The sequence below is a fragment of the Pseudonaja textilis genome, chromosome 2 (assembly GCF_049901715.1).
Source record: "Pseudonaja textilis isolate UNSWEBS1 chromosome 2, rPseTex1.2, whole genome shotgun sequence".
In the NCBI taxonomy this organism is placed as follows: domain Eukaryota; kingdom Metazoa; phylum Chordata; class Lepidosauria; order Squamata; family Elapidae; genus Pseudonaja; species Pseudonaja textilis.
The window spans coordinates 110,167,174-110,226,512 of NC_141991.1; the positions used below are offsets into that span (position 1 = coordinate 110,167,174).

Sequence of the window (59,339 nt, forward strand, 5' to 3'; positions counted from 1 at the left end):
TAAATGGTCATGTCACTTTTTCAATGCTGTTGTAACTTTGAATAGTCACTAAATGAGCTATTATAAGTCAAAGACTACCTGTAGTGAAAGTTAAAAAAGGCAAAAATGAATACAAACTAATGTAGAGTAAGGAAGAAAAGAGCTAAAAATCAAAGAGCTAAAAGTGCAAGAAAGTAAAATATAAAAATAAGAAAATGATTTTATCTGGCTTCCGATAATTCTTAAAGGTAGTTGTAAGTATAAATTTACTTCTTTTTGTAAAGTTACATCATAATTCTCTGTAATTTATCCTGTTTAATCATCAAAACCCTAAGTTATGCATTCTATGTTGTATAAACATATTGTCTTTTTTCTAAATCAGAAAAGTCAATTTGGCTATCTCAACCAGTTCTACTGGTATCATCTTCACTAATCATTGTACTTATTGCCAGATCTTTCTATCTTTGGGCATACAGTAATCTTGCTGTAATCATCATATACGGAATGTTGTTTTTTTTCTAAATATCCCAAAGAAGAAAAATTCTGGTCTCAATTGTATCTTAATCTTTAAAATCCTCTGTATCAGTGCATGTTTGAACCAAAAATTTTGCAGCTTTGTATACATTCTCCCAAACATGATAAAATGGTCTTTCTTGTGGTTCACATAGCCAACATAAATTTGAAGTGCCTTTATACATTTTAGATAATTTTTCAAATGTCATATACCAACAGTACATGATTTTATAAAAATATTTAAAAATAAAAGTGTACATTTCAGTCCTTTCAATCACATATTGATCTATATAATTATAACCAAAATATGTAACTCACTTTATTATAAATTCACTTGTTCTTCTTGTTTAAAATGTCAATACAGTAACAGTTCATACATTTTAGCAATTGTGTTTATCCAAATCAGTCATACAATGTTCAATACCATAAACTCTTTTGTCTATTTTAAATCTTTTGATAAAAGTAAATAAGAAAACCATTGGTAACTATGTTTGCTTGTCATCAATCCTCTATTAACTTTGATTTTATCATGCCAAAGTAACCATGCCACCCAAATCTCAAATCATGTCTTTCCAATTCCAAAAGCCTTCTACTTCTCCATAACACCCACTTTTTCCCCCCCACCGCATACCATCAATTGGCTAAACACCTATTCTCACAGTGCTGATTATGTATACAGTAATTACCTAGGTAGTATGGCTGCAGTATTATCGTTTATCCTTACTATCTTCTTTACTCACACCTCTTATTTGGATGATGGTGATTCTGTAGCTTTTCATATACACTGAGAGCTTCTGCACTGGAAACAGATTCCTTGTTTGTTTAATCACACTTGGCCAATAAAAAATTCTAATTTTAATTCTATTCTACATTAGGGTAACCCCTATCATTCTCCTACCTTTGATCTTGTAAAACTTTATATTAAATTGTTTCTTTTATGTTGCCATCCATATATATGTTATAGCTTCTCCCATCTTAACATATCATTTTTTTAATTGAACAGCAATTCTCAAACCTGACAAAATGATGTTTCAACTACACAATTCTACTTCAATAATCTTAAGTAATATATTTTTCTAATTACTATAAAATATTTGTATATATTTTATAAATATTTTTACTTTTAAAAAGCATAGATATGTAATCCACAGTACAAAATGCAACTATTTGGAATTATTACATATTTTATGGTGTTAGGGCTGCTGTTTTAGCAACAAAAATAAAAATATGTTAATCACTAGGAATTAATTACCCAGCTAACATTATTTACAAAATATCTACAAAATCAATGATGTGCCTGTCCTTGATAGTTTTTCAAACCCTTGAAAACTTAATATAACTTAGTATTTTGGGGAAAAAGCATCCTCATCATAATTTTAACCCAATAATATTGAGAGGTACATACTGTACATATCACAGAAGTAAAACCAAAATGCCAACCCCAATAAATCCTCATTTTTGGTGACAACAATTACAGTGTCTTTATTTATTTCTGTTCAAATTATTAAACCCAATAATAATTGAGAAGCACCAAACTAAATGGTTACTTAACTTCCCATAGGTACAACCAGACTAGTTGGGCATTTATGCAGTGATGTCCTACAGCACATATTTCTTTTATGGTTAAGCAAAATTTTTTAAAAATATCTCTCGAAACTTTTAGCACACTAAAATAGATTCTTCAATAGAGCAGAACTCACTTCCTGAGTTCATAAGGCCATTACAATTTCCACTTTCACTCTCTATAGTTTTGTATGCTTCACTTACTAGTTCAGTGTTAAAGACTCAAGCAATTTTGATTTAGAATGGTTTTAATTACTTCTTTAATAAAAGACTAGCAATATTGTTCCAATGGGAAAAGGCAATTTCTTACACTTTAATTTTTTTTGTTAATGTAATTTAATTGATTGCTGGGCTGGTGGTGAAATAAATTATACAGAGCAGTGGTGGGATTTAAATTTTTTTACTACCGGTTCGTGGCTTGGTGGGCATGGCAGGGAAAGGATACTGTAAAAACCACCTCCAGTCAGAGGTGGTATTTGCTGGTTCTCTGAACTACTCAAAATTTCCGCTACCGGTTCTGAGAACTGGTCAGAACCTGCTGAATACCACCTCTGATACAGAGCTACCATAGCTTGTGGAATATTGTTTGCTTACAGCAGCTTGGCTGTGAGGTGAGTTTACACCTGAATGTTAGACATTAAAAAGCAATACTTAAAGACATTCACAATTGAACTCCTACTTAAAAATACAGCTCTACAGTTTCTCAATTGTTAAAACTAATTTTTTTTTTATAATAGAATGTGACCTTTTCACATTGCTAGAAAAGATAGTTGTATGCAAATAATGGCTAATAATAGCTTTTTCCTGTTACAAAGTTGGTTGTTGACATATCATGAATAGGTTCATTTATACCTGTATTTTAATAAAACATAGTAAGACTCTTTTTTCATTATATGATCTAATTGACTAAAATCTCAAAATTAACTGGACTATTTTCTTATATTGAAAAGTTATAGGTCCATTCACTTATGATTAAACTGTACAGTACTGAAGTCAGTCACTCTGAATGTAGATTAACATGGTTAATATCAGCTTTATCTCATCATTGTTATTCTACACATTAGATTGTTTTGATTGCTCAAAAGCAGTTTTGCCTGCAAAGGATTTTTTTAATTGTCAAATTATTCCAGCCACAAATTATAGATTTAAACAAGCCAGAGGAAATCATGATTCGAGTAACTGACTATAGCCAAGCTTCCTACTGTAGTTATTACTGTACACATTTCTGTACATATCAGATTACTGTAGCATAATTTATAATTTAATAGAAGTTTTTAATGCTAAAAAAGGCTGTTTTTCATCTGTAATACTTTACAAATGATAAAAATTAACTTAGATGGCCAAGTTTAAGAGCATGTGTTCTAAAATATTGCACAAATGTTTCACATCTGTGGTTATTGCAATCTTCAGAGTTGTCAGTTAACCGTTGTAGTTAAGCTGTTTGCTTTAAGAAAAAAACATGTTTTATTAACAGTTATTGCAATACCACATGCACCGCTGTTAATTTCAACATCTCATGAGCCACGTAAGTATTGAACTATCTTATATAGTTGTGTCTGATACATATAATTTTACAGAATTATAGAATTAAACAGAATTTGAAAAGCCAAAATGTTCATAAATCATTTATAGTTATCCTGAACAGAATATTCTCTTGAGACAAAAAGCTAAAATACATCTGGATTTGGTAACTTAGTGCCTGAATTCACACTGGAATAAACTATAAAACTATTTTGGTTTTTTGAATTAGTGCAATCAATGCATGAACTAACTCAGATGAGTTAACATACAAAGATACAAGTAGATATAAAACAATTATGGTCTATTCACAAAACTTTTTTTTAAATTTAAGTACCAACGAATAATTCTGTTTAGAATACAATATGTAATCCTAGCCAACATGTGCACAATGTGACAAAATGAGCCATCAAGTTTTAAGAACGCATACCACATCATTGGGGCACCTTTGTATATGTAATAAAAAAGATCTCAGGGCTTTAGATTTGGGAGAACATTCTTGAAGAAGGCAATGCCAAATCACTTGTATCTGCAATTTAAAGGGTCACCTCATTTTACTAAGGCAGGAATGAAACAGCATTCAAGGTAATTTTTGCATTAATATGTAGGCCTATTTGTTATATTTGGGATGGCTGGGGGACTCAAGGGTTGATGCCAGACTTGTTAGCTGGAAAAGCTGGCAGCTCACGTTTGAGAGCAGAGCACCATGCAACAAACTGCCAATCTAGTATTTTGAAAGCCTGTAAATGCAAATAAATAGATGCCATTTTGGTGGGAAGGTAATGACCATGGAAATGTCTTCTAACAGCGCTGGCTCAATGACCCTGAAATGGAGATGAGCAAAAAAAAAAAAAAACCAGTTGGCAATGACTAGCGGAATAAAATGATTACCTATTTCTTATTATTTTTTTAACATATGCCATAAATGTAAGACAACACCCCAATCTCACATATTCATCATTATTTTTATGCAAGATAGAAAAGATTGTACTGATATGAAAAAATGCTGATTGTCATAAAAATAGCCAAATAGTTTCTGCTTTTATTGGTTTTGTTAATCGTTTTGGTCTGTACAGCTTTGTTCTGTATATATTTTAAAAAGACATAAATGTATGAGGGGCTGGTTTGGAGAATGCTAATTCTGTTTAGGGCACCCCAGTAGTGGTTAATTCTCTAATATTTTCCTTTTCCTGGAAGGCGAGCCTTTTGAAGACTTTCCCAAGAAGCAGAGAAAAGACGCCTCTAACTTCAGCCTACATTCCTCATCCCAGGCAACTGCGTTACCAAGTATCCTCGACCAGCGGGGGTCTCCAACCTTGGCAACTTTTAAGACTTGTGGACTTCAAGAATTCCTCAATTCTGGAAGTTGAAGTCCACAAGTCTTAAAAGTTGCCAAGGTTGGAGAGCCCTGTACCTCGACCACCCGTCATTTTGCAACCAGCCCAGTTCCCACTCGTACATTTATCTTTATAGGTCTTTTGACATACTACACAAGATTCATCCACGCAGTTCGTATTTCCCACACTCAGCCAATTTCCCTTCCTCTTTTCTCCCCCACCTTTTAAAATTTAAACGATAACTCAAGCAGAAAACGCCTACAGTTATTCTTCTGACCCGGAAGAATAACTTGTTGGTTATTATTCCGGGCGTCTTATAAAACGCGGCCCAGTCAGAATCAAACACGAACCAGACCCCTCCAGTACGCATGCGCAATACAAAACGGGCAGGCTTCCTAAATGCCACGTTCCAAAGGCGAGAGGTGAAATGCAATGGAGGAAGAGGTAGACTCTGTTTAAGCTTCACCAAGCAACCAATCAAAGGCGGATGAACAACGGAACGAGAGCGGCGCTATTATCCAATCGCAGCCAACCAAGAAGTCTGACAAGCCAATCCTAGTAGACGGAACGAAGGAAACTCTCCGAGTTGTTCGGAGGTGGAAGGAAAGATGACGTTGGGTTTCTCAGCGACCAATCAAGAAATGACGGCGGATCCGGGGCTGGACGCCAATTCAATGAGAAGTAACTCGGAGGAGGCCGGAAGTGACCAATAGGCGGTAGCCTTGGCGGGGCCAGGGCGGGTTTATAAGTGGGAGGCGGGGTTCGACCGTTCCCTTTCGCGGTGCTTTCTTGTTGCTTGGTCTCTTTGCCTGAAGATCCCGTCGTCGTCGTCTTCGCTGCTGCCGCCATGAAGCTCCCCCGTTTCTTCGCTCCGGCGCTGTGTTTGCTGTGGCTGGGTCAAGCCTGCCTCGCCGTCGACATCGAGGAAGAGGAAGGCGTGCTGGTGCTGAAGTCCACCAACTTCGACCAAGCGCTGGAGCAATACCCGAATATCCTGGTGGAGTTCTGTGAGTGGAGAAGGGACACGAGTGGGGTCCCCCCGGCAAGCCTTCCGCGGCTTTGAGGCGAAGCCCCCCCCCCCATCCGCCCGCCCTCTCCGGCCTTAGGCCACCCAGCCTCTCCATCCTGAAAGCGGACCCGGCGGCTTTCTGGGGGGCGGGAGGGAGGGAGGGGGAGAGCTTCGCTTCCGACGGTGGAATGTCTCGTCTGCAAACGGGGCTTTGCGCTGATTTGGGGCCTCTTCACTGCCCTAAAGCCGCCGGCGGAGTGCTTTAGCCTGCGAATACCCCGGTGGCTCTGGGTGACTAACGCGCTTTGCAAGCGCAAGAGGAAAAGTTCAGTGGGCAAACCGGAGAGAGGTTGCGAGGCCTGGGCGAAGTACCGTAGATGAGGAAAGTGCAGCGAAAGAGAGAGGGGTGTGCCGCTTAAGGGAAGGCGTGCCCGTGGCAGCTGTGTGTTCCCCGCAGAACCTCTATGTGCTGTTGTTGACTGATAGAATTAAAACAAAAAAACAAAATAAAACCGGAGGTGAAATTCAACCACCTCGGAGAGGTGGTAGGGAAAAATTCTGAATTTCACCCCCGAGTACAACGAAATATACAACAGCAGCAGAATGCCATTTATAAAGATACTTACAAATTCTGGTTTAATCTAGGCAGGTAGCAATTTTTTTTTAAATGCCTGCCTTAGTTGCAAGAAAACTGCTCTTTCTTGCTGCTCGAAGCACACGTCTTAATTTTGTGAGACGTGACTCTTCACATGTGGATGATGTAATTCCTCACTCCTGCTAATTTCCTTCATAAAGTAGTTGCACTTTCTGCTGCTTGCCTTTGAAAGGGGAATAAAGCAGCCTACTTTTTTAACCCCCTCCGTATTAACTAAAGTTCATAGTGTTTAACAAGCTTAGTTTTAGTTTATCAAATATTTGTCAGTCAATGATTTCCGGAATACTTTAATTTTGGCACACAACTTTAGCAGGAATTGCTTAAAATGTGAGAGCTATGGTACCAAGCATTTTATATTAAGGGTCTGTTGTGGCATTCTAAAGTTGCATGATGTACCTCTTTTTGGCACTTGTTTTTAAGGGTAATTTTCCTGTAGGAGCTTTTACTGTGCAAATTCATGGTCCTGGACAAGTTTATGGGCAGTATATAAATTAAAGGTGAAGCTTTTTGAATACAATTCTGATACAATTCTGTCTATTTGAGAATAGTTCTTAAGAAATGTTTTGCAAAGATAGCGCATTCTTAGGAATAGAAGGTATCATTAGAAAGTGTAGAAAATACACCAAAGTCATTTGATGCTGTGTTTTCTAGTATTTCAATTTTCTTTTCCATAGATGCACCATGGTGTGGTCACTGTAAAGCTCTGGCACCTGAATATGTGAAAGCAGCAGCAACGTTGAAAACTGAAAATTCTGAAATCAGATTGGCTAAGGTAGATGCTACAGAAGAATCTGAACTCGCCCAACAATTTGGTGTTCGAGGTTATCCTACTATCAAATTCTTCAAGAATGGAGATAAGTCTGCTCCTAAAGAATACACAGGTGAGAGCACCACGAAGCTGTTAAAGAATTGTAATTTTCCTTAGAGGACTAACAGTGGATAATAGAACCAAAGATTAACTGGGTTATTGTACAGGAGAACAACTAATAAATATTTGTTGCATCAGAAAAACTGTATGGTACTTTAGATTTGAAGGAAAAGGATGCATCTTTTTCCAGGATCATGAGCTTACCCCTGGGGAAAAAGTTGTAGATATTCTGTTTATTCCAAAGTCCATTTTTATTACTGAATCTGAAGGATTACAGTGCTTATAGTTTGAAACTGTTAAAATATTGGCTTTCAGTTTTAATTTTTTCATATCAGACTTTGGTCAGAAAGCCCCATCAAAAGCAAGCTATTGGTAACTTTTATGCCCTTTGTCCTTGCATGTTGAGCTGTCAAGTATTTTGTCCATTAGTCATCTTCTTCACTATAATTAGTACATCTATAATTACTATCTGTTGTAGATTGCTACAGGATACTTATGCAGCTGTTTTGGGCCTCTTGTTATACTTTTGCTATGTAACAACCTAACTTACTATTGTCAAAACTTTTAGTTCTAAAATGTTTTATGTTTGGCTTTGTGTAATTAAAGAAAGCATAGTCCTTTACACTTAGGAAAATTAATAAGTCACTCTGTTGAATGTGATAGTGGCATAGCTTTAAAATGTTATGTATTACACTTAGTATATAGTGCAGTGTGGTCTGCTATTGAATTTGTAATAGGTGTTCTCTAGAAACAGAATTTCAGTCACAGGTTCTCTAAGAAATAGCTATCAAAATATTTGGCCGCTGAAACAAGTACAGATTTTGAATTTTGGTGCTTATAGGCAGCAAATATGGTATTATTTAACAAGACTTACATGTTGCTCCAATATTCAACCAACCCTGACTTGAACAAGATTTAATCATTAGAAACTGCAAACCATATTTAAAATGTCAGCACAGAAATGTTTAAAATACAGGTCACCTGGATGTGACTTATGACCACAATTGAGCCCAAATTTTCTGTTGCTAAGATACATTTGTTAACTGAGTTTTGCCCCATTTTATGACTTTTCTTGTCACTTCAAGTGAACCATTGAAGATGGTTGTTTAGTGAATCTGGCTTCCACATTGACTTTGCTTGTCAGAAGGTCTCAAAAGGTAGTCACATGACCCCAGAACACTCCAACCATTATAACTATGAATCAGTTGCCAAACATTTGAATTTTGATGATGTGACCATGAGGATGCTACAACAGTTGTAAATATGGAAAATGATAAGTCACTTTTTTCAGTGTCATTGTAACTTTGGTCACAAGCAAACTGTTGTAAATTGAGGACTACCTGTAAAGTATTTCTAGGTTGATATTTTCACAGGTATTTCAAGCCTGGTAAATAAATTAATAACTTGTCCCTTTATTAAATCTTGTCTAACATGGTTGTGAATCATTACTGTGGGTGTGATACACAGCACACATTGCAACTGTAGAGGGATGAAAAGGCTGTAGGGAATTTGGTCACCATTTTTCAAAGCTGTTGTAAGAACACTAGGGAGTACAAGACAAAAGTAATGTCATAATTTTAACTATGAACAATAATATGAATTTGTTTTGCCCTTGGGCTTTGTGATTGCTTTTTCAGCTTAGAATTGGAATGGTGTGAATGAATTGAGAGCTTCTGAAATGCAGAAAGACTGGATATAATTGCTGTTCTTTCTGTGAAATGAAGAACAAGGCACTATTTCTTATCTTCTACACCATTGTACACTTTCTTACTATTTGGAGATGCTCCTAGTTATGAAAGCTAACATATTGTTGGCTGTAAGGTCTGACTTGAAAGTATAGTATGAGCAAATTCTCTGAGAAAACTTTATCTTTCCTGTTACTGTAGTAAATAGCATATCACTGTGAGTTGTTTACAAACCACAGTTCCACAAGTTAGTAAGACAAAGCCAATAATATTATTTGGCTTCTAATTTATGAACTTAGCTGTAGATTTATGTGTAAATGCACCTGATTTTGACTGCAGGGTTGCACTAAGAGTGTTGGTCTTACGCATTTTATAGCCATACGTTGGTGGGAAAATCCCTAAAATCTCAGAACCATGACATTTGGAAAGGTCCACTTTAGTTACCATGTCCTCAGTGCAGGAATACAAATCAAAGTATTCCCAGTAGGGGGCTGTCCAGTCTTTGCTTAAACACATCCACTTTTTCCAAGTGGCTTGTTTGCCTGTTAACCCTTAATGATTGTATGTTTTTTTTAGCACTGCAATGGAATCTTCCTCCCTATGGTTAAATCTCAGCTCTGGAATGATGGAGAACATGTTTTAGTTTTCTTTTGTGTTGCATTCTCCATATAGATTCTTGTTTCCTGACGTGTAAGAATAGATTGTTAAGGGAGAATAGACAGAAAATGGTGTAGAAGAATAAGGACATAGTAGTTCCACCCAATTTTGGCTTTACATAAAATGTAAAGTTAAAATTTGACTGTACATAAAATGTGGCCCTTGACCAAGAATGAAGCACTTTGGTGGCCAGAAGCCACATTGGGTGGGGGAGGAGTGAAGGTTGAGCTGACAAGTCTATCACAGACCAGTGTTTGAAGGGAGTATTTCTAGCTCAGGGTTGAACTGTGAGGTCCTGGGTGCTCTCAAGCTCCAAGAGCACTAAGGACCCCAAAGACCAGGGATGGAAGGGTTTTGTTTTGCTTTGTTTTCTGCAAAAATGGGCAGAAATTCCGGCCCAGGCTTGGCACATGGCTTTCACTGTATTCCAGCACTTTAAAAATGATATTTATTTTTTATATCCCATCTTTATTATTTATACAAGTAAGTCAAGGTGGTTAATGTATTTAACACACCTTTTCCCTCCTATTTTGGCCTAAATTTTAAAGGATGTTCCTTGCTAGTTTTCAAATATTTGGTCTTATTAATGAGGAAGAGTATTCCCAATCTCAAGTAGAATGCCCATAACAAACAAGACAACGTAGCGTCAAATGGTAATATCTAGTGGACAGACAACTCTGTGCCTCAACAGCTGGTGTGCAGTTTTCCAGCTTTTTTTAAATGATAAAGATACTACTGTGCTGTTCTTATTGAGTAGGGAAAGTAGATGAAGTATTTTCTTAATAATGCCTCCTAATTCTTAACTTTCTTTTTAAAAAGTAGCATTACACCACTTTAAATGCCTAGACTTTTTCAATAATAAGGATTCTGTCACAACTACAGTAATCGGTTACATTACAGTATCCTAGTATAGAAACTTTAATTGTTTGTGCTTTAGAGCGTTTAGGGTTTGGTTTAAGATAAGTGAAGATTACAGTGAGGATATAGGAGCACACAAGTAGAATTCAGCTTTGTTAGCCTTGGGGGAGTGAAGCTTTATTCTCTATATAGTCTTAAAAGACAGAAGAAAATACGATGCCTGATCAGTAAGTTTTTCTTCTAATCTAGCTGGCAGAGAAGCAAATGACATTCTAAATTGGTTAAAGAAACGCACAGGACCTGCAGCCACTACCCTGGCAGATGTAGCTGCTGTGGAAGAGCTAGTGGAATCCAATGAAGTTGCTGTGATTGGATTCTTTAAGGTATTTTTTTCATTCATAAATTAGGGTGAAGAATTTTTTAAAAGACAGTGGCAGAATTTCTGGGATGGAGGAGGAGAATGACAGTATAACAGAAACACAAACTAATCAGTTGCAGAGCTATTAAGCAGTAAATAGTTTTGAATTTGGCCTTGTTGTCAAATCTGTATATGCAGATATGTGGTTACTTCTGCTTGACTGTTTGCCTGTTTTCTTGTAAACCTGTTTGCCTTAATAGGGAAAAATATGGTGCCTAACTACTACTTTTTTGGCTACTTGTAATTTTGAGATAGCATTTACAGTATACACTAAATCATGATATATACTAATCAAAATAATGATGCAGGTTTTTTTTAATTTTGTTTGTTTTAAATGTAGGATGCAGAATCTGATGTGGCCAAAGAGTTTCTGTTGGCAGCAGAGGCCACTGATGACATTCCTTTCGGGATCACTTCCAAAAGTGATGTATTTGCCAAATACCAGCTCAAAAAAGATGGAGTTGTTCTTTTTAAGAAGGTAAGTGTGGCCTATGAGGAAAATAAATCCTGATTGCTCAGTATATATTAATCTGCCAGCTTTCCATTGCTTTAGAAACAAGCAAAAAATCCTGCCAGTCACAGCACATATTGGGCAAAAATTTGCATAATCTGTTTTGACATTTTTAAAAAAATTCATTCACTATATGCCGCCAAATTCTTCCATTTTGAGCCAAACTGGTTTGAAATTAATAAGGCTCCAGCAAGAGTTTCCTGAAGATGCTTGATTATAATGGCTCTAAAAATCTTTTTGCCATGTCCCGGTGTAATAATTATAGGTTCTTCAGTTACATAGCATTTTATTTCTGTCCTGGATCAGTTGCAAAATAATATTTCCCTCTCAGAATCAGTAGGACCAGTAGAGACCAGGAACCAAAATATTTCCCAATTCATATTTTTATAGTCAACGTAACACATTGTTCAACTCTCTGTAAAATGCTTCACTCTTCAGCCTAGTCCTCTTCCAGTGTGTTGGACTGAAGCTCACAGTGGTGGCCAGTGGTTTTAAACCCTGGGAATTTAAGTGTAACACATCCGGACAACTTCAGGTTGAGGAAAGCCTCCTTACTTGCTTATTCATGCCCATCAAATCTCTTGATTCCTCATTCCTGGTTTTTAAGAGAGTTCATATAATCAAATGGGGGTATGGAAACCTGGACTGTCAGGGGAATAAAAGCAGAAGCCTCCAGCCTTTGAAGGGAAGAACATCCATCCTCCAATAAGGCTGTAATCCTGTTTGCTTCCCTTCCCCTCTCAAGTGCTCGGAAAGGTTATGTGAAAAAAGGTCAACAGTGGATGTTATTCTGCAATAAGAGACTTCCTGGTGTTAAGAGCTGTACATCTGTTCCTTTGTAGCTAACAATAGCCCCGCAGGGGTTCATTGTCTCTGAATAAGCTGCTCTCTGTTTAGAGACTTAATAGTATGCAATTCTGCCTCTTAATGGTTCTGTTCATTGGATACATTTGTCCAATTCAAGCAAGCCCTATAATTTCATCCTCTCTGAAACAGGAGTATGTAACCTCTAAGGTGCTGAGATCTAAAGCATTCAGTTATTACCTTATAAACTTTTTTTAGGAATAATGATGAGGTGGGCGAATCTTTTTCAGAAATATTACATTGAGAATCTGGCTTCTTAATGTGCTCAAGTTTCTCTTTGCTTACTGCTTGAATCCATTTGGGTGGTAAGATAAGAACTCAGAGTTTCTACCCTGGGCATTAAGCATTTTGTGTCATGCTTGCAATGTGAAATGTGCTACCTTGGATTTGTAAATGAGTTAAAGGGACTAGAGCATTTCAATATCTACATGGTCTTTACAATTTTAAAATAATATGCCAGTGAAAAGGGAATTATTGGGCACTTCATGTTTTCTGCATAATTTGGCTGAGCAAAGATCAAGGAAGCACACGCTATTATATATTGCCCTTGTCCTTTCCTCAAGCTTTTGGCAGTTATATTCTACCACCTTCCATTACACATGTGTTTGAAGTGTTATGTAGCTTAGAAATCCCAATGAATACTGAGGCTCTTTGGAAACCGGATATTGCGTGAAGAGTATACTCCTGTATTACTATGACAGATAGGTAGACCTCTCTTGCTTTATTATTTTACTAAGTTCTTGCATGACTATGTATTTTGTCCATTTATTGGATGGAAACTGAATTCTTGCATATTTTTCCAGTTTGATGAAGGTCGTAACAATTTTGATGGGGAAATAACAAAAGAAAACCTGCTGAATTTCATCAAATCAAACCAGTTACCCTTGGTGATTGAATTTACCGAACAGGTAAAGAAATAGATCACAAGTTTTACATGTTCTGAGTGATATGTAATGTTGTTTGTTTGGCCTGTAGCTTGGATCTATGGCAGGACAAATAGTAGTAAATCCCATAGGCTAGAGGGAGGAGGTGGAACAGTCAGGAAAATTAATCTTGGGATTCCGTATAATGTAATTGCCTTCAATAATGCAACTGTTCCTCTTCCAGACTGCACCTAAAATTTTTGGCGGAGAGATTAAGACACACATCCTGTTATTCTTGCCTAAGAGTGTTGAGGAATACCAGAGTAAACTGGATGACTTCAAAACAGCAGCTGAAGATTTCAGAGGAAAGGTAAATAAAAGAAAGTAACTAAATAATTACTTGCTCCTAAGCAAACTTTCGTACAGTTTATTATAGATTCCATGTGGTTATACATCACCAAGAATTTAAATCATAAGACCAAATTGTTGGGGGCAATAGGCTGACTCTGTAAACTGCTTAGAGAGGGTTGTAAAGCACTGTAAAGTGGTATATAAGTCTTAAATCAGGGGTCCCCAAAGTTGGCAACTTTAAGACTTGTGGACTTCAACTCCCAGAATTTTCCATCCAGCATTCTGGGAGTTGAAGTCCATAAGTCTTAAAGTTGCCAACTTTGGAGACCTTAATCTAAGTGCTAACTGCTATTTTAAATAGACTTGCTAGGCCTGACATTGTGTAAGGAAATCATTCCACAGGAATTTTGCCTCTATAGAAAGTCCATTCTGCTTTGTTATACAGTGTTGTAATATCTTAATGATCATCCGGGCATTTTGGCTTGCACGTGTAGCCTGGTATCACTACTTTGCTGCTTTCAGCGTGCAAAGCCATTGGCAAGCTATTCGCAGGGTCTCTTCTCCAAAACAGCTAGAGGCACAGGGTTGCTTATTCCAGGTTTAAGGTTACTAATAATATTTAGAATTGTATATGAAGTGTAAGAGGAGTCAAGAGAGATGGGATAGATCTTGGGGAAATCTTAATTCAGGGTGTTCTTCTGTCCCAAATGCTTTTGTCTAACACATATATTGTCCTGTTTTCTCTCCTTCCCCAAGATCTTGTTCATTTACATCGACAGCGACCATAGTGACAACCAGAGGATCTTGGAGTTCTTTGGTCTCAAAAAGGAGGAATGCCCTGCCATACGCCTTATTACTCTGGAGGAAGAAATGACCAAGTACAAACCAGAATCCAATGATCTGAGTCCAGAGAATATCAGGGACTTCTGCCACAAGTTCTTGGATGGCAAAGTTAAGGTAATTGGTTTTCTTTAATGGGGTTTTTGGAGCAGGTAACCATTTGAGTTGATCCTAGTAGCACATGGAAAGCGAGACCTGTCATATGGCACAAACTCTTAAGTTCACATTGCAGAATAATTTGACATTGCACTATGTGAAGCTTTTGCAAGGAAATCCAAAGGGCAGAGTCAGTGGAGCATGGTCCCCGGGGTGTACATGGGTCCCACAGAGCTAGTAAAGCGAGCTGCACGAATTTGAGAACTGCTTTAGAGTGAGTGGTGCAGATCCAAGAACTACCTTTCTCAGCATGACAGAAGGAATGTGGCCTTGGCCTCACGTTGCCTGAATCTTTAGAAGATGTCTATTTTAATCTGGAAAGGGAAGCCTCTTACCAAGATCTAGCTACTGTTCAATGTTTCTTACACAGCGCATGTTATTCAGGGCTTCCCTTGAATCACCTCCTTTGCTCGGTCTCATTGTCATGCCTTTTTACTTCCATTTTTTCTCCTTTTCTTCATCAATCAAACAGGATTCATGATGATGTTATAGATCTAATTGCTTGAAACAAAATGATAGGAATTGCTAATGGAGCTAAAGGTTTAAGACTTTCTTTTAATCAATAAAGCCCAATTTATGATAGGGAAAGACATCTAAATAAAACATCTTTTGCTTTATGTGCTATTGAGACTTCTGGCAGTCAGCTTCAGCATAGACAAGACAAGATACAGGGATAGTTATTTGGTTAAAATGTATCTTTGGAATATAAGGCAAAAATAAAAATATTTTCTATATATATTAAATTTGTGTAGGTACTGGAGATAAAGATATACCTAGAGTTAGGCAGTTATAATTGAAGTTTAAGATCAAGCAACTCATGGAATAGTCACTTTAAAAACCATTTTTACATCTGTGCTATGCACTTTTTATGTTTTATAACTTCAGCGTATTGATTGGGCAGTAACGGTTTAATGTACATAGACCTACTCTATGCAACCTTCATGCAAGAACTCAGATATGTTTGGGTCATGGGATGGGGGTGTGACCTTGAAGGAGCAAATCTATATTAACCTGCCTTTTTATAGTCTGGATTGTCAGTTGCTTTGCACTTTGGAGCGGTGGGTGTGGGGATTTCCTATTGACACATTCCATGCAGTAGCTCTCATGTTGTTGCTTTTGTGTGTGTATTTCAGCCCCACTTGATGAGCCAAGAGATTTCTGATGAGTGGGACAAGCAGCCTGTCAAAGTTCTGGTTGGAAAGAACTTTGAAGAGGTGGCTTTTGATGAAAATAAGAATGTCTTTGTGGAATTCTGTAAGTATTTTACTGATAGTAATGTGAACACATACATGTTTACATTGTTTGAAATTATATATGATTAATGAGAGGAAAGTTTCTCAGCAGCCAAATTAAAAAAGAGAGGGGAAGAGAGTTGTGGATACTGAACAGCTGTTAAAATAATTTATCTTTTGGTTCGCAGATGCTCCCTGGTGTGGCCACTGCAAACAGTTAGCTCCTATTTGGGATAAACTTGGAGAAACTTACAAGGACCATGAAAACATCATTATTGCTAAGATGGACTCCACAGCGAATGAAGTTGACATTGTGAAGGTCCACAGTTTCCCTACCCTCAAGTATTTTCCTGCTGGCCCTGATAGAACGGTGAGTGCAATTGTACATTGAAACTTGACGGGGGGGAAAATGGTTCCCCAGCCTGCTTTGGGGTATGCTTGGGTGCATGTGTACCTTAATGTTTAGGAAAAAATAGTTTATAATAGAGGACAGTGCTCTATTTTTTCCTTGCAGCATTCCTGGGAATCTAGTGGCTGGCTCTTCTTTGATTCATATGGGTGAAGGTGAATTTTCTAACCTCCCTTCTTATTTTTTTATTTTTGGGCTGTTCAGAAGTGAATCCTTCATCCACCAAGGCCCTAGATTTGTCTCTGGGTAATAATTCTTATAACTTTGTTTTCTAGGTTGTAGATTACAATGGAGAGAGGACATTGGAAGGTTTTAAGAAATTCTTAGAAAGTGGTGGAAAAGATGGTGGTGTAGATGAGAACGTAAGTATTTTAGGATTACGGTATTCTGCTCTGATATATATTCAGCTCCTGGACACAAGTCAGATCTCTGAGGAAATGGCAGTGCTATCCTGTAAATCTAGTTAGGGCTTACTGTGGCAGCAGAGAATGTTTGTGCCATAGCAACCTGGAAACAAAACATAGCTGGTAATATCCAGAATGAGCTGGGACGGCAATAAGGGTGTCCAGAATACCTGCACTTCCATGTAGACGGAGGCAATGTAAAATGCAGGAGCCTATAAAAACATTTCCATGTTCAAAAAAATGCTGAAAAAACATTGTTTGCATTCCCCTCAGCCTTGGCCCAACAGCCCATAGTTGTCATGAGATTGAATCTTCAGAGGGCAGACAAAAGCCCATCAGCAGGTGTGGACATCCTCTTTCAATCACAGAGTTATTGCTTTTAGCATGCATAACCACTCTCTGCTTCATTGACAGAGATGCTGCTAGTTCTGCTACTATACTCTTGAGCTTTATTTAAAGGGTTTTAACATGAAAGGACAAAATTGGAAATTCTGTGGATTTTCCAGTTATTTTGGCTAGTGAGAATCTAGCAACTCGCCCATGGCATATTATATCTGACAGTCCTATAGAATTCCTGTACATAGTAGGTTCTATAGTGGTGACTTCAAGTTGCTTATTAGGGCTGGGGATGTAGGTATCTGTAGGTATTGTTGATGGCAGGCATTAGAGCCTCTTTACCATTCTTATGTGTGTATGGAAACTCCTGATTTGGTGTGTTATCCGCTGTTTTGAATTCTTTACACCAGTAGCCCCCAACCTTTTGGGAACCAGGGACCAGTTCTGTGGAGAGAAGCTTTTCCGTGGATCGGAGTTTCACGTGCTGCCTGCATCCTGTGGATAGAGCTTCGCTTGTTTGCATGGCCCGATTTCTGGCATGCTGCAGCCCAGTGCCAGTCCACAGATGGGTTGGGGAGGGGAAATACTCAGTTCAACTCTTTTTTGATTGCTGTATGATTTGGAGGCACTGTTCCCGTATAGTACGTAGCTAAGTTGAAACAAAATACTGCCTCCATGTTTCATTTCAGTTTAGCTTGCTTTTTTTTCTTGGTTATAAGTGCTTTATTAAAAAAAAATAGTAATAATAATAATGGATAGTGACTGTCCTACATACAAAATCAGTTATAAGTTACACAGAATTATTTATCATTCCTATTTCTTGGCTTTTCTCAAAATAGTTACCCTAATTTCCAGTGAGCAACAGTTAAATGGCTTAGCGATCTAAGGAATGGTAAATAGATAGCACCATTTCATGTATTTGGTGTTTGATTACAGAGGATTTAGAGAAAGGGATGAGGGTGGACCATAGAGTGTAGAAAGTGTCATTCAACTTTTCCATTTTAGCTTATTCTCCAGGAAACAGAGGAAAGTCTTTTCTGAAGATCAGCTGGCATAGTTGAAGGAGAACCACTAAACTAGTTAAAAATCAGACTTTTTATTTTAGATCATCATCCCGCCTGTAGTGTTCCTTTCAACTAACCCAGTTTCCATGCTAGCCTTGGCTGATCTAAGATATGCAAACATTTCCTTCCTTCCCAAGACTGATGCCTAATTCAGGTTCTTTGCATCACCTCAGTCCTACAAGAAACTCAGGTGATCATACCTGGTGGCTTTAGGAGGTGGTAACAGTGGCAAAGAGCTTTGGGTTGCATCACTGAAGCAATATACCTTAAGAGTAAGTTTAACTTACTCTTAACTGATCCAATGAATTTTTTAAAAAATATAAATTATAATTTTATAAAATAAGTTTTATTTAATTTGATAGATGCTATTTCTGAAGGCATAAAATTCCTGACCTTTGTTTTACAAGACCTACTTCAAAACAGGATTAACCAAAAAAGAAAAGTTAGTAATTGGAAGTGTTATTGGGTTATTAGGTCCAAGATGGTGATGACCAGTGGTTTAGAAAAGATCAAATAGTATTGACTACCAGTTTTTTCCTGAATGGTTTGATTAAACAAAGGATTGGATAGGATCAAAATTAGAAACAATTTTGCATGTAAAAAGACCATGATATCTGCTCCATTCTGGTAGAGAATCAATCTTGTGATTCAGGTATATGCAATGGAACTCTTCTTTAAACATGTGAACGTTTGTTCCTTTTTTCTGAGTTAACATTTTGTACCAGATTCTACTTGGTGACAGGTACTCCTCATTTCGTTCTGCCCCATTTATTGACTTAGCAGTTAGAATTGAGATGAAGAAATAACTTTATGACCAATCTTTGCATTTCAGACCTTCAGGGTCTGTAAACCAAATGAAAGCTGAAGTAAGATAAGGAGTCATGGTTCTCTTTGAGAAAACCCATAAGAAATAGAGTGTTATAATCAATATGATCCTTTGAACCCATCCTGTGAACAAGGTTTTGTTCGTGTGTGTATATGTGTGTGTGTGTGTGTGTGCGCGCGCACGCGCGCATCTTCAAGTCAGTGTTGACTTCTGGTGACTGCCTGGACAAGTCCTTGTAGTTTTCTTGGTAAGATTTCAGAAGTGACTTGCCATTGCCTGCTTCCTAGGGCTGAGAGAAAGCGTCTGGCCTAAGGTTGCCCAGCTGGCTTCATGCCTGAGGTGGGAATGTAACTCACACACTTCCTGCTTCTAGCCTAGTGCCTTAAGCATCATACTAGACCGGCTCTTTTTCTATTATCCAGAAATTTTAATTATTGATTATTATATAAAAGATGTTTATTATTTTTGAATAGTGTGGCTTTATTGACTGGGTCAGATGTTTTGATCTAGTTTTTACTTTCCTTACTATAACTGGTGGGTCATATGTCAGCTTTGGAAGCTATATTAGCACCAGAAGCTTCCAGGCTGCCACATTCTTGAGCTTAGGAATTTGGGAGGGGGCATTTTATGGAGCGCATGTAGTTAGATATAATAGCATTCTTCTTTAGAGTCAAGGTCATGTTATTTCTGCACCTGGATGAGAGTGGTAGAAGGGATATCTCAAGTTGGTACGGATGGTGATTAGGGCATGTGATGGAATGATGGGTGCGGGGGATAGATTTGTAATTTTTAATTATTGGAGGAAAACCTGGAACTTTCAGATTCAGGTTTTCCCAGATGTGCCAGTATGACAGCTCAAATAAAATGGAACTTTGAGAAAATGCCTGTATCAGAGTTTTTCTACTGGAGTTTGTTTTTCTGGAATGCTGACATCACATTCTTGAGTTTAGATGCAATAACCAACCTTATTTTTCCTGCCTATAATACCTGTTTGGAGATCCTCTGTTTATTGATAAAACCTTACATAACTTCTGGAGGATGACCATTTAGTTATGTTTGATATCTGAACTGTGATGTCAGGTATTTTGAAATTGGGAAATTATGATAAAAATTATTACCCCTTTGTTATTTTTATTCATTAAAACGATTGTAACTTTACAGAAGATGTGGGGAACCTAACTGTACCCCATTGCCTTGAAATCCTTTCTATCTGTGGTATTGAAATGCTTGTGGACAATGTGCTTTTGGCATTTTGTTACCCATTGTTTGGTTTTATGTGGCTTCTTGGAATGCATGGGATTTTCCTGGTCTTGCATGTTTTAGCAGAAGATCTATTGAGTTAGTTACATTTCGAGCATAATGGCAGATCCTGAATTACCATACTGGTAAGGACTATAGCAACTGCTCTCACAATATTCTAGCTCTGTATTGTCTAGAGAATCAAACTAGAGACACAAGCATCTCCAATTGACCACTCCTTTCTTAATTGAAACAGGATCTGGAAGATCTAGAGGATGCAGAAGAGGAGCCAGATGTTGAAGAGGAAGAAGAACCTGCACCTAAAAAAGATGAACTGTAAACAGAAGTCCAATCTGCATATCCCCAGACACTGTGCTGTGGCTGCCAACTCAAGCAAGTCAGCAAACCAACTCTAAACAGAAGACTGAAACTGGTTGGGAGTCCAGGGAAATTAACCCATTCCTCTAACCTGTCAAACAAATCTAGTTTTATTCTATGATGAAGAAGGATCTGACTAGTTGGCAAACTGCTGGGTCTTTTTTCTTGTCTTTTTTCTCTTCTTTCATTTGCAAACTGTGATGTACATTTCCTTAGAGTATTGCGGCCTGGGTAGAAGCACATTGAAATGATAATATGTCCTATTGCCTAACTAACTTGGGAATTTCATGAGTAAGGCATCCTTAAACATTAATAACACTTTGTCTAAATGACATATGCTGCTGTTGACCCAGCAGGCTCTTGGATATTGTCCCAGCTTTTTTTCCTTATGCTTTTATTGTTGTTGTTTTTTTCTTACCCCGGACCATTCCAGTGTGGAGGAAATCACTAGGCTGACCAAGGGAATAAGTGGGGTATAGTAGGTCCTCTTAACTATTTGCATAGTCTCATGTCCTCTTTATATACTGTACAATTTCTGTCATCCAAAGATCTGGAAGGGTAGGAAACCATTGCTGAGGAATGAGAGTCCAATTGCCTCCTTACCTAAAGCGAAATCAAACTTGAGTTGCTATCTCACCTGCAATGAAACAAAAGCCTTGCTATCTACACGTTATTTTGCAAATGGGTTTTCTGGGAACTGTTGGGAAATAACTTCTCTGAATCTAACAAAAAGGACACTTGATAACTAAGGAGTTTTGTGGGGATACTTGAGAGCCATGGAAAGTCTGTATTACAAAGAGGATGATGTGTTTCAGTGGAATTCATTTTAAGCATCCATGATGCTCAGAGGAATGGAACTCATTGGCCAAATAAAAGTTAATTTTAATACTCTTCTGACTCTTGCTGTTTTCTTTAAATTTGGAGGTTAGTTTAAGAAGGATTATAAATGAGGCAGACTGGAAAGGTGAATTAAGGAATTTTTGCTAATATTTGTTTGCATATTCATCCAGACAAAAATGTTAACCAGTCCTAGATTATATGGAGTATATAAAAAGCATTTCTATAAAGGAAATCTATGTGCAAATATTCAAATTCTACAAAATATATTCAAAAGATTTTTTTTTAAAACGCTTGTTATTCAAAGAGGATGGATGTGGTATCTGAATCAAACTCTAGTAAAGAGTCTGCTTGGAAAAAATACAAAAAGAGCAATACATTACACAACTGTGTCTTTGACAGCTGGAACCCATGCTAATTGCTCTAGGCCAGGCCTGTCAAACTGACAGCCCATGGGTTGGATACGGCCCTGGAGGCCATGCCCACTTGGGTTCTGCAAAGGCAAAAGCCATTGATACATCATGATCCGGCCCACAATGTGATCAAGTTTGACACTCCTGCTGCTCTAGGCCATCACTCCACCAAATTCTGTTTTCTGATAGCGTCTTAGGACTGTAATTGCCCAGGTTAAAATTAAGCTAGATGCAGCGTTTCAACTAATACATAAAAATATAGAATCAAAGAGACCAATTCTGATTTTCCATCCAATTTACTGTATATACTATAATTCTGTAATTATGCTTAGTCTGTCATATTAATGAAAGTAGTATGCTGGCCTTTACTATGCTATTCTTGCTGCTGCATTGTTGCATCAGTGCCCTCAGTCTTTTTAAGGTGAAAGAAAGGATAATTGGGCTGAATCAAACTGAATCTTATTTTAACTATATCACATCTTAGGACGCTCAAGTAAAAAAAAGCACTAAAAATACCAACAGACAAAAGAGAGCATGGTTTTTATGGAAGATTGATTTATAAGGAGTATAGGGTCTGAGGAATGAACCTAGTATATGGTATGTACTACAAATTCTCGTCATGACCAGTATTTTGAATTGCATACAGGACAGGAATGTTCTGGTGTATTAGCTCTCTTGAGAGCTGAACATTTCTGTTTTAATGCTTTGTGAAGGAGCATAAATATCTTCAGCTGGGGGAAATATTCTCACTTCTGATATTACATCAGATATTGCACTTCAGTCATTTTGCTTGTTGCATACAGCATTGAGAATCGGGAAATTTAATTGCATTGGTGGGTTATTTCATATAGCTTACCTGTTGGTGTAATGATTATGATAAACCAGGACTAGCAAGACCTGAGTTCCTATTTTTCTTTTCTTTAGGTCATTGTAATTGTAGATAACTCACACTACTTCAAAAGCTGAAAGGAAAGGAAATTGCGGTGTGGGAGGGATTTATCATCTTCACACTTAGAAGCTACTGGGGGAAAAAGTATAAGGAAGACATGCATTTACTCCACCCCTGTTGCATGTGCCAATTCCTAGGTCTAAAAGGGACAATAAAGTCAACCAGTGAGAAGGCTGGTTGACTTTATTGTTCAGAAAATGTTTTTTTCCTTTAAATCAGTGCCTCTGAATGGGATGGCTGGATTAAAAAAACAGCAATAGAACAGCTTTTTATTCAGTAAAGTTGGGAAAGTATTTTTAGTAAAGTACTTGGAAGTCAATACAAGCCGAACTGAGCAACTGCAAAATTATGAGCTGGAAGAAAATGTATCCAGTATTAGATTTTAGATTTATAAAAGCATGCAATATCTTTTAAAATATGTAGATCTACTCAGTTGGTATTCCTCAGCTCCAGGACTTTGCTGTATTTAGTGGCATGTACCGGTAGTGGTTTGAAGGAGTCCATCAAATTACACCAAGAGCAAATAGCCTTAAGGATCATTCTGTATCCTCTGACTTTCATGTATTCATAGTATTCACTTGAAAAAATACTTCTAAAATGATTTGCTTTTATTCCTTAGATTTGAAATTGATCGTTCTTAATGGTAGGGGAAAAAAATAATCCCCTCTGTTCATATTTGAAATAGGAGCTTCTAGAATGCTTGGCTTGAATCTAGCATATATAGATTTTTCTTGAATAGAATTTTGAACTTCAGTGTATTTGGTAACTTTTTCAGTTGGCTGCTACCTGTATTTTTGTCTGTGTTTTCTGAATCAGGAGTAGATTGTTTAGTCCTGTACATTATCTCAGTATATTTATTTCAAAATTTAGACACAATTTTAGCTTTATTCTAAGTATCACTCAAAGGACAACTCTGTGTATGTCAGAGAGATAAATCCTTGCCATCCCAAAGTGCAGAGCTATTATGTTCAGGATCATCAAAGTACAAATTGTTTCTAAAGGTCATCAAGCTTTGAATTCCTTCTAATTCAAAGAAACGTCCAGAGAAGTATGCAATGTGCAACTATTACCTGCTTTATGGATGAGGTCCTGGACTGTTGGCCACCTCAATTGAACAGTATTTTTGTAAGCAACTATGTCATTCTATCATATGATGAGAGTGAACATGCCTCATTACTTGTAGCCGAGGAAAACAAGCTGCTGCTTGTTTTTGAAGAGTAGGAGAGCTTGCTGACGATTTTTTTTTTTTTTTTTTTTCAGTTGTGGCAGACAAAGAGGATGTCAGGCAATTTCTGAAGCGTTTTTTGTTGCTTAGCTTATTTTAAATAGCATTTCACCATCAAAACTATTCTATGCTGTTTTGGTGTTTACATGCCATGTCACGTAATCTGGAATCATGGAATTCCCTGCAATCATGGAACCTTTGTAACTTTTTATGTGGATCTACACCAGGGGACCCCAAACTTGGCAATTTTAAGACTTGTGGATTTCAACTCCCAGAATTCTCCAGCCAGCTATGCTATGCTGGCTGGAGAATTTAAAGTTGCGAAGTTTGAAGACCTCTGATCTACACTGTGACTTTCTTGCTTATATAAATATGTCAGGTGGAAAGATTCCTGGTGGTTGCATAGCTGTTTAAGTTCATTTTCTTTCTACTAAGATTTACAAGAGTAATTTTTCCTGGTGTTTGGATGTAAGGGCCAGACCCAGATAATACTTAATGTTCAGGGTTATCTTTTCATACCAACAGCTGGACAATCTGTGACTCTTGGTTTTTTGGTAGTGTGGTGGGCCCTGAGAGGAAGTCTTTGAGAAAGAACTTAGAGTAGGGTGGGGAACATACTGCCATCCTTATATTGCTGAACTGTAACTAAGCAACTTGTTTAATTGGATGTGATGGTTGGGGCTGAGGAGAGCTATACTTCAGTAGTAATTGCAGCAGGAGTAAGTTTTGGTCTTCCTTTCCATTGCTTGATTCACCCACAGGTGAGGGTTGATTCACCCACAGGTGAGGTTTACCTTTTGCTAAAAACCACTCCACTTCCTGCCTTGCATATTGTTGGTTCCCAGATTTTTACCTGTAATGTCCCTAGCCTCCAGTTGTTTGAGAACTCATTTGAATAGTCAATATCAGTGCAAGCATCTTTCTTGTGTCAGGATGGGAAGGCAATAGTCTGCGGCCCAGCAACACTTTCTAATTTTAATGGTTTAATTTTAGTGGTAGTGCTATCAAAACTTAGAACAGATGCCATATTTCTTGTTTCAAACAGAGAATGCCTTCATCCTGCACAACTCCGATTAATTCACAGCTGAAAGCATCAGAACCTCTTGTTGCTCCACTTGCTGTACTACACTATGGGGCCTGCTGAGATACCCCCATGAAAAGCTGATGACAAGTTTTCCTTTTACAAAGGTAGCTTGGCTTCCTGTTTTTTTCAAGAGAAGAATGAGAGCTAATGTGCATCTCATCAAGTATCTCTGCTGGAGGTGGTAGGATTCATTTTTTTTACTACCAGTTCTGTGGGCGTGGCTTGGTGGGCGTGGCAGGGGAAGGATACTGTAAAATATCCAGTCAGAGGTGGTATTTGCCAGTTCTCTGAACTACTCAAAATTTCCGCTACTGGTTCTCCAGAACTGGTCAGAACCTGCTGAATACCACCTGAGGGATGATGAGTTGCAGGTGGTATTCAACAGTTAAAAGTAAGGAGGTCGTAGGAATTGTAAAATTATTCCACATTGGTTATTTCTAGATTTAACAGTCTGCTATGAAAACGTTAACAAAGACTCCGGGAGTTAAATATGATTTGATGCCTACAGAGGTTCAGTTGTGTCCTGTAAAAAGAAGTTAAATGAATAGCACTGTTATTCAATTTTAAAATTAGATAGGCAGATTGGAACTTTCAGTGGAAAATATAACTAAAAATAGTCTGTTTTAAAATCTAACAAAGTCAATAAATTGTAGTATTATTTCAGTGTTCTGAAAACCTCTGTTGCTTTGGCTTGCTAAATTTGATCTTGACCCATTCTGAATTTCTTTTTAAAAATAGTTTTCTTCTGAATCAAAGTAGTAAAATTAATAATTCAAAATTATTAGAAAATCCTTAGATGTACTAAAAATAATGCAAAAAAACAAATGTACTGCATTCTTGATGGCTGTTAATGTCTGAAATATCTCCAGAGCTACAAATACAAGGCCTTTGCTTAGAACTCCTGGATGTGTACCAAGATCAACAGAGTCTTTGGTGCGGATTGTAACATAAAATGTACGTTATAGTTGAGGCAATCCATGAGATTTTAGATATAACTGTAGACTAGAAGAATTCATCACTAGAGAGGAAGCAACTCCTATTAAAATTTCTCTTCACATTTTTTTGGTAACTGGTCAAACAACCCACTTAGTGGAGTCTTCTTCACATGGATTCTCCTATTGTTCACCAAAACAATAGGGCTTTCCTTTTCTTTTATTCCTGATGCTCTGTTTTGGCAACACAACTTTCCCAAGTTAGATGTATGTACACAGGCACCCTTTGGATATGTGGAACAGGCAGAAAAGCTCCAGCTGACCATTATTTCCAGTTTCAATTCTTCCTCAAAATGAATACCTTGCAACTCTCAAAAGTCACATTCATATAGTGTAACTTAGATTCAGTTACTCTTCCAGTTCTAGTGCATTTAAGTGGCAAAGCAGATGAATGGAATAAAAAAATCACAGTATCTTTTATACTCTCAGTTCCTATTGCAGACCTCAAATTCCTAAAAATTGGTGTCATTTTCCTTCTTGTTTCATATAAGAAGTGTATAAATGCTTAAATCAGATAAAATTCATTTACATATACAGATATGAGTTCTGAATTCACACAGCTGTACAGAATTTATATGTTGTTGCAGCATTTAACAATGAAAGAACTGATAACTGACATGAGCATGATTCCTTGGGTTGTTCTCCTTGGCCACTTTCTACCTGTATCTTTTGCAAATATTATTGGATTTCCAAGTTACAAGCAGCAAATTAAAAGCATGCCTAGCTGCCTTAAAGATTGCAAAATATTGATTGTTATTCCTGTAATAAAATTCTTCACTGTAGAAGCTTTTCACTTCTATAATTGTTGTTTTTAAATTTTTCCAAATAGCCGTGAACTAGTTTTGGGAAAACTACAAATGGCTGCCAACATATTCCAGAAAGTAATGTAGAGTATTGCAAACGGTGGCTTGCAAAATCTGAGGCTGTTGGTTGTAGATTGCAGTCCAAACTGGACCTGCTGACTACCACTCATCAACAGGTGTGCTGTAAGCTGAGATTCTAATTTATGTTCAAAAGGGGGAAGCTGCAGGCAAGGCATCTCAATTACAAGATCTCATGGCAACAAGTATGAGCTGAGTGTCCTCAAAATAGCCACAGGGAGGCTATATAACAAGAAACTCTGCGGGGGAAACCATCAGTCCTCCACAGATCTTCACCACGTGTTGTGTGGTCTCACACACAAAACGCACACACACACGCAAACTCTGAAAGGAACAGAAAATCATCTCTGGGTTCCTCTTCACCTTTTCTTTGCAAGATTTTGGGAGGAAATACTCCTTTGGATCTCACGACATTATTATAGTTTTGCACCTCACCTTTGTGAGGTAGCTCTTCTACTTTCTAAGTTTGTTCATTTTCCTCATCTTGCCTATCTGTTGGGCTTTTTTGCCCTCTGTGACCATGAAATACTACTGCCCAGGTTCACTTCCTAGGTACAGGCGATATGCAAGGCACCTCAAGACTGTGCGTTTCCCCAATGATGTTCTCTTTCAGGACCATATTCGACAGGGTGACTTGGAGCAAGTAGGACGTTTCATTCGGGCCAGGAAAGTCTCCTTGGATACCATCTATCCCTCTGGTACGTGGAAGTCCGATTGGAGGGTGGCTGAGTAGGAAGTTGTTTGATCCCACATTATGGGTTGAATGTTAGGTTGTATTTTCAGTGTGTGATTTAAGGAAACAATGGGGAGCTTTCTTCCTGTCTCTCAGTTACCATATAGCCCACATTATTTTAATAGAATCATTCAAGAGGGTTATAAGCCTAAAATGCTATTACTTCTTATAGTACCCTCACCAACCTATTTCCTTTATATACATAGTAATTTGCTTCAGTATAGCAAGAGACAAAAGAACAAACCAGGATGAGCAATAAAATAGAGTACATCTTCTCATAAATACTTTGAAGGCTTAAGCGAAACTCTAAGTTTGAAATAGCTTGATGTTTTTGAGGCATTAACTCTGGTTATTATCTCAGTGCATGGACACCTTTGCAAGAAAAAATTGCAAGAGGAAAGGTGTAGAAATGATAATTACAGGTTGCAAAATCCCAACTAAAATGATGGCAGGATGAGCTTAATCTTTCTGAAAGACATTGTTTAGTCTTATCTTCCTGATTTGATGCATTTCAGATTTTGTTGGGACTGTAACTCCCAGAATTTCCCAATAGGTTTTGGCCATGCTAGGAATGCCATGGGTTACAGCCCTAATTCATGTGGAAAGTGCCAAGTTGGAGAAAACTGGTTTAGGTTATTTTAGCTCAACATTGTAAGACTATAGGAGGCTTTTTGTGGATCATTTTGCTGTTAGGGAGACTGGCCTTTATTAATTCCCTTGGTTAATCAAATAGTTCTCAAAAATTTTTAGAAAACATACTCAGGAATCTTGATTGAACTTCTATTTCTTTTTTGCCTCAAGTGAACAGTCTTAAGAACATCAACAGATCTATGTGGATGCATGTTAACTGAACAGTTTTAATTCTCTTTGTTTACTTGAAAGATTTTTCTTGTGCTAAGATGAAAAATGTGCTAGTATCCCCTCAGTTTATAATGACCTTGTCTGTCACAGACCAGAGTTTGATATATCTTTTCCAATTAGGAATGGCTGCCATCCATGAAGCTGTGCTTGCTGGGAACCTCGACTGCGTCAAGCTCTTGATAAAATATGGCGCTGACATAAATCAGAAAGATGATGAGGGCTGGACACCTCTGCATATGGCCTGTAGCGATGGCTATGCTGACATTGCAAGGTCAGAGACGGTTTACCTCATTCCCCCTTAGGCAGCTGTGCCACTCTCCCAGTAAACAGGAATTATATGGCCAAGGAAAACAAGAAGGGGAAAATGATCGCACTACTGAATTTCTGGGTAGCGAACTTTGAAATGGCAAGAAATAGTGCCTGCTGGCTCATTTCAAGACATGGATGAATCCTCTCTTATCTCACAGCGCTCTCATCCTGACACCAGCAGTGCTGATAATATTTGTTGGCAGATTAACTAACGGTGGAATTGCCAAAATGCCAAGCAATTTTTTACTGGAACTCTTATATTTTATTTATAAGATTGTTATTTTTATGGAAACCCAAAACCTCTTTTGAGTCACATTATAACATTATAAAGTCCTCCATATTGCTTTAAATATAATGTATAAGAGAAGTTGGTACATGTCAGTAAGACTATGCACGTGGGGAAACCAATTTATTTGATTCCGACTGCAACTCTTGGTTCTCCTTCCAAAGCAGAAATAGCTCTAGGCTTTTGTGTGCCACTGTATTCTCCAGGTGTGAATAGTATAAAGGGGTGAACCTGCCTTAAGGAAATTTGAGAATAGAGATGATTGAAATTGCAAATTCTTATTGCAATTATTAAAAGGGAGTAAATGATATCCAAACCATATTATACAGTGAACTACTTAAATGGACTGAATATTTTTACACAGAAGTAGGTTAATCCAGACCCTTTCAACCTCTGCTGCATTTCATGACTTTCTTTTCTGATCTTCCAGGTACCTCATCTCTCTTGGGGCCCAGAGTGATGCCACCAACAATGAGGGAGATAAACCATCTGACCTTATTGACCCAGAATACAAGGATCTTGTGGAGCTTTTCCAAGCAGCCCATGTAAACTAAGACTGTTATCTCTTTAACTTTTTTCCATGTGAAATCCAGTTTCCATGGCAGACAACATAATTTGTTGTAGGAAGGGGGAAACTAGCAAAGTTGCTCCTATTAAGTTGGTAAGGGAGTGTAAAATCTCCTAAAGGAGGTCATACTCTAACTGCAATAGGTATATATGAGACTGACTACTTGGGGATTTCTGAGAGACATGCTTGGGATAGTCCATCCAAAAAGAAATGAAACATTCTTAATCGTGGTTCATTGTCCAATTCAATAGATGACATATACTGGTTCTGGTGGTGTGACTGTGTGGGCAGTTTACATATATGTTTGGGATTGGACCGGACACTAAATTTTGTAAGCATGTATCTTCCAGTTCTCATTTTGCTATTACTAATTTTGAACTATGACCTCATTTTTCTGAAGAATCCCCACAAAATAACTATGAAAATATCTACCTTCAAAATGACATATGTATGTACATATGGATTATTCTAATCTAAAACATAGTGTATAATGTTCTATTTTTAATGTGTTGCAGATTCTAGATTTGCTTTTATACTGTATTTTTTATTTGATTCCAAAACAGCTTTTTATTTTTTCAATAAAGGAATTCCCAAATCTTGGGGTATTTTTCTTCCTTCTCTTCTCAATAATGGTAGCCAAGCTTTGGTTGACTCATTTGGTTTTGGTTATGATGCAATAAAACTCTTCTCATGGAATCAAAATCCATATGGGGAAAAGAGCATTTGGATTTGGAATAAGCAATTCCAGTGTCCAAAGCAACATGTATTGTCTAAAAAGCAAAACAAAAAATGAAAATGATACTTTATCCAAGCTTGAATTGTATGCATTCTATTATAGTTAAACCTCCGGAGCTGGCTGTAATATCTGAAAAAAGCATTTTTTAATTGCATCTAATTTACTAAAATTCATTGAAATTATTAACTATTTGGATATTTTTATAGCATCAACAATATGAAATATGCTGTAAGAGGCTGCCTTTTCAATGGGAGGAGGGTAAATAATGCAAGAAGTCAAGTAAAACCCTGTATGCAGAGTCATGATGTAATGTAACAGCTTAAGAGAAGGTGGATGGTTTATAGTACCATTCTAATAGATTTTATATATTTATTCATGCAACTACTGAGCACCAGGACTTGGATAACTCTTAAAGCTAATGCATTGTACATGCAATATCATGTAGTATAAAGGTCTGTAAGTTCAATTCTCAATAGAGGGTTTGAAGCCCATAGAAATATATATAGCTGCCCACCTCTGAAGAGTCCCAAATAGGATAAAACCGGTCATACAGTGCCTGCATACTGATGATCAGTGTAACTGAGAGTGCCACACAATGTCAAATAGAGAAATTCTTATGACCCTTGTGTGTGTGTGTGTGTGTGTGTGTGAGAGAGAGAGAGAGAGAGAGAGAGAGAGAGAGAGATGTAAAATCCCATACATAGATGCATAACATAAAACTATATTTGTCTGCTCTGAAAGTGTAAGGAAAGTAGAGTATATATACCATTCTAATATAAAAATTAGTGATGAAAGAAAAATATAGGGCTCTGGTGTGGTTATTCAAATTATTCCTAGGTTTTTCCTATGATACACAGTGCCCAAAAATATGCTGCTATTGGGCTTCTTAGTTGTGAAAGATTTCGGATGCTAAAATGTTGGTTCTGCAAATAGACTTAGGACATGTTATATATTATTTTTTTTCCAAATAACTTGTTTTAGCTTGGTAATGACTCAGTCCAGAATTAGGCCCAGAGCAAATTAGATAAAGAGATAAAATTAGATATGACCTATCTTTGAAAATGATGTTTTGTGGCTGGGCCTCCCTCAAAACGCACAAATTGAGTGATAAAAGTTACTAGCTTATAATTGGGCAGTTTTTCTCAGTGTGAAAATCATTTTTTTTTTGAACAAATTTTATTGATTTTCCAAAACAATACACAGACAAACAAAACATAAAATATAATGACATAAGAGTTTTTTTTTCTTAAAAAGCCAATACAACATCTTATTTAAAGACAGAATTATTCCAAGTTATCACATTTCCAAACAAGCACAATTTAGTATATATATTTACCTTATCTGTTCATCTTCATATCTTATCCCAAACTTCTCTTTATTACTTCCTTTCCTTCTATTTATTCAAATTATATCTCTTTAACTTTAGATTGTGTACATTTTTTATACCCATCTGTCTTATACATTTTCATTATTCTCTTCCAATAAAAAAACAAACAAGACATAAAACATAAAAACATAAACATATTTTCTGAAAGTTGCTTGATCCCAGGTTAAAACTCATCGTACAGACACCTCTTCAAAAATCATGTTCCTTTTATATATCATTCCATATCTTATTACCGTTTTCCATTTTCTATATAGCTTCTTCCTTTTTTTAACTTAGTTTTATTCTACTTGTCTCAGTTCAAGTCATAATATTTAACATTCTTTGTCTGTTCTCAGTTATCCATTCATTTTTTCTCTTTAAACAAAACCTCTCCTGTACACTAATTAGAGTATGACCCCTTTAACTCTTTCCCCTAACCTAATAATACTTAATATCACACATAACTTGTATTGGGATTCTGTTTAGCACATCCTAAAGTCACACAATATATTATATAAAAAGAAAAAGAAAAAAGAAAAAACGACAATAACAAAGAAATTTATAGATATATAATATAGGTAGTACCCCTGTCAAAACCATTTTAATCGTACCTATTGATACTTATTTATATATTTATATCTTAAACATTTTATTCTATAAATGCCTATAATAACACAATCTTATGTACTTTACAGAATCCCTTTTTCAATTGTTTACCCATTGTCTCTAAATAAATTTTGTTTCCTCAGATCTTGCTTCCCATCATTGAGACTTCTCACCCCTTCCTTTCCCCCTTGCTTATTCTTTTCCTTACCCTTTTTCCCCCTTTGTCTTTGCACCTCCCTTTTCTTCTTGTGCTTTCCCCCTTCCTGTTTTTTGCTAACCTTATATCTACCCTTCAACTCATTTTTATCTTTTTTGGTTGTTTTTTTAGGTTTTAAAATCCCTTTTTCCTTTTCCTCTTCCTCCTTCTTCTCCCCCAATAGGGTCACATGTTCATCAAAAATGGTTCCTTCTTTGTCCCAATTATCCTGCTGCGTAATCAATTCTCCATAGGAATGCACCGCCATTTCTAGAGATTGAAAAAGAATGTCCAAGGTATCTTTCCAGTCTTGTTCTTCCTTTTTATATTTTAGATATTCAGTTTTAAATTCATCCAAAAGTGGTGCCATTATAAAGAGGAGAAATTTTTCCCAAAACAACCACCCGAGTGTTTTTAAACAAAGAAAAAAAAGTTTCGCAAAAGATGCAAAGTCACCAAACAATCCAGATAGACTATTTCATTTAGCACTTTTTCTCTTCTTCCATTTCTTTTTCTGGGGTTGCTATTAAATCACAAAATTCCAATTATAGTATGTCTTTTGAAGTCTTATTAATGTTCAAATGGCTCTTTAAAATTCTAGGCAGTCTGCTCCTTATTTTCAACTTCAATTTTTTTCCTCTCCCTTCCCACTCACAGCAGAAGAAAAAAATTTCTTTAGATATTTAGAAATCCATATCCCTTTAACATTAGCATAGTCTTTAGCATTTAGCATACCTTCAATGCGGGTTTCCGATTTCTCTCAAAGCTGTTCCGTTTGGAAGGAGAGTGAAAAGAAAAAAAAGTTTTCCCTTTGATATCCATTCGCTGCTTAGTGTGAAAATCATTTGTGTCACATAAGTTAGCATGTTTTGACAAAACTTAGAGCAGTTAGGCTAAGCACAGTCTCATCACACTATCTAAAAATAAAGAATGCAGTTTTTCTATCTTCAGAATGTTTGTTTATTTAGAAGCAATTTTAATAATGATATTGATAAATGAAAATGCTTAGTAAGCTTCTGAAAGTCCTGAGTAGAATTCTCCAAAGTGAAACTTGTATGACCTATACAAGTAATCCTCAATTTACAACAGTTCATATACTGACTATTCAAAGTTACTACGGCACTGAAAACAGTGACTTACGACCGTTTTGCAGTTACAAACTTTTGCAGCATCCCCATGGTCATGTGATCAAAATTCAAATGCTGAGCAACTGGTTCATATTTATGCGCGTTGCTGTGTCCCAAGCAGTGGTGGGATTCAAATTTTTTTGCCACTGGTTCAGTGGGCGTGGGTTGGTGGGCGCGTTTTGCATGGATGCACACACTTTGTGTGCACGCGCATGCGAAACGCGCACTTTGCCTAGGCGCAGAGGCGTTCTAACTCACCTCCTGCAAGCCTGCACAATCCTGGTTGCTTTAGCAGCTGCCGCGTGACACTATTCTGTGCCGCACAAAGCAGCTGCACTTCAAATTCAGCAGATAAAAGTGAGTATAGGAGCCCGGGCAGGCGGGGGGAGGGGGGCAACCGCAGAGCAATGGAGATAACTGGTTCAGTCTCCACTGCTCATCACTCCTACCAGCTCGTAAGAACCGGCCCGAACTGGTTGAATACCCCCACTGGTCCCAAGGTCATGTGATCACCTTTTGCAACTTTTGACAATCAAAGTCAATGGGGAAGCCAGATTCAATTAACCGGGTTACTAACCTATCAACTACAGTGATTTACTTAACAACTGAGGCAAGAAAGATCATAAAATGGAGCAAAATTCACTTAACAACAAAAATTTTGAGCTCAGTTGTGGTTGTAAATCAAGGACTACCTGTGCTTTTATTTGCTGTTCCTAAAAAAAATAGAAAATTAAGCAAAAACAAGCACCCACCTTCCCTCACCTTAGGTAAGTTTTAATTGATATAAATGTTGAACATTATCACAAGTACTTCATAGCCCTACTTATGAATATAAACATTAGGTTATAGTGTGGCATGTTGCTTGAAGTGATCACAACGTTTTTGTGATGAAGACTGAAGAGCTTCAAAATAATTAACTGAATCCTCAATTACAAGTTTTTCATTTTTTTCTGTGAATCCCTTCTAGTCAGTCCCAAAATACTATGCAGAATCATGAGTGGGAATTAAACTTATGCACGGCATTCAGTGGGACATACAGCATAAACTCCTGAAAGATGTTCCTTCCTATTATATTATGACTGATCCCACAGTCAGCCAAGTATTCAGATTGGATTTGGCAGTTTCCCTACCTAGCAAATCCTTGCCAAGGTTCTGGGATATGTAGCCAGTGTTGTTGATGGTGTTAAAAGTATTGTTGCAGGATGCAAATTGTTCAAGTAAAGCTGCCTTTTGTAGTTGATTGATAATGATTTTGTTAATGCCAATGGTATTCAAGTATTATAATTACAACCAATTCACAAAGTGAAGTCACAGCTGGCAGTTTTTTAGTTGATACTGGTCTTCATGCACATCAAGTCTTCCCCAAACATAGAACGGTGTAATGTATTGATTAGTATATGTGAGGATCCAAACAGCGTGGCCTTCTGCAATTGACAGATGGAAATTTTGTGAATGTGCAGTGCTCATCCAATTTTTTTTGTTATGGTACCCCATGTGCCGATATCCACTGGGATCACTACATTTATGCCATAATCCTTCAATTTTGATTTTCAGATCTTGATACTTTGCGATCTTCAATTTGTGAAACCACCACTGGTTCTTTAGCTGATGTTCTTTAGCTGGTGTTAACTTTCATTCACACTGAGTTATTTCCAAGAATCTAGGACGTTGTAACAAATTGGCACGTTATATGAGCAGATCCAAGTAATGTGGCCTTTTGTAATCGATAGATGGAAATTCTGTCAACATGCAGATTTTCTAAGTGTTGTCCAAGCCTTTTTGACATGGCAGTGACTAGGATCACTATGGCTAGTTTATGTCATATTTTTTCAACTTTAATTTTCAGATCTTGATACTTTGTGGTCTCCAATTTGTGAAAATCACAACTGCCAAGTCTTAAATTGGTATTGACTTTCATTTCCATTGAGTTCTTCCCAAGAACCTAGGATGTCATAATTATATGTGCAGATCCAAGCAGTGTGGCTTTTTATAACTGACAGATGGAAAATTTGTCAATATGCCCTTTTGCTATGGGCACCAACCAATAATCAATGGGACTACCATGGCTGGTTTATGCCATAATCTTTCAATTTTGATTTTCAGATTTTGACATTTTGTGACTTTCTCCAATTCTTTTGTCTTCTATTTCAATATCTCCTGGTAATGTCACATCAATTATCAACAATTTCTTTTCAATCAGTTAAATCTGATATGTCAAGATTTTATTAGTTTGTTATTTCCAAAGCTTCGGCTAGAATTTCTATCATTATCTCAGTTAGATTTTGTCCTTTTTCTTCCTCTATGTTTTGAAATCGGAGATAAAATTCTGATCTCTCCATCTCCCATTTCAGCATCCAACTTTTATCTTGTTCAACCACTGTTAATCTATTATCAATATCTCCAATCTTCTTGTCTCTTTGTTTATCTTCTTCAATTTTTTGGAATTTCTCATCATACTTCAACATCACTTGTTGGATGTTCTCCACTTTTTCATCAGTTTTCCCTGTTCTTTGTTAAATGTTCTCTGTTCTTTGTTCAATGTTCTCTATTCTCTTTTCAATATTCTCTGATCTTACTTGAATATTTTGAATTCCTTGCATAATCATCTGTAAGGTCACTTTTTCTTGTTCTTTGTCTTGCTTTAACATTGTCTGGATTGAACATTGTCCTCCAGATGGTGGGGAGGCCGAAGTAGAAGTTGAAGGGCCAGAAGCTATCAATTTCCTGCTCATTTTAAATAATTCCAAAACTTCAGGTTCTTCTGAACCTTAATCCAATTATGGAGTGGCCAATTATAATCCAAAATGGAAAGTAAAAATGGTAGAGAGAAAAAAGCCCAATAATAATAAATAGAAAAGGAGGAAAAGTTTCTTCAGGTTCTTCTGAACCTTAATCCAATTATGAAATAGTCAATTGTAATCCAAGATAAAAGATAAAAATAGTAAAAAGAAAAAAGCGCAATAATAATAAGAAAATGAGAGAAAAATTTCTTCAGGTTCTTCATACCTTAATCCAATTAAGAGGTCTCAAAAATAAAAAAAAATAAAAACACAAAAATGAACCAAAAGTATGGATGGAAAAAGCAAAAATCCCAATGAAGAAAGAAAAAGAAAAATTTTGAGGCTTTCCCTTTAAAATAAAAAACCAAAAGTGGAAATATTACAAAAATAAAAGTTTTTTTTTTTTTTTAGAGAAAAGAGTATAGTAGAGCTGGTGAGGAGGGATAGCACAACTTAAAAAAAATAAAAAGAACACACTGCACTTTATTTAATTATCCAAGGCTCTTATTATAACTCTCTTCTCCACAAACTTCAAAACCAAGGTACAATTGTTGATAGAAATCCAGAAGAACACCTGCAATAACACTTCTTCTTTGGTCCGCAGCTCCGATGGATCGTGGGACCCGCCCGGCCTTTTCAGCTAAGGCGTGGCGGTTCCCTCTGGGCCTCATCCCCGCACCGAGATGGCGTCCGCCGCAGTTCTTGAGACCAGCCTGGTTGCTGATGCCGGTGTCCCGAACCTTACAGGCGCGTCAAAGATCCGGGACGACCGCCGGTCGGGTTGGGCGCCGCCCTCCTCCAGACGGACAGGGTCGCGGTCCGTCGGGGCCTTTCCCGCGGGCAGTTGTGACGCTACACCCACGGCCCGGTGTGCCTTTCCACGCAGGAGCGCCTGGTCCTGTTGGCCTTGAGGCGCCGGCACCGCGGCGCCTGAGCCCTCACTGGCCCTCGCGGGTCGCGGGGGGAACCTCGGTGGACCCCCCCTCCGCACCCTGCACTCCCCCGCGCTGACCCATGAAACTGGTCAACCCAGGTCTTCCTGTGTCCTTTGCCAGGCGACCACGCTTTCTCCCTGCATAGCTATTCCCTCTATCTTATCAGGTTGCAATGTCCTTGAAAGGGAGTCTTTCACAGCTTTCTCAGCTTCATCTAAGATATTTTCAAGCCTCTAGTTGGCAGTGTTACAAACTTTCTTTGGTCTCACTTTCCCCCTCCTTTCCCAGACAAAACGTAATAGAAGTTAAAAAAAAAAAGAAGAGAAAGTATATAAGAAAAAAGCCAGTCAACAAATGCTAAATCGCGATAGAAGTCCAGTAATAAAAAAAAAAGAAGTAAAAAGCCAAGCCTCACTTTGACATTTCCGTTTAAAAACCGCCGCTTATTCAGTTCTGTCAAAACTTTTACAGATTTTTTCTTTTCCTTAGGGTGTCCTTTTAAGTCTTAGAATAATGATAAAAAAGTTCTCACCAAACCGACACACTTTCTCTTCCAGTCTCTTCCGTTCCAGAGCTGTCCCAACTTCGGCAGCTTTAATGGCTGCCTCTCTGCCGCTGGCAAGGGCTTCTCCTGGATCAACCAGGGACTTTGCGATATCCACAGGATGCGCCCTTCACTATCACCGTGTCTATGGGACGGTTTAGGTCCGTTTGGACCAACCGGAGGCAAAGATATCAGCTGCAATCTCAGACCTCAGAAATTGCATGCCGTATCATTGCGACGTCAGCTCCGCCCTCCATATGTGGTGGACTTGTGAGGATGCTAGAAAATATTGGACTAAAATCCAAATGTGGTTGGAAAAAAATGACAAAGAAACATATAGACTTGAAACCAGAGATTTTTTTATTGGGAATTTTACCTGATACATACAGTAAAGATTTAAAATATTTGATTGTAAATGTATTAACAGCGGCTAGGATTGTATTTGCTAAAAATTGGAAAAATGAGAAAATACCATTACAGGAGGAAATTATTAAGAAAATATTGGAATGTGCTGAAATGAGTAGATTGACATTTGAAATTAGAGAACAAGAGGATAAACAATTTTATAAAATTTGGGACCTTTTCTATCAATGGTTAGATAATAAAATATAATAATAGAATATCTAGAATTTTAGAAAATAATGAATATATAAAGATGTATTTCTTTTTTTTGTTATCATATCTATAAAATGATTTTAGGGTAGATTTGGGAGGATTATATGAATTGTTATAAAATAAACTAAGTAAATTATAGTTATCTCGCAAAGTATGAATGAATAAAATTATAGTCAAATGATTGCTTAATAGTGACACTAGGGTATTCAATTTTTGATTGATAATATGAGTTATTATGCAATGTAACTGTAATTGAGACTATGAAATTTGTAACAAAAAAATTGTAAACCAACCGACACACTGCCTGTATACTTATGAAAGAAAGAAAGAAAGAAAGAAAGCTGGATGTTTTTATGTTTTGTTTGTTTTTGTTTGTCTTTAAAAACCAATAAAACTTGTTTTTTAAAAAAAGATTTTATTCGTTTGTATTTAAAAATCCAAAAATATTTTAATCTGCTCATGTTCAACTATATTTTCAATTATATGTTCCCACCAGTTTTTCATTATTGGCAGATAATTTTTACACATGTTCCAGTGAATCATTTTGGCAACTGTATTGTGCCACTGTTTTTAATCAGTTGTGCAATCTTTTTGCATGAGTTGAGTATCTGATCTGTTTCTTCTGCTTCTTGGCATCATCTGCACTTTGAATCATTTGATTAATTTTTTTAAAATTCTGGCCTTGATTCCATTAGTTCAAATAGCTTGCTTTTGAGCAGTCAAAATCAATCATTCAGTCCCTTTTTGAATGTTCCAATTGTAAGCCATTGTCAGATTTGATTTTAATCCACTTTTCTTTTGACCTTTTGTAGAAATTGACCATGTAATGCTTTTCTTTGCCAGCATTCTATTTGGGTTTTTATTACATTTTTTTCAATATTCATGTTATGTTTCCTGTATATTTACAAAATGTGATTTTTATCTTACATCTTTTTGGTTGCCTTTTACATAATCAGCCAATGCAATTATTTTTTTCTTCAACCTTGACCTGAAGTAAATCTTTGCCTCCATTTCTGCAGGATAGGTATAATCTATTAATACCACTACAGGAATGCAAGGTATTGTGAATAGCCATAAGTTTTCTTGTTTTTTTGGTTCAAATTGTTCAATTTGGCTTGTATTCAGTTAAATGATTTCTGCCGTTTATTGTATTGCAGGTATGGCCTGATGGCTTTGATGGTGTTTCCACTGTTCAGTTTTGTTTTTAGCAATTTTCTCACTACTACTATTACTACTACTACTACTACCATACACACACACACAATTAGTTGATATATATATATATTCTTAAGTTTTCACGGGTACTTACATGTATGGTATTCAGCTTTGTTGGGGTATTTTCTCACGTCATTATAGTTGTGCTTTTAAAGTTGTAGCAACGTTTCGGCAGAATCTCATCTGCCATCATCAGGCTTCTGTATAGTGTTCGTCTGTGATGCCAAAACATTGCTACAACTTTAAAAGCACAACTATAATGACGTGGGAAAATACCCGAACAAAGCTGAATACCATACATGTAAGTACCCGCGAAAACTTAACACACACACACACACACACACACATATATATAAATAAAAACTCAAGGCAGCAAACATACCTAAAACTCCAGACTCCTATTTTCCCCAACATAACCTTAAGATGGGCTGAAACTTTACCTATCATCCCCCTGATACCTTGATCAAGCACTGAGGTTGATCACCTATGCAGAAATCCGACCAAAGCCAGCAGCGAACTGTGTTTATATTGCACCTTACCTGCACCCACAAATTCCTCTTGGGACAAGCTGAAAAGATGAGACGCCTTGGGAGTTGAAGTCCACAAGTCTTCAAGTAGCCAAGGTTGGGGACCCCTGCCTTAGCACATGGAAGGCTTCCTTGACCAAATGGCCCCAAGGAATTGATCCGCCTTGTGGGCCTATGTCTATGCAAATAAGAAACCAAGATGACCCAAAGAACCTCGTTTTGGTCTCCAAACCTACACGCAGTCGTCGTCCCCCCACTCCCCTGCCCTGAATTGCTCCTCTCTGACTCTCCGCCTGGTAATTTTCACACCCGCACCCCACAACCTCCCCCGCCCGCCTCGGTTTGCCTCTGGGCACCCTCTGGGTGCTCCTTAAGCCAAAGCGCCCCTCCGCGCGAGCTCTCCCCTTCCCCCCCACCGACTCCCCATTTCAAGATCCGTTCGCCTTCCCCGGAGCTTGCCTCGGACTCCCGTTTCCATGGCTACCCTTCCCCGCGCCCTGCCCTGCCGCTCCGTTTCCATGGAAATTCTCTCCCGCGGCTACGCGGGGCAGGGGCTCTCCGGACCCACTCGCCCTCAGTGCGCAGGCGCAGCCCCGGCCTAGGCGCTCTCTTCCGCCCGGGCCTGGCAGCAGCGAGCGGAGTCGGGGCCGGGATCTCCCCGGGCCCAGGTGAAGGAGTTGGGAGGGTGGGGGCAAAAAAACAAAACAAAACAAAAAGGGGCAAGGGAGGCGCTTTGGCCGCCTTGTCCTCGGTGCCGACCCGGCTCCGGTGCTGAACTGACCCCGGCACAGGTACTCGCTTGTCGGCCAGCGGGCCTAGCGCGGGGCCAGCTCCAGATCGGGCTGGCAGTTCGTAGTAGGCGGCGGGCAGAGGAAGAAAGTCGGACTCCAGAGCTCCCTTTCTCTTCCCTTCTGGGTAGTGGCTGGCATCCCATTTCCAAGGCTAGATCTTTTCTCTGGGGTCCTGTGGGCGAAGCCAAGGAGCTTCGTAGAGATAAGAGAGCAGCAGAACTCTTTTGCCTGGGACAGTTCTCGTATTGGGGCTATTATTATTGGGGGAGGGCTGGGAGTCTTGGGGGCTTCGCACGATTAGGGGTTTGGGTGATCGTGTCATACTATTAAATGTGATTAAACAATGGCTGAAGTGGTCCTGGAAAGCGAAACAATTCCTGAAATCTGGCCTGCCTTAGAATGACAGAGCTGAGCACGGATTTTATCCCTGCTCAGTTACCAAAGTAATTTGCTCCCCCATGTGTAGCTAGCTAATGGGACACCATCCTTAGTCAGCTCAGCCTTTGTTCTAGCCTTTGTCTTTTTTTCCGTTTTCTTTTTTTAGTGTCACCGATCTATCCTTCCAATACCTGGGCCAGGGCTGGGCAAGAGGCAGCCATGACAAGGTGAGAAAGATGAAAATCGAATTTGTACTGGTGGGTACTGAATACGTTGGTAGAATATATTATTACTTCTTTAGGACTTTCAGCCAGCTGTTCTTTCTTGGTGAAGGTGGGCAAATGGTTGAGCTAGAGGTGGTCTGTGTAAGTTTGATGATGATGGATAATTGTTTGAATCTTGGGTTGATTATTAACTTGAATTTAGAAATCCTGTATTCCCACAGCACATTGAAATTGAGAAAGTGGCATGTAACCGACAGTCAAGAAAATAATATATTGCTTACACTGCTATTTTTTTTCTTTGAAAAGACCTGAACATACTGAATGGTCTTAACTTTTGGAACCTAACACTTGAATTACAATTCCTATCAATCCAGACCACTGGCCATAGGGATTGAGGGGCATTGTAATCAGATTTGGGGAAAAGTGGCTGAAGTTACAATGTCCTGCTTTTTAAATTTTGCCAAAGATCAGAATTTTGTTGCCTATTTCCTTTTTTTTCTAGCTCCCCTGTTTCCAGAGTAGTTTACAATGGCAAGAGAAACAGCAGTCCTCGCTCCCCAAGCAACAGCAGTGAGATCTTCACTCCTGCACATGAGGAGAATGTGCGCTTCATCTATGAAGGTGCAGAGTGGGAAGCATTTGCTGCATTTCCGCTAGATCATGGCATATTGTGCCGCCTTCTATCTTGTATATTACTTATGTACCACATACCATTTTATCAAGTATTGGTGTCATTTTTCCCCATATCAAATGTTTTTTAAAAAACATAGGCATGAGTAAGTGGAGTAAAATTACTGAAAGTGAGAGTCTTTAAAAGTCAAAACATTTATACATGGATCTAAAGTTTGGGATTGACAGACCAACATTGTAAGTTCTGTATAGTGGGTCTTCTAATTGCAAACAGTATGCTTTCTTTGTTTTTTAAACATTTCTTATAACATACCCTGTTTCTCCAACAATACGGCCTCCCCCAATAGGAAGTCTCAGCATGTTTTCTAGGCATGAAATGAAATTAAGCCCCTCCCCCCAAATTAAGGCCTATATTAAAACAAGCGAAATGGGGGGGAATGGTGGGGAGGCTTGCCGTTAGGAAGTACTTTTGTTGCACACCCGGATATGGTGCTGCCTGCGTTGACCCCGATACAAAGTGCCCCACCAACGCCGAGGTCAACATCCAAGCTGTTGCCGCCCGCCTGCTCGAAGTTGCAAGGGGGGCGGGAATTAAGTCACCCCCAAAAAGACGGCCTAGCCATTTTTTCGGGGCTCAAAAAAAAATAAGACCCGGCCTTATTATATGAGAAACACGGTAGAAGCATTGTTAGTGTTTAGTTGGCTGATTCGGTCAGAAAGCGCTTCCTTAGTCTACATACAAAATATTTTCTTATCTTATTCTCCTTTTCTGCAGCATGGCAATCTGTGGAGCGGGATCTCCGCAGTCAGATGGCAGGTGGTGAACGGGTTCTTGTAGAGGAATATGTGGAGAAGGTACCAAATCCCAGTTTGAAGGGTGAGTTTCATGCTGTCAGACACTTTCTTTTTCAATGACAAACTTACTGACATCCAGTAGAAATCTCATATTGTTTTATGTGAGCATGCATTTGAAGATAATTCAGAAGGATTCAATGAGTTCTCCAGGTTCGTTGTTTATAATATATATTTTTAGTACTTTGTCATATTAATTGGCTTCTATTTACTGGGTTTAATTATGTATATTCTAGTTGTCTTTCAAATGTCCAGATAGTCCAGAGTGATGATACTTTGGCATCTATTTTTTTCAGTGTCAGCTAGCCCCTTCCGTGAATTGTATGTTGTGTATTCCTTCAACTATATCTAGCTCAAAGTTCTTCTAGTAATTAACATTACTAGCATTAACATCAGTAATGAGGCAAATGGCTACATAAAATAACATCTTTCATATAATTGGTCCTAGACTTTGACATTTTCTTCTGTCTTAACTTTGGGCTTTGGCACATGGTGAAAACCATTGTTCACAATGAAATTAATTTGTGGCTGGTCATTGGTCATAGTTTCATATTACATAATCTAGTATCTGCTCTTACTATTAGCTGGTTTGGATGTCTTAGTAATAGAATGGGGGAATAGAAGTGTTTTTTAAAAAATAAATTATGTCGGAGGGAATAGTTCTGTGTAAATATGCTTATGCAAAAATTGGAGATTCTTTAAGATCTTAAAATCAATTTACTGAATAAAATATATCGGTATTTCTTTTTCTAGCAGTAAATAGTTTGCTATATGCTAATGTGTGAGCCCCTAGATTCATAACTATTAATTATAAGCAAGAACAAATAACTGTACCTGTCTTGGAGGTTTTAGTTTAAACTCCTATACAAAATAGAAAGTTAGATTTGATGGCCAAAGTAGTATTATCTAATATCCCAATATTATGATTCTAGTCCAACATTTTATTTATAATAATGATCAAATGAATGCACATAGGAAATTCAGAGGAAAAGAACAAAGAATGGCATTTTTCTATATATAAACTTTTATTGGCTCTGAACATTCTTTGTTCTTACTTATGATTAATAGCCATGCATTCTAACCTCTATGAATATGATGATTGCATAAATTCAGATATGCATTTGAAAGACACTGCATTTAACCTTGCTCAGTTTTATGTTAAGATTTTCTAGTTTCACAGTTTAGATTATGATTCCTAGGTAGAATTTTCAACTCTTTAGATATATAGTTGGTTGCACTGTTGTGAAAATAGCTATAGATTCTTATACTGAATAGAACTTACAGTGGAACATACAAATCTTTAAATAGATGCCTCAGTTATCTGTAGAATACTTTAGAATTTAAAGTGTTATTTAAAGAATTTAAAGTATTATTAATTAGGTGATGGTGGGGAATCTAGTAATTTTCTTCTTGCTAAAGTCAGTAGGAAGAAAACAACATGGGAAATCTGGAATTTTATCCTAAATTTTCTTCCTTTATTTTTTATTTTTTTGACAGCATTCAAACCTGTTGACTTGAGCGACCTAAAGCGACGGAACACACAGGACTCGAAGAAATCCTAAAGTGGCTTGGGCTGGCCCAGCCCCAGTGCTGGCATGTGGCCACTGGTACATGAATTTGATAACTTTGTGTTGGTTTCCTCCTTAGGTCTGGATTGTGCCTGGGGCTGGCTCTGAATTTCCTAGGAAGGATTGGCTTTCTGCCTCTTCTTCTTAGCATTCCCTGGCCTGGGCTGCCTGTCTTCATTCTAGCACTGAGCCCAGGAGTTCCTTTTCCTTAGTAAATGACATTTTAACCTGACGATAGCCGAGTGGCTGGCATGTGTCCTGTCTGTCTACATGTGAAATAAGACAGAAACCTTGGGAACCACCAGACCCAGACTCTCCCTAAAGCCCTCCCAAAACCCAGCTCTTCTTAGGGAAAAGCTGAGAGGCTGATGGGAAAGAAGCAGCAGTGGTTATGCAGTCTATTCTGCCAATACAAACCAGGAGATTTTAGACTGCTAATACGTGAGCTTTTGGTCTGAAGAATGGAACAGTATTGCTCAGCCTGTTGGTACAGTGATGATGAAGAAGAACTGAAAAATAGAAACGTCAAGCCCAGGACAGTTTCCCAAGTGCAAACTTTTTGAGATTCAACTGTATCTGGATAAATCTGACTGGTCTCCCTTACCGCGTGCTGAAAAGATGCACCAGATTCCATGGTTTTTACACCTTGATGACTAGCAGCCCCAGCCAGGGGGGAGGTGGCATTTCTGAGCTAGCCCCAGAGCCCAGCCCCCGTGCCCCAGCAGGGCTGGGGACAGCCTTAGTGTGTGCTGTTCACCAGCAAGTGGCAGAAGTACCCATGCTTGTGTCTAGCTCAGGCATTGGTGTTGAGGACCCTACCTAAAACAGGTAGGGAAGGGCATGGTGGCTGTTTCTTTCCCTTTGTTATGTCCCCCTTTGAATTGTGTCTGTCTTTAAGGGGTGTTGTAAATAAAACTGGTTAGTCATTTTGACATTCTGTTGTGTGAGCTTATCTTGCATTCTAGTTGCATTCTTATAGTGGAATTCACTTAGTTATCTACTTCTATAGTCTTTTCTGTGACCAATAATCAGCCTCCCCTGACCTAGTATTGCCTTTCTTGGAAGCAGGTGAATATCTTTATTTTTTTTTCCTAGTTGCTGTAGTGATAATATTTCGATTAGTCTTCCTAATCATTATTTTGGAGTGGCCCTGGCTGGTGGCAAACGAAATGACTATTACTGTAGCTTGTTCTTCAGCTAACCAGCTCACCCTAGCCTTGTTTGTTACATCTTTGGATCAGATGTGGCATACCCCTGAAAGAATATTAAGTATCTTTGTTCAAACTTCTACAGCGTTGGATAAAGGAACCTAGCAAATATCTGTTTTGCAGGAAGAGTCTTCGGAAGTGTTTCCTGATGCTTCTAAAGTGGAGGCAACTTTATTCTCTTCTGTTCATTACATATTATTCTGTATACAAGAGAATAGTGCTTGCATCCTGAAGTGAAAAAAGTGAGATTATTGAGAATCAAATCTTATAGGTGCTAATGTGAGGCAGAAGCTCTTACACAGACAATATACTATTTCAGCAATGGGATATTTTGCGCCCTTTGAATATGAAGCGTTTAGTACAGGTAGTCTTTGTTTAATAGTAGCGATTGGGGCTGGCAATTTTGTCAATGTCATAAAGTGTGACATCACATGACAGCAGTTGTGACAGTTCAGGTTGCTGTCATTAAAAAATTCCATATGGCCATTAATTGCACAGGATTACCATTTGTGACTGCCTGGCAGCTTCCCCATTGACTCTACTTGTCAGAATCTGGCAGTGAAGGTTACAAATGGCGATCAAAGGACTATGGGACACTGCGACCATCATAATTGTGATGCCCAAACCACTATGATGTGATTGCAGGGATGCTGCAGCGGCTGCAATGAGGATCAATCATCTCATTCAATGCTGTGATAACTTTGTAAGGTCACTGAACAAGGGATCATTAAGCAAGGACTACCTGTATCGTACTAGCTGAGTGTTCAAATTGAGGGATCCTAGCTGGCATCTTAAGGGAGTGAATTGTGTACAAATATTGTGGATTAAAATTATACATGCTTTGCAGCAAAATGATGTAAATGCATGCGTAAGTGTTTGAGAAGACATTTTTTTAAAGCCTTGACAGTTACAAGTCAATATATTATTGTCCTAAATGGAAGAGTGTATAACCTCAATTCAGGGGACGTTTTTGTTTTACTGATATTTTTTTCCTTCATCCCCAAATTGAAGCAGATTACTAGAATAAGCTGGAACTCTCATATCCTACAGTGTAGATTTTTTTTTTCTGCTCACTTCATTTTCCTGTCAGTGTCTTCCTAGGAAGTTTGACATTTTATTTGGTTTACTAAGCCTTTTATGTTTGCTTTAGTTGGGCAATAATTGCTTTAGTCAAATAACGTAATAAACCTGAATATATTTCAGCAAGCAATAAATCTTACATATAAAAGTAGCATGAAGAATTGCAGACATTTGAAAACATGAATTTTGGATCATTAGATGAACATTTTTCATCTGATCTCAATAGTAAACGTAATCACAATAGGCCCTTGAAAATCAATTGGTGGCAATGGCTTTCCACTACTGGGGACAGCATTATGTAGTGATTGCCATATGCCTTCTTCCACCTCTATAGTTGGCAAGAAGAGCCTTGGTGGAAAAAAGAGAGCTGCTCAGCAGACTTCCAGAATGATCTTCATATGCTCTCTTCTCTCTTCAGGGGAGTCTTTTCCCAGGACATCATGTAATTATTAATTTGAAGTGAAATGTACATCTTACATTGAATTCAAACAGTGAATGTTCCAAGATTAGACCTGTTTGTATTATGCTATATCATACTGCAGCCTCTCATTTGAATAATTTTATGTGCGGAGTTGACTAGAATGGTGCAATGTTTGGGAAGTTCTTCAAAGTTTAGGTTAAATCACAATGCTGAAAAATCTAAAATCACAGAAAAAAAGCTATTGATTTTTCATTGTAAGTATTAGTTACATGAATGGGTTCTGAATCTCTCAGTCTGATGAATGAGGTGGAATTTAACCAAGGACTGTTGAATTCTATGAATATATACATACTATTTGCATTTTTAAAAAACCTTAGTGTTTGGAAGTAGTTGTACAACAGAGAAGGAAGACTCTGTCTCAAAACTACTACAAACAATCGATATTTAAAATCATTGGTCCACGGGAGGAATTTGAACTAAAGATTTTCAAATATTATGGTTACTTAAGGAAGTTCTAATGTTTGCTCTCTGGACATAGAGTTCTGTAATTTTTAACTGCTTGATTTATCTTTGCATTTATGATTTTTTTTAAAAAAAATCTATTCTCTTTTCTCCCTAAAAAAAGTGCTCAGATTCTCACATGGAATGACTTGATTCTGGATTGTAGATTACAATCTGACTAGAAATGCTGCTGCAGACAATGCAATGTGGCTTTCTAGGACAACCATGTTTAAGAAGAGTCATATTTTCAGTGACTCTGAACAATGTTGGCCCTGCCCATTGATTATTTGCACATAAGCCCACATATCGGCAATGAACTCTTAAATGCTTTCTCCTTCAGAATATTTAGGCTTTCTCTTTAAGCATATTGAACGTTCACTAACTTTTCTCAGAACCTTAATTCCTGGATGTGAATGAGCCACTGAGGGGCATAATAAAGCTCCAACCCTTTCTCTCTTTTTCTGTTTATACTGTGTTAGAGGAATGAACACTTAGTGTATTTCCAGACCAGCATCTTTCGCAATCTCTTACTGGTTGTTCTCCCACAGACTACAAGTGAAATTGCCACTAAATTTCCACATCTCACTGTTGTAGAACTTTTGTGTCATATTCTTTCCACTATTAACTGCGGCTAGTACAGGTATGTACAACCCTGTATTTAATTAAATTTCTACTAAGGCTAAAATTACATACACTTGGGAATGTAAAATATAAGAAAGTTACTCTATTGCAAGTTTGTAGATGAGGAAAATGTTACTAGTCAGCGATTAAAGTCTGCTGAGTTTTTAAATAATATTTTAATTAGCATGTTGATATTCAAATGAATGGGTTGTCTTTAAGTGTAGATGATTAAAATAGAGGGAACCAGTTTGGTGTGGTGGTTAAGGCATCAGAAGAGAAACTGGGAGACCAAGTTCCAGTCTGCCTTAGGCTACAGGCCAACTGAGCGACCTAAAGCCAGTCACTGTTTAGGATAGGGCCCTCTGACCCTTTGGGCACCAGGGACCAGTTCCGTGGAGAGATATTTTTCCGTGGACTGGAGGGGGTGTGGTTTCGCATGCTGCCTGCATCCTGCGGATGGGGCTTCGCTTATTTGTCCAGCCCAGAGACTAGTGGTGGTCCACAGACTGGGGGTTGGGAAACCCTGCTCTAGGAAGCAGGAAATGGCAAACCACTTCCAAAACTTAACAAAGAAAATTGTAGGGACTGTAGGAAAAAATTGTAGGGAATGAAAAAAAAATATGAAAAAACTGTAAGGGAAAAAAATCAGTCTGCAGTCCACTCTGTACATTCATGGCCCACATAAATATAAAAATAAAATTAGGGTAGAGCAGATACACAGAGCTAGCCCATCTTATTTTGTAACGCACACCAAGAAAGATAATGCCTCCTATGGCTATTATGGGAAAGGGGATTGAGCAAAATTCCAGAAGCTATGCTATGCATGTTTCCTATATTTTAAATATAACAAGTCAAAGTGAGCAAGAATTAAATCTGGCAGTGGTTGATCGAACTTTATTTGCATCTTTAAGTTTCAGCAATGGGAAATCATCCAACTCAAGCTGGTCACAAGTAATTTTCATTTCAAAGTATTTATCCCAGAAAGCCCCAAGTGGGCTGCTTCCATTAGATTAGTAACAATTGGAAGTATTAACTTGATTGCTGTTGGGTATGCCACGGGCACTTTAACAGCACACACGAGACTGATTCTACTTCTGAGCCTGAACAAAAACAACGTTCATATGGGGCACTTAATACCTACCATGTCTTCCCTAATAGGTAGTCTTCCAATTTAAGCCAAAGTAAGATCTCCCTTATGGAGGTATAAAATGTTATAGAAATGTAATAATAGGGAGAGTACGGAGAAAGAATGATTGTGATATAAAAGGATATATACAAATGTTGGTTCTATGATTTTGCATATTTAGATCCCAAATCCTCTGCTTTAGTTCAGCCAAGATTTTATCAAGTCCCAAAGCAGATAGTGCTGAGAAGGAAAGACTGTAATATCCCAACTCATTCGTCTTTGGTTGGAAGAGAACCTTACCCAGTAAGATAAGTTAGTTCCCAACTAGACTTGCTTCAGCCAATGATGAAGTTTTAATTGGGCCCCTATGATTTTCAAGAATTTGGCTTGGGTTGGTTCCAAACCTGAAGGCCTCTTATTAATACACAAATGAGCACCGCATGGCATCAATCCCAGAACTTTGGCATTAAATAGTAAGCTATTTAAAACCAATTTATTTAAAACCAGTGAGACATAATTGTTACCAAATTGATCTGCAAGTTGCAAGGGATAATTTTGATATTCTGCTAGACGCTGTCTTGTTTGAGTACCTGTGGGTAAAAGATAAAACATAAAGTCAGATATTTAAAGGAGTTTACCTCTTCCATGAGTTTGCTGTTAATTGTCCTTCTAACTGGAGTCTTAAAACATTTCCTGGAGAATATAGTAGCAGTATTTTGAAGTAATTTGTTTTGAGGTATTGCCTACAGCAGTAAAATGATAAGAGTTTCAAGCCATCTTCAAAGGCTTACTTGAGTTACAAATTGGCTGGCTGCATCATCAGCATCAAGGAGAAAAAAGATGGGATGGTGGGATGAGGAAGGATGGAATCCTGACAGCAGACATTTCAATAATATTGTTCATATAAATGTTGAATAATATTGTGGGGAGGATACAGTTTTGCTTTACACTGTTGCTACTAAAAATGGCTTCAGTTAAGTCATCAAGAAATATTACCCTTTCATTTTAACTGAAACTTGGCAACCAAATAGTAGAACCCCAGGAAGAGAAAGTGAAAAAAAAGCAAAACGAAACAGCTTGCATGTATTTGGATTACTTGGTGATCTTTGGATTCTTGGTTATTGCATTTGAATGACTAAAATTAATCGGGTGGTTGTTTAAAAATTTATACAATGGCAGTACTTCTGGATGAATTGAAAATGGAACTTAAAAAGTACAAAGAAGATGCACAAGAAGGGAGGGGTTGTTTTGGCTTCGTTTTTCAATTCTTAGAAATGGAGATTTGGAACTATGAGAAACAAGAAGAAATGTCTGCAGAACAAGAAGACTGGGTCAAAGAAGAAGCCATCTTTAATGAACAAGTAATTCTATGTGGGGAAGAAAAAGGAAAGGGGGGAAAGAATGGAGAATTTAAGACTTAAAAAAACAACCAAAGAAAAGAAAAATAGTTCAAAAAGTAAGTATAATATTGGAAAGCAACAGAAGAGGGGAATACAGAAGAGAGAAATAGAGGTAGAGAGATAAGGGGGTAAAAAGGGGAGAGAGAAGAAGAGAGGGAAGAAGGAAAGGAAAAGAAGTTACAAAGGACAGAAACAAGGTATAGAGAAATGGCCTATTTAGAGATAATGGGTGAAAATTTAGCTGAAAAAGGGATTCTGTAAAGGTACATAAGATTGTATTGTTATATTAGTAATAGAAATAATTTTAGAAAATTGGAAACTATGATTAAAATGAGGGATAAAATAGTTACTGTAATCTAGTGAAATGTTTGTTAATAAAATAAATGAAATAAAATAAATGAGAAAATTGAATTAGGAAGGAACGGGAACATTTTAATTAGTTAATGTTTTATAAAATATAAGTGAAGGGGGGGATTAATTATGGAAAGCTTATAAGTGTTCCCATAGAAGTATGATATTTAATTGAAAAGTAATGTTAAAGAAATTAAGATTTTAATGAATATTAATATTAATGATAGAATTGAATTGGAATGGAATGTGTTGTTTTAATTACATATATTTATAATCTTTTTTTAAAAAGAATATAGTGTGTATTTTAAGAATGTACCAAGCAGAATCCGAATGGAAGTTATGTATTATATTGAATGTTATAACTGTAAGGTATATATTGAAGCCTAAATAAGAGTTCAATGGATAAACTTAAAAGATATAAAGGTGTCATACTCCAATCAGCAACTACAGGAGAAACTTCGTTTAATGAGAAAAGATAATATGAAATTGAAACAGGACAGACAAAAAGTATAAATATAATGATTTGAATTGAGATGAGATAATTAAAATAAAATTGAGAAAATTAAAAGGGGAGAAGCTATGTAGAAAATGTAAAACAGTAATAAGATACGGAATAGAACATAAAAATGAGCATGAAATTGAATTTGTGTTTGTATGAAGAAATGTAACCCGGGATTACGCTACTTTCAAAAAAGATGTATTATTTGTATTTTTTTGTAAAAACTCAAATAAATTTTTTTTTAAAAAAAGAAATGTTACCCTTTCTTTACTTGAGTAGTTAGTTGTACCTTGGTGGAATAGTATTATTAGCCTAAGAAGACAGCTGTCTATATTGTAATGGCTAATTTTCTCCAGAGTCGTTTTCACGGAATAGAATCAAAGGCTGCCCAAAAATGCTTCAAATGGATTTGGTACATTCACCCCCGGCCATTCTGGGAAGGTGGATTTAAATAAATAGACATCAGCAAACCATATTTTGCACTCCTATAGCAAGCTTTTGAGAGTTGAATTATAATTCCCTTTGAGAGAGAAGATAAATCTTTTTCATTCAAAGACTTAACAGTTTGCTATCTGAATTTCCACAGAGCATTATGATAAGTATTATTTTCTATTAGAATTGGATTTTGTCTGTTTTTCTCTGGTTGCATTCTAGCCATAATAAGCTAAGCTACATTACTTTTATCTCCAATGTATCAAACAGCTAATCTGGCTTTGCTAGGCAGCCAGTCTCAATTGCATGACCCACAGTGTTGCAAGATCTTTGACAGGAAAACCAGTCATACACATTTCATTGGCTTCTGGTGAGTGGGCTATTTAATAAGTCTCCCACTCCTGTAGAAATAAAAAGAACATTAATCTTAGCAGATAACATTAATCCTGAAGACAGGGAAATGTTCATTACCACCATCATCTTTAACAACTAAGAAACAACATCCAGAGTATAAGCTGCTACCTTAATGAGGATGTGACATTTTGGGATGCTTACATGATCAGCATGGTATCCAAAAAAATCAGAGACATACCAGTGGACACGCTGACCCATGCACATGGTTGTCCCTTAAGATCACCAATCTGAGACTCTTCAACATCAAGTCCAAAATCACGTATGCTAACTCAGGTAAGAAGAATATTTTGCATCAGAGGGAGCGATATACCTGCAGAATCCAAAACATGTCCCAAGTGCAAAGATTCAAAATGAGCACTGGTGCACTGGAAATCTGAGAAAGATGAACTTCCTACTGATCATTGCAACCTTCCTTATCTTCCACCCTTTGTTAATGTAATATAGAACATACTAGGCAGGGTAGTAACGAAAATGCAGCTCCCTTGACATCTCTGTCTCAACGGTCCCCTCATCCAAATTTAGATCATGGATGAGTGAGATCTAATTTTGGACTTCCAGAGGTTTAGCAGCAGCACGTCAAGGTCAAATTAATAAAGTACGTAGGAGAAATGGAACAAAAAAGGACAGAAGATCTCAAGTGTCTGATCTCAGCTGGCATGTTAATAGCAAAATGTATATTTTCACAGAGTCTACTGAGACTTCCCAGAGAAAAAAACATAAAAACACACAAGGGCTACGCTACGGTTATTCTGAGCCCCAAAAGGTACATTTTGCACATACTTACATCCTACCATCATCTTGCTGAAGGGCACAGGAAGTATACATAAAATTGTGTTGAAGGTTGGCCAATTAATTGGCCACTTCCCAGTTATTTTTTTAAATAGCCAGATAGCTCAGTTAGCTTGATGGATGCCTAGAGAGGTGCTCAAAGACAATAGATTAGTCACCCCATCTATTGAAAAGAGATTTAGCACACACACACACACACCCTCCCTACTGTCTCATAGCATGCATGTATAGGACTATGGAGGTCACCCTAATAGCTCTAGCAGTCTTTGCAAGGAGTGTTTCTACATGATGTGATAGCACAATCCTGTGAGGGAGCATAAAATGCCTTCTTGGTATATAGGCCAGTGGAGGGAGTATAGGATTTAAAGGCTACCTCTATTAATATACTCAGATCTGTTTTCCTCCTCTGACCCTGAGGGCTTAATGCCATCTAAAGTTAAACTTGCTAGAGATGTTATTCCTCTTTTTACTTTGCCAAAACTAAACTCAGTTACCTCAGAATCTTTAAAAGCCCCCCCCCCCCAGTTTCCCAATATGAACTGCATAGTTTGACTCTTTTCTCTCATTCATTTTAGTAATCTAAATTTTTATAGTGCACTGATTTTCAATCTTGACAAAACAATTATTCCTAAGTGAATTTTTTTTTAATTCTTGTACACAAGAGATTTTTACCCGGATGACAAATATTTCTGCATTTTTATTTTGCATACTGTATTGTTGATAATATTAAGTAGTTGACCTGACATCCTGTCTTGTTACAGGAAATGCTCCTTTTTAAAAAGTGTGTCCTTTTTTCTTTTAAAGGATGTGGGAAATGGAAATGGAAAAAATATTTAAAAGAATGAAATTAAGAAAATAAACAAATGCTGCTGAAAAAGGAAGTAAGTTATTCAAACAAGGAGTAGACTTGTTTGACGTGTGTTTAGAAATTTAAAAGGTTTTTGTTTGTTTTTTGCTGTCTCTATAGTTGTCACCATGGATGAAGCTGCTCTTTAGTTTTATAACCTGCTTTTCCACCACATGAGTCTAGGATAGAATTGGCAGCATTTCCTTTTCCAATATTTCTCTAAAAGTGCTGCTGAGTGAGATAGGCTATGCTAATTCCCATAGTCATCCAGTGGGCTTCCATGACTGGGAGCAAACTGGATACAGATCTCCCTGCTTTTAATTCAGCGTAATTAACCACTAGGTAAAGGTAAAGTTTTCCTTGTCAGTCACGTTCATAGGGCACAATGCTCATCTCTATTTCCTGGCCGAGGGAGCAGCGTTGTCTGAAGACAATTGTCATGATCGTGTTGCCAGCATGGCTATATGCCAAAAGTGCACAGAACAATGTTACTATTCCACCGAAGTGACACGTATTAATCTACTCGTATTTGCATGCTTTCAAACTGCTAGATGGGCGTGAGTAATGGGAGCTCACCCTATTTCAAGGGTCGGTGTCTTTAACTGCTGAGCTACCATGCCCCAATTTAACCACTATACTGTATTATATTGTCTCTCGATGATGAACAGAATATATTACTAATTCAAACGTAACATTTGTTCTCTCCTAACAAAAACATATACTGTAAGATGTTTCTTAGAATTGTCCTTGCTACCAGAGAACTTGAAAGTGAACACTATCTTTAAATGGATCCAGGAAATTATAAGCGAAATGGCTTAATGGTTTTCTTCTAGATAAACTGGAGGTGCAGCAACACTGTATTAAACTTCCAAGCTTTGAACCTTAAGGACAACTCTGGCTGGAAAATTAACATAACTTTGTAAGGGGAAAGCTTAACATGCTAGCTGTTTAGTGATACAAGTATGTCAGCAAACATACTTGTAGGGTGATCTAATACACATGATTAGAACTTTCAACAGCAAAGGGTAGGATACATACGGTGGATTCCCTTAAGGATTTGCGTTTTCCAGCATCTTCATCAATGTTCTGAAGTTTGGAATGAACGCTGAAGTGGCTACGATTCTTAATATGGCACCAAACTATTTAAGGGGTTAAAACGGAAATAACAAAGAACTTTTATTGTGGGCTTTCAGAAGGCATCTGGTTGAACTCTGCAGGAACAGCAGTCTGGAGTCTGGACTATGTAAATCTGTTTTGATCTAGCAAGCTTATTTTAAATCAAAGTTCCAAAATAAGATGGGCTGAAGAAAATACACGCCCCTGTTGATAGAATAGGCCCTGTCTGGAGGCTGCCTTTTTCCGAAGCCACCAAAGAGTGGAATGCTGGAGGGGTGCTGCCTCATTTTAGACATCACTTCCTGACTCTACCCTCTGCTTTGGGCAAGAGCTTTAGTAGCTCCTGATGCCACCACTACGTTCCAAAGTGTGCCAATGTACCCATGTGTCCTTTGAGAGAGGATTTTTACAAGTCCTGTATGATGGTGGGTTGTGGTGAAAAAGTTAAAAAATGGAAATAAATACATAAAAATAAATTAAAGGCCATCGTTTTTGGCCACATAGCATGAAGGCATGGAACTATAGGTTCAGCTCTTATATCCTCTCCCTCTTGAGCAACAGTTCAGAACAAAGCAATTTTTTTAAAAAAGTGATATAGTCACCTTTTACCATTAAAAATTTAAAAAGTGTCAGTGTTGGCAAATATAAATGACGTAGCTGTTTAGCAACTTACAAGAAAACTAGAAAAGCAAAATTGGCACCAACATATGACAAGATGGAGCTGATTTGCTACAAAAGGATCATTTCCACCAGAACGTCATAAGAGATGAACAGAAATGCTGTAACTTCACACACACAGCCTGAAAGGATGGATTCAAACTGAGGTTTAAACACCCATTTCTATACTTTTTACAGAGAAATAAAGACAAGTAGCATCCCACAGAAAAGAATTTATTGCAAAATTCTAGCTCAACATTTTACTGATTGCTGCAGAAATAAAGAACTCTTAAAACAGGCTCTCTCTCTGCTGTAATACATCTGCACTTCTCAGTTTTCTGGCAATTTTAGCTGTTTATCAGAGACTGAGAAAAAGGTCCCCCTCAGTGGTTCTCCAGCCTCTGCCCAGCATTGTCTGCTTCTTTTCCAATTTTCCCTTTGTTTTAAAAGCCTCCAACAGTTTTGATATCAATTATTAAATTGTGCGTGTGTATGTTTGTATATGTGTCTGGACTATGTATGGCAGTGAGTATCTCTCCGTGATGATCCAAAAGTTGTGGATTCTGTGTGCATTGAGGTATTGGGCCTGTCTATTGGCAAGAAGGGTAATCTCACAATAGCCCTTAAGCAACTATCATACACAGGAGAAATCTAATTTTTTCAACAGAAACATTTTGTGGCCCAAATAATATTAAAACACAGTGTGCTTGTAAGTGGCTTGGGAACAGAGGTACAATCAGATCTTTGAGAACAATGGAGTCATTTGTGTCCTCAAAATAATACAAAGTTGTTCAGTATTTTAAATGATTTAAGCATTGTGAAGAAATCCATAATAAAAATAAAACAAGTGGATTGTAGTTTCTATTTAATTATGTGGAAAATTTATAGAGAAGCATAAAATACATGCTTGGATGGTTGGTGGAATACTCAGCTGTAATTAATTGTCAAAAAATCATGTTACTTTAATTAGGAAAAGTTATGTACAGTATCCCACACCCATTCTAGAATACACAGTGGGAAAAATTCTCCATGCTAGCTGCCTTTTATCCCCCACTTCTTGTATCTCTTAAATGCTACTTTGATCTCCAAAATATATTCTGTGATAAACACCCTATTCAATCCTCTCATGCTTTCACTTAATTCCTGTAGAAAGTTAACTTTGAAAGGATATACTTTGTATATGCATATAAATGGGGAATTATACTATCCTTCCCTAACTTCCTGATATTTATACTACAATTCCCAGTCAGTATGGCTGTTGACCTGCTAGCTGAAGATGATGAGAGTTAGCAACCAATACATTACACTGTGAGTATTAAACTGTCTATATATTTGGGGCTTTCTGTTAGTGGTTGTATGTAGGTATTCTATATTCAGTTAAACGTGTATTCTCTAATCGATTTTCCTACAGAGGTTAGGTTTACTTAAAAGGTTCATGTTTTTTTAAATTCTGGATCATGGTCTATTGACTTGGGTGACTGGTCTCTGCTTTTACTCTGGACATTTTCTCCAGCTTTGTTTATTTGCTTGGGGTATAGCTGCTCTCACAGTCTGGCTATAAGCTTGATAGGACTCTCAATTAAAATGTCCTCTGGAAGTATTTTCTGGTAGCATTCTGAGTGAAGGTTGCTAGATATATAAAATGGATCCAGAAAGAGTTCTGTATCATATTATGAGATGTGAGTGAACCAAAGTTGAAAAACAGAAAAGGGAAGAATATGCAAGGAAAAATTTTCTTCTATCTATGGATCAGCCATCAAGGTTGTGTAGCAGCAGGATGCATTCAAGATAGCTAGGAGGAGACAAAGGCAAAAATGTATATTCCACTTTAAGGTCTGATTGAAAAGTACCAACCAATGTGTTTGCAGCTTAAAATTGTGGGTTTGGGAGGCCCTTCCAAAAGATTGCATTGAGCTGGCCTTGCACAAATGTTCTCCTTTCAAAAATGTAAAGCTATCCTCTATTCCTTTTTCATCTTTGGTAGAGTTCAGTTTGCTGAAATTAAAGTGCTGTAAAGTTGGCTCCTATGACTTGACAAGGATGATAGAAGACGTAGTTTGTTGGATTCAAAATGGGATTCAGTGTTCCCCCCCCACCCCAACTCTGTCCCTTGTTCTATGCCTCAGTATTTTGGATGTAAGTGAGACATTCCCCTTTCAGCCAGAAGATGGTGATGTTGATACAAATTAAACAATAATAGCTGGCTAAAGTTAAATTTTATTTAGAAATGATTGAATAACTAAATAAGCATTCGAACAAACAGAAATTATGCCAGTCTGTGCCAAGCTATCCCAGACACTCCCATATGTATGAATGAAATAGGCAGATGAGAGACCAGGGAGTTATTCCCAACTCTTATAAAAGTTGGACGTTATGTAAGAATGAAGGTTCTGTTTTTGGAAACTAAAGTGGATTGCTTGTAGTGAGGAAACACATAACTTACTATCTCAGGAGCACAGTTTATTATAGATCTGCATCTAGACTAGTTGTTTTCCCATAATTAAATTGTGGATAATGCAGTGGCTTTGCATTCAAAACCAGCACCAAATAGGCCAAATCTCTCTGGATCTGGGGCGGATGGATGGGTGTTGATGATGTCTCATTTTGACATTCCCCACTTCAGTAATTTTGTGTATTAGTATCTCCAACACTGAGCATTCCTGATCATGGTTTATCATCGGAAGAGAACATTGGTCCAGGACTACCTCAATTCTTCCTCCATAACTTACTATAACCTGATGCTCAGCAGTCATGTTCAGTACACATTTTCTACCTGTGGAGAACTCTACTGATAGAGCTATTTACAAGTCCAGAAAATGCACACCATTTCATCAGTATTGCACCTAAGATATGTCAGATCTGTTGGCTTTTAATGTCACCTTCTTTTACCAATTACAGGGAATTTTTGTTCATTGTCCCATTATTCCCTCCAATATCTGGTTTTGTTGCCAAGATTGATTCTATTATATTCATACAGGTCTTCCAATAGTTATGAGTTATCTTCAGTGGACAGTTACTGTCGTTGGCTACTTTTCTGTGGAAACCTTCCATTTCAAAATGGAAGACAAATGCTTCATTCCAAGTAATCCAGTTTCTGGATAATTACTCTCTTTTTG

General features: G+C 37.6%; 3 protein-coding genes and 1 long non-coding RNA gene across 5 annotated transcripts; 3 read left to right on the forward strand and 1 right to left on the reverse strand.

Annotated features, from left to right (window-relative positions):
- The first annotated feature begins 5,683 nt into the window (after positions 1–5,683).
- P4HB (prolyl 4-hydroxylase subunit beta) lies at positions 5,684–21,424 on the forward strand. The gene is made up of 11 exons (XM_026701844.2): positions 5,684–5,917; positions 7,249–7,455; positions 10,892–11,025; positions 11,401–11,538; positions 13,239–13,343; positions 13,543–13,668; positions 14,406–14,606; positions 15,779–15,899; positions 16,066–16,247; positions 16,562–16,648; positions 20,412–21,424. Exons 1-11 carry the CDS (start codon positions 5,758–5,760, stop codon positions 20,493–20,495), a joined length of 1,545 nt encoding a protein of 514 aa, XP_026557629.1. The 5' UTR covers positions 5,684–5,757; the 3' UTR covers positions 20,496–21,424.
- Positions 21,425–27,069: 5,645 nt separating this feature from the next.
- PPP1R27 (protein phosphatase 1 regulatory subunit 27) lies at positions 27,070–30,266 on the forward strand. Its single transcript, XM_026701845.2, has 3 exons — positions 27,070–27,612; positions 28,629–28,779; positions 29,534–30,266. Exons 1-3 carry the CDS (start codon positions 27,435–27,437, stop codon positions 29,655–29,657), a joined length of 453 nt encoding a protein of 150 aa, XP_026557630.1. The 5' UTR covers positions 27,070–27,434; the 3' UTR covers positions 29,658–30,266.
- LOC113437239 (uncharacterized) lies at positions 29,532–40,496 on the reverse strand. The gene is made up of 2 exons (XR_015741356.1): positions 40,331–40,496; positions 29,532–30,441 (listed from the first exon to the last, which is right to left on the reverse strand). It is a non-coding gene; the product is annotated as an uncharacterized LOC113437239 (long non-coding RNA).
- A 253-nt stretch (positions 40,497–40,749) lies between these two features.
- Positions 40,750–45,693, forward strand: MCRIP1 (MAPK regulated corepressor interacting protein 1). Of its 2 annotated transcripts, none has more exons than XM_026701846.2 (5): positions 40,750–40,986; positions 41,654–41,714; positions 42,214–42,332; positions 43,117–43,218; positions 44,691–45,693. In XM_026701846.2, the coding sequence occupies exons 2-5, from the start codon at positions 41,707–41,709 to the stop codon at positions 44,753–44,755; spliced, it is 294 nt and encodes a 97-aa protein (XP_026557631.1). In that variant the 5' UTR covers positions 40,750–40,986; positions 41,654–41,706; the 3' UTR covers positions 44,756–45,693. The 2 variants fall into 2 exon arrangements, with proteins under 2 accessions (XP_026557631.1, XP_026557632.1); XM_026701847.2 differs by having other exon boundaries at positions 40,909–41,109.
- The last annotated feature ends 13,646 nt before the right edge of the window (positions 45,694–59,339 follow it).

What these genes read in the sequence shown, in the direction of transcription:
- P4HB (XM_026701844.2), top strand. Translation starts at nt 5,758, where the DNA reads ATGAAGCTCCCCCGTTTCTTCGCTCCGGCGCTGTGTTTGCTGTGGCTG. An exon ending in CTGAAGATTTCAGAGGAAAG is followed by an intron (nt 13,669 to 14,405) that starts GTAAATAAAAGA and finishes TCCTTCCCCAAG; the next exon opens with ATCTTGTTCATTTACATCGA. An exon ending in CTGCTGGCCCTGATAGAACG is followed by an intron (nt 16,248 to 16,561) that starts GTGAGTGCAATT and finishes TTTGTTTTCTAG; the next exon opens with GTTGTAGATTACAATGGAGA.
- PPP1R27 (XM_026701845.2), top strand. Translation starts at nt 27,435, where the DNA reads ATGAAATACTACTGCCCAGGTTCACTTCCTAGGTACAGGCGATATGCA. An exon ending in GGATACCATCTATCCCTCTG is followed by an intron (nt 27,613 to 28,628) that starts GTACGTGGAAGT and finishes TTTTCCAATTAG; the next exon opens with GAATGGCTGCCATCCATGAA. An exon ending in GGCTATGCTGACATTGCAAG is followed by an intron (nt 28,780 to 29,533) that starts GTCAGAGACGGT and finishes CTGATCTTCCAG; the next exon opens with GTACCTCATCTCTCTTGGGG.
- MCRIP1 (XM_026701846.2), top strand. An exon ending in TGTGCGCTTCATCTATGAAG is followed by an intron (nt 42,333 to 43,116) that starts GTGCAGAGTGGG and finishes CCTTTTCTGCAG; the next exon opens with CATGGCAATCTGTGGAGCGG. An exon ending in ACCAAATCCCAGTTTGAAGG is followed by an intron (nt 43,219 to 44,690) that starts GTGAGTTTCATG and finishes TTTTTTTGACAG; the next exon opens with CATTCAAACCTGTTGACTTG.